We start from the raw sequence: 72,089 nt of genomic DNA on the forward strand, positions 1-72,089 counted from the left end.
GTTGCAAATAACCAATTCATGTACACTTCTGAAAGGAATCCTGTGAACACTGGGACTAATCAGAAGAAAGGAGTTCTTGAGATTGACACTCTGAATGCCATATTGGCTCAGAACAAAATATTGACTCAACAAGTCAATATGATTTCTCAAAGTCTGTCTGGAATGCAAAATGCATCAGGTAGTACTAAGGAAGCTTCATCTGAAGAAGAAGCTTATGATCCTGAGAACCCTTCAATGGAGGAGGTGAATTACATGGGAGAACCCTATGGATACACCTATAATCCTTCATGGAGAAATCATCCAAATCTCTCATGGAAGGATCAACAGATACCTCAACAAGGTTTCAACAATAATAATGGTGGAAGAAACAGGTTTAGCAATGGCAAGCCTTTTCCATCATCTTCTCAGCAACAGACAGAGAGTTCTAAGCAGAACACCTCTGACTTAGCAACCATGGTCTCTGATCTAATCAAAACCACTCAAAGTTTCATGACTGAAACAAGGTCCTCCATTAGAAATTTGGAGGGACAAGTGGGTCAGCTGAGTAAGAAAATTACTGAACTCCCTCCTAGTACTCTTCCAAGCAATACAGAAGAAAATCCAAAAGGAGAATGCAAGGCCATCAACATGGCCGAATTTGGAGAGGAGGAAGAGGCAGTGAACGCCACTGAGGAAGACCTCAATGGACGTCCACTGGCCTCCAATGAGTTCCCCAATGAGGAACCATGGGAATCTGAGGCTCAAAATGAGACCATAGAGATTCCATTGAACCTACTTCTGCCATTCATGAGCTCTGATGAGTATTCTTCCTCTGAAGAAGATGAGTATGTCACTGAAGAGCAAGTTACTAAATACCTTGGAGCAATCATGAAGCTAAATGACAAGTTATTTGGAAATGAGACTTGGGAGGATGAACCCCCTTTGCTCACCAAAGAACTGGATGACTTGTCTAGGCAGAAATTACCTCAAAAGAGACAGGATCCTGGGAAGTTTTCAATACCTTGTACCATAGGCACCATGACCTTCAAGAAGGCCTTGTGTGACTTAGGGTCAAGTGTAAACCTCATGCCTCTCTCTGTAATGGAGAAGCTAGGGATCTTTGAGGTGCAAGCTGCAAAAATCTCACTAGAGATGGCAGACAATTCAAGAAAATAAGCTCATGGACATGTAGAGGATGTTCTGGTGAAAGTTGAAGACCATTACATCCCTGCTGATTTCATAGTCCTAGAGACTGGAAAGTGCATGGATGAATCCATCATCCTTGGCAGACCCTTCCTAGCCACAGCAAAGGCTGTGATTGATGTTGATAGAGGAGAATTGATCATTCAAGTGAATGAAGAATCCTTTGTGTTTGAGGCTCAAGGATATCCCTCTGTCACCATGGAGAGGAAGCATGAAGAGCTTCTCTCAAAATAGAGCCAAACAGAGCCCCCACAGTCAAACTCTAAGTTTGGTGTTGGGAGGCCACAACCAAACTCTAAGTTTGGTGTTGAACCCCCACATTCAAACTCTAAGTTTGGTGTTGGGAGGTTCCAACATTGCTCTGAGTATCTGTGAGGCTCCATGAGAGTCCTCTGTCAAGCTACTGACATTAAAGAAGCGCTTGTTGGGAGGCAACCCAATGCTATATTTTATATATATTTTTCTTTGTTATTTTATGTTTTTTGTAGGTTGATGATCATGAGAAGTCACAAAATCAATGAAAAAAGCAAAAACAGAATGAAAAGCAGAAAGAAAAACAGCACACCCTGGAGGAGAGCGTGCTGGCGTTTAAACGCCAGTAAGGCTAGCTGTTGGGCGTTTAACGCCCAGTCTGGCACCATTCTGGGCGTTTAACGCCAGAAAGGGGCACCAGACTGGCGTTAAACGCCAGAAAAGGGCAAGAAGCTGGCGTTAAACGCCAGAAATGGGCACCAGCCCGGCGTTTAACGCCAGAATTGGCTAAAAACGCAATTTTGCATGCCATTTGGTGGAGGGATGACTTTTCCTTGACACCTCAGGATCTGTGGACCCCCACAGGATCCCCACCTACCCCACCACTCTCTCTCTTCTTCACCCATTCACCAATCACCTCAACACCTCTTTCCCAAAAACCCTTCACCTATCAAATCCCATCTTTCTCTTCACCACTCACATCCATCCTTTATAAAACCCCACCTACCTCACCATTCAAATTCAAACCACTTTCCCTCCCAAACCCACCCATACATGACCGAACCATAACCCTCCCCCCTCCTATATAAACCCTTCTTCACTCCTTCATTTTCCCACCACCTAAACACTACTTCTTCCCCTTTTTGGCCGAACAAAGCCATTCCCTTCTCCCCTATTTCTTCTTCTTCTACTCTCTTCTTTCTTCTTTTGCTCGAGGACGAGCAAACCTTTTAAGTTTGGTGTGGTAAAAGCATTGCTTTTTGTTTTTCCATAACCATTTATGGCATCCAAGGCCGGAGAAACCTCTAGAAAGAGGAAAGGGAAGGCAAAAGCTTCCACCTCCGAGTCATGGGAGATGGAGAGATTCATTTCAAGGGTGCATCAAGACCACTTCTATGAAGTTGTGGCCTTGAAGAAGGTGATCCCCGAGGTCCCATTTTCACTCAAAAAGAGTGAATATCCGGAGATCCGACATGAGATCCAAAGAAGAGGTTGGGAAGTTCTTACCAACCCCATTCAACAAGTCAGAATCTTAATAGTTCAAGAGTTCTATGCCAATGCATGGATCACCAAGAACCATGATCAAAGTGTGAACCCGGATCCAAAGAATTGGCTTACTATGGTTCGGGGGAAATACTTGGATTTTAGTCCGAAAAATGTAAGGTTGGCATTCAACTTGCCCATGATGCAAGGAGATGAACACCCTTACACTAGAAGGGTCAACTTTGATCAAAGGTTGGACCAAGTCCTCACAGTTATTTGTGAAGAGGGCGCCCAATGGAAGAGAGATTCAAGAGGAAAGCCGGTTCAATTGAGAAGGCATGACCTCAAACCTGTGGCTAGGGATGGTTGGAGTTCATTCAACGCTCAATCATTCCCACTAGCAACCGGTCCGAAGTTACTATAGACCGGGCTATCATGATTCATAGCATCATGATTGGAGAAGAAATAGAAGTTCATGAGGTTATAGCCCAAGAACTTTATAAGGTGGCGGACAAGTCCTCTACCTTGGCAAGGTTAGCCTTTCCTCATCTCATTTGTCACCTCTGTTATTCAGTTGGAGTTGACATAGAGGGAGACATTCCCATTGATGAGGACAAGCCCATCACTAAGAAGAGGATGGAACACACAAGAGACCCCACTCATCATGAGATCCCTAAGATTCCTCAAGGGATGCACTTTCCTCCACAAAACTATTGGGAGCAACTAAATACCTCCCTAGGAGAATTGAGTTCCAACATGGGACAACTAAGGGTGGAGCACCAAGAACACTCCATCATCCTCCATGAAATTAGAGAAGATCAAAGAATCATGAGAGAGGAGCAACAAAGACAAGAAAGAGACATTGAGGAGCTCAAGCACTCCATAGGATCTTCAAGAGGAAGAACAAGCCGCCATCACTAAGGTGGACCCGTTCTTTAATTTCCTTCTTCTTTATTTTTCTATTTTTCGAAAATTATGCTTATGTTTATCTATGTTTGTGTCTTGTGATCATTAGTGTCTTAGTGTCTATGCCTTAAAGTTATGAATGTCCTATGAATCCATCACCTTTCTTGAATGAAAAATGTTCTTAATTGAAAAAGAGAAAGAATTGCATGAATTTTGAATTTTATAACAGTTTAATTATTTTGATGTGGTGGCAATACTTTTGTTTTCTGAATGTATGCTTAAACAGTGCATATGTCTTTTGAATTTGTGGTTCATGAATGTTGGCTCTTGAAAGAATGATGAAAAAGGAGACATGTTACTGAGGATCTGAAAAATCATAAAAATGATTCTTGAAGCAAGAAAAAGCAGTGAATACAAAAAAAAAAAAAACGAAAAAAAGAGAGAAAGAAAAAAAAAGAGAGAAAAAGAAAAGAAATAAAGTTGTGATCCAAGGCAAAAAGAATGTGCTTAAGAACCCTAGACACCTCTAATTGGGGACTTTAGCAAAGCTGAGTCACAATCTGAAAAGGTTCACCCAATTATGTATCTGTGGCATGTATGTATCCGGTGGTAATACTGGAAGACAGAGTGCTTTGAGCCACGGCCAAGACTCAATAAGTAGCTGTGTTCAAGAATCATCATACTTAACTAGGAGAATCAATAACACTATCTGGATTCTGAGTTCCTAAAGAAGCCAATCATTCTGAATTTCCAAGGATAGAGTGAGATGCCAAAACTATTCAGAGGCAAAAAGCTAAAAGCCCCGCTCATCTAATTAATACTGATCTTCATAGATGTTTTTGGAATTCATTGCATATTCTCTTCTTTTTATCTTATTTGATTTTCAGTTGCTTGAGGACAAGCAACAATTTAAGTTTGGTGTCGTGATGAGCGGATAATTTATACGCTTTTTGGCATTGTTTTTAGTATGTTTTTAGTATGATCTAGTTAGTTTTTAGTATATTTTTATTAGTTTTTAGTTAAAATTCACTTTTCTGGACTTTACTACGAGTTTGTGTATTTTTCTGTGATTTCAGGTATTTTCTGGCTGAAATTGAGGGACCTGAGCAAAAATCTGATTCAGACACTGAAAAGGACTGCAGATGCTGTTGGATTCTGAACTCCCTGCACTCGAAGTGGATTTTCTGGAGCTACAGAAGCCCAATTGGCGAGCTCTCAACGGCGTTGGAAAGCAGACATTCTGAGCTTTCCAGCAATATGTGATAGTCCATACTTTGCTCAAGATTTGATGGCCCAAACCGGCGTTCAAAGTCAACCTCAGAATTCCCAGCGTTAGACGCCAGAACTGGCACAAGAATGGGAGTTAAACGCCCAAACTGGCACCAAAGCTGGCGTTTAACTCCAAGAGGAGTCTCTACACGAAAATGCTTCAATGCTCAGCCCAAGCACACACCAAGTGGGCCCGGAAGTGGATTTTTATGTCATTTACTCATTTCTGTAAACCCTAGGCTACTAGTTCTCTATAAGTAGGACCTTTTGCTATTGTATTTTCATCTTCTGATCTTTTGATCATCTTTGGATCTTTGGATCATTTTAGATCTTTTGATCATCTTTGGACGTCTAGTTCTTAGATCATGGGAGGCTGGCCATTCGGCCATGCCTAGACCTTGTTCTTATGTATTTTCAACGGTGGAGTTTCTACACACCATAGATTAAGGTGTGGAGCTCTGCTGTACCTCGAGTATTAATGCAATTACTATTGTTCTTCTATTCAATTCCGCTTGTTCTTGTTCTAAGATATCACTTGTTCTTCAACTTGATGAATGTGATGATCCGTGACACTCATCATCATTCTCACCTATGAACGTGTGACTGACAACCACCTCCGTTCTACCTTAGATTGGGTGAATATCTCTTGGATTTCTGATACACGATGCATGGTTGATCGCCTGACAACCGAGTGCTCGCCTGACAAACGAGCCAGCCATTCCGTGAGATCAGAGTCTTCGTGGTATAGGCTAGAACCGATGGCGGCATTCAAGAGAATCCGGAAGGTCTAACCTTGTCTGTGGTATTCTGAATAGGATTCAATGATTGAATGACTGTGACGTGCTTCAAACTCCTGAAGGCGGGGCGTTAGTGACAGACGCAAAAGAATCACTGGATTCTATTCCGGCCTGATCGAGAACCGACAGATGGATAGCCGTGCCGTGACAGGGTGCGTTGAACATTTCCACTGAGAGGATGGGAGGTAGCCATTGACAACGGTGAAACCCTTGCATAAGCTTGCCATGGAAAGGAGTAAGAAGGATTGGATGAAGACAGTAGGAAAGCAGAGAGACGAAAGGGACCAAGCATCTTCATACGCTTATCTGAAATTCCCACCAATGAATTACATAAGTATCTCTATCTCTATCTTTATGTTTTATTCGTATATCACCCATATCCATTTAAGTTTGCCTGACTAAGATTTACAAGGTGACCATAGCTTGCTTCATACCAACAATCTCTGTGGGATCGACCCTTACTCGCGTAAGGTTTATTACTTGGACGACCCAGTACACTTGCTGGTTAGTTGTGCGAAGTTGTGTTTATGCCATGGTATTGAACACCAAGTTTTTGGATTCATTACCGGGGATTAATTGATTTGTGAAAAGTAGTGATCACAATTTCGCATACCAAACACCTATAATTCTTCATGGAGAAATCATCCAAATTTCTCATGGAAGGATCAACAGAGACCTCAACAAGGTTTCAACAACAATAATGGTAGAAGAAACAGGTTTAGCAATGGCAAGCCTTTTCCATCATCTTCTCAGCAACAGACAGAGAATTCTAAGCAGAACCACTCTGACTTAGCAACCATGGTCTCTGATCTAATCAAGACCACTCAAAGTTTCATGACTGAAACAAGGTCCTCCATTAGGAATTTGGAGGCACAAGTGGGACAGCTGAGCAAGAGAATTACTGAACTCCCTCCTAGTACTCTTCCAAGCAATACAGAAGAAAATCCAGAAGGAGAGTGTAAGGCCATCAATATGGCCGAATTTGGAGAGGAGGAAGAGGCAGTGAATGCCACTGAGGAAGACCTCAATGGATGTCCACTGACCTCCAATGAGTTCCCCAATGAGGAACCATGGGAATCTGAGGCTCACAATGAGACCATAGAGATTCCATTGGATTTACTTCTGCCATTCATGAGCTCTGATGAGTATTCTTCCTCTGAAGAGGATGAGTATGTCACTGAAGAGCAAGTTGCTAACTACCTTGGAGCAATCATGAAGCTAAATGACAAGTTGTTTGGTAAAGAGACTTGGGAGGATGAACCTCCTTTGCTCACCAAAGAAATGGATGACTTGTCTAGGCAAAAATTACCTCAAAAGAGACAGGATCCTGGAAAGTTTTCAATACCTTGTACCATAGGCACCATGACCTTCAAGAAGGCTCTGTGTGACTTAGGGTCAAATGTAAACCTCATGCCTCTCTCTGTAATGGAAAAGCTAGGGATCTTTGAAGTACAAGCTGCAAGAATCTCACTAGAGATGGCAGACAATTCAAAGAAACAAGCTTATGGACTTGTAGAGGATGTTCTGGTGAAGGTTGAAGACCATTACATCCCTGCTGATTTCATAGTCCTAGAGACTGGGAAGTGCATGGATGAATCCATCATCCTTGGCAGACCCTTCCTAGCCACAGCAAAGGCTGTGATTGATGTGGACAGAGGAGAATTGATCATTCAAGTGAATAAAGAATCCTTTGTGTTTAAGGCTCAAGGATATCCCTCTGTCACCATGGAGAGGAAGCATGAAGAGCTTCTCTCTAAACAGAGTCAAACAGAACCCCCACAGTCAAACTCTAAGTTTGGTGTTGGGAGGCCACAACCAAATTCTAAGTTTGGTGTTGAACCCCCACATTCAAACTCTAAGTTTTGTGTTGGGAGGTTCCAACATTGCTCTGAGCATCTTTGAGGCTCCATGAGAGCCCTCTGTCAAGCTACTGACATTAAAGAAGCGCTTGTTGGGAGGCAACCCAATGTTATATTTTATTTATTTTCCTTTGTTATTTTATGTTTTCTGTAGGTTGATGATCATGAGAAGTCACAAAATCAATTGAAAAAGCAAAAACGAAATGAAAAACAGAAAGAAAAACAGCACACCCTGAAGGAGAACTTGCTGGCGTTTAAACGCCAGTGAAGCTAGCAAATGGGCGTTTAACGCCCAGTTTGGCACCATTCTGGGCGTTTAACGCCAGAAAGGGGCACCAGACTGGCGTTAAACGCCAGGAAGGGGCAAGAAGTTGGCGTTAAACACCAAAAATGGGCACCAGCCCGGCGTTTAACGCCAGAATTGGCACAAAGAGCAATTTTGCTCGCCATTTGGTGCAGGGATGACTTTTCCTTGACACCTCAGGATCTGTGGACCCCACAGGATCCCCACCTACCCCACCACCCTCTCTCTTCTTCAACACCTCTTCCCCAAAAACCCTTCACCTATCAAATCCCATCTTTCTCTTCACCACTCACATCCATCCTTCATAAAACCCCACCTACCTCACCATTCAAATTCAAACCACTTTCCCTCCCAAACCCACCCTCCCAAAACTGAACCCTACCCCTCTCTCCACCCCTATATAAACCCATCTTCACTCCTTCATTTTCACACAACCTAAACACTACTTCTCCCCTTTGGCCGAACCACAAAGCCACCTCCATCTCCTCCATTTCTTCTTCTTCTACTCTCTTCTTTTTTCTTTTGCTCGAGGACGAGCAAACCTTTTAAGTTTGGTGTGGTAAAAGCATTGCTTTTTGTTTTTCCATAACCATTTATGGCATCCAAGGCCGAAGAAACCTCTAGAAAGAGGAAAGGGAAGGCAAAAGCTTCCACCTCCGAGTCATGGGAGATAGAGAGATTCATTTCAATGGTGCATCAAGACCACTTCTATGAAGTTGTGGCCTTGAAGAAGGTGATCCCCGAGGTCCCTTTCAAACTCAAAAAGAGTGAATATCCGGAGATCCGACATGAGATCCGAAGAAGAGGTTGGAAAGTTCTTACCAACCCCATTCAACAAGTCAGAATCTTAATGGTTCAAGAGTTCTATGCCAATGCATGGATCACCAAGAACCATGATCAAAGTGTGAACCCGGACCCAAAGAATTGGCTTACAATGGTTCGGGGGAAATACTTAGATTTTAGTCCGGAAAATGTAAGGTTGGCATTTAACTTGCCCATGATGCAAGGAGATGAACACCCTTACACTAGAAGGGTCAACTTTGATCAAAGGTTGGACTAAGTCCTCACAGTCATTTGTGAAGAGGGCGCCCAATGGAAGAGAGATTCAAGAGGGAAGCCGGTTCAATTGAGAAGGCATGACCTCAAGCCCGTAGCTAGGGGATGGTTGGAGTTTATCCAACGCTCAATCATTCCCACTAGCAACCGGTCTGAAGTTACTCTAGACCGGGCCATCATGATTCATAGCATCATGATTGGAGAAGAAGTAGAAGTTCATGAGGTTATAGCCCAAGAACTTTATAAGGTGGCGGACAAGTCCTCTACCTTGGCAAGGTTAGCCTTTCCTCATCTCATTTGTCACCTCTGTTATTCAGTTGGAGTTGACATAGAGGGAGACATCCCCATTGAGGAGGACAAGCCCATCACTAAGAAAAGGATGGAGCAAACAAGAGATCCCACTCATCATGAAATCCCTGAGATGCCTCAAGGGATGCACTTTCCTCCACAAAACTATTGGGAGCAAATCAACACCTCCCTAGGAGAATTGAGTTCCAACATGGGACAACTAAGGGTGGAGCACCAAGAACATTCCATCATCCTCCATGAAATTAGAGAAGATCAAAGAATCATGAGAGAGAAGCAACAAAGACAAGGAAGAGACATTGAGGAGCTCAAGCACTCCATAAGATCTTCAAGAGGAAGAACAAGCCGCCATCACTAAGGTGGACCCGTTCTTTAATTTCCTTGTTCTCTATTTTCCTATTTTTCGAAAAATCATGCTTATGTTTATCTATGCTTGTGTCTTGTGATCATTAGTGTCTTAGTGTCTATGCCTTAAAGTTATGAATGTCCTATGAATCCATCACCTTTCTTAAATGAAAAATGTTCTTAATTGAAAAAGAGAAGAATTGCATGAATTTCAGATTTTATAACAGATTAATTATTTTGATGTGGTGGCAATACTTTTGTTCTCTGGATGTATGCTTAAACAGTGCATATGTCTTTTGAATTTGTTGTTCATGATTGGTTGGCTCTTGAAAGAATGATGAAAAAGGAGACATGTTATTGAGGATCTGAAAAATCATAAAAATGATTCTTGAAGCAAGAAAAAGCAGTGAATACAAAAAAAAAAAAAAACGAAAAGGGAGAAAGAGAAAAAGAAAGAAAAAGAAAGAAATAAAGTTGTGATCCAAGGCAAAAACAGTGTGCTTAAGAACCCTGGACACCTCTAATTGGGGACTCTAGCAAAGCTGAGTCACAATTTGAAAAGGTTCACCCAATTATGTGTCAGTGGCATGTATGTATCCGGTGGTAATCCTGGAAGACAGAGTGCTTTGGGCCACAGCCAAGACTCATAAAGTAGCTGTGTTCAAGAATCATCATACTTAACTAGGAGAATCAATAACACTATCTGGATTCTGAGTTCCTAAAGAAGCCAATCATTCTGAATTTCAAAGGATAAAGTGAGATGCCAAAACTGTTCAGAGGCAAAAAGCTAAAGCACCGCTCATCTAATTAATACTGATCTTCATAGATGTTTTTGGAATTCATTGCATATTCTCTTATTTTTATCTTATTTGATTTTCAGTTGCTTGGGGACAAGCAACAATTTAAGTTTGGTGTTGTGATGAGCGGATAATTTGTACGCTTTTTGGCATTGTTTTTAGTATGTTTTTAGTATGTTTTAGTTAGTTTTTAGTATAATTTTATTAGTTTTTAATTAAAATTCACTTTTCTGGACTTTACTATGAGTTTGTGTGTTTTTCTGTGATTTCAGGTATTTTCTGGCTGAAATTGAGGGACCTGAGCAAAAATCTGATTCAGAGACTGAAAAGGACTGCAGATGCTGTTGGATTCTGACCTCCCTGCACTTGAAGTGGATTTTCTGGAGCTACAGAAGCCCAATTGGCGCGCTCTCAACGGCGTTGGAAAGTAGACATTCTGGGCTTTCCAGCAATGTATAATAGTCCATACTTTGCCCAAGATTTGATGGCCCAAACCGGCATTTCAAATCAGCTCAAGAATGCCCGGCGTTAAACGCCGGAACTGGCACAAGAATGGGAGTTAAACGCCCAAATTGGCACAAAAGCTGGTGTTTAACTCCAAGAAGAGTCTCTACATGAAAATGCTTCAATGCTCAGCCCAAGCACACACCAAGTGGGCCCGGAAGTGGATTTTTATGTCATTTACTCATTTCTGTAAACCCTAAGCTACTAGTTCTCTATAAGTATGACCTTTTGCTATTGTATTATCATCTTTCAATCTTAGAATCTTTTGATCATGTTTTTATGATTGAACCCTCTTTGGGAAGCTGGTCTCACGGCCATGCCTAGACCTTGTTCTTATGTATTTTCAACGGTGGAGTTTCTACACACCATAGATTAAGGTGTGGAGCTCTGCTGTACCTCGAGTATTAATGCAATTACTATTGTTCTTCTATTCAATTCAGCTTGTTCTTGTTCCAAGATATCACTTGTTCTTTAAATTGATGAATGTGATGATCCGTGACACTCATCATCATTCTCACCTATGAACGTGTGACTGTCAATCACCTCCGTTCTACCTTAGATTGGGTGGATATCTCTTGGATTCTTCAACCGGAATCTTCGTGGTATAAGCTAGAATTGATGACTGCATTCAAGAGAATTCGGAAGGTCTAAACCTTGTCTGTGGTATTCTGAGTAGGATTCAATGATTGAATGACTGTGACGAGCTTCAAACTCGCATTTGTGGGGCGTTAGTGACAGACGCAAAAGAATCACTGGATTCTATTCCGACATGATCGAGAACCGACAGCTGGATAGCCGTGCCGTGACAGGGTGCGTTGAACATTTCCACTGAGAGGACGGGACTGTAGCCATTGACAACGGTGATGCCCAACATACAGCTTGCCATGGAAAGGAGTAAGAAGGATTGGATGAAGACAATAGGAAAGTAGAGAGACGGAAGGGACAAAGCATCTCCATTCGCTTATCTGAAGTTCTCACCAATGAATTACATAAGTATCTCTATCTTTATCTTTATGTTTTAGTCATATATCATCCATAACCATTTAAGTCTGCCTGACTGAGATTTACAAGGTGACCATAGCTTGCTTCATACCAACAATCTCCGTGGGATCGACCCTTACTCGCGTAAGGTTTATTACTTGGACGACCCAGTGCACTTGCTGGTTAGTTGTGCGAAGTTGTGTTTATGCCATGGTATTGAGCACCAAGTTTTTGGAGTCATTACCGGGGATTATTTGAGTTGTGAAAAGTAGTGATCACAATTTCGTGCACCAACAGGCCAACAAAAATTATTAACCAAAAATTGTAACATTCATATTTGGGTCCAAGGGTGGTTAGACTTAAGGAAACACATTTGGACCACTCATAATCTGAATTTTGAAGTTGGCCCAGATTGAGCTTCACTTGAAACAAGCCCAGAACACGCTGTTTTAAAGGAAACGTTCATCACCTGCCCAGAATTGTCTCATACCTATTTATGAGACAAAAAGCTCCAGCAAATACATCAGTAATTTTCAAATAAAGAATCATAACTCAGAATTCCTAGACAACTCCTAAGCATGCAGAATCTATCCTCAGCTAATGATTTTGTGAGAATATCTACTAATTGCTCCTCTGATTTAACAAATTGAATGTTGATATCCCCTTTTTGGACGTGTTCTCTTATTGAGTGAAATTTCACTTCAACGTTCTTAGTCCTAGAGTGCAAAACTGGATTTTTAGAAATATTAATGGCACTCATATTATCACACATCAAGGGAATATTTTCAGCTTTTAATTTGTAATCGGCAAGCTGTGTTTTTAACCATAAAAGCTGAGAATAACAAGAAGAAGCAACTATATACTCAACCTCTGCAGTGGATAAAGCCACTGTTGGTTGCTTTTTACTTGACCAAATGTTCAATGACTTTCCAAAGAAGCAACATAGGCCTGAAGTACTCCTTCTATCAACTCTATCACCAGCAAAATCTGCATCACAATAACCAACTACAGAAAAATCATCAATCTTAGGATACCAAAGACCAAAATTAGATGTGCCATGAACATATCTAATGATCCTTTTAACTGCAGAAAGATGTGACTTTTTAGGTTTGGATTGGAACCTAGAACACAATCCAACACTTTGCACAATATCGGGCCTAGAGGAAGTTAAGTACATAAGAGAACCAATCATTCCTCTATACCTAGTCTCGTCAACATCTTTCTCAGTTTCTCCCTTATCTAATTTAGAACTAGGATGCATGGGAGTTCCCATAGGTTTGGCATTTTCCATACCAAATTTCTTAACTAATTCCTTGGCATACTTTTCTTGATGAATGAAAATACCTTTTTCAGTTTGTTTAATTTGCAGCCCAAGGAAAAAATTAAGTTCACCCATCATACTCATGTCAAATTCACTTGTCATGAGTTTTCCAAATTCAGAACAAAGGGATTCATTGGCTGATCCAAAAAGAATGTCATCAACATATATTTGGACTAGAATAAAGGAATCATTAGAATTCTTGATAAATAGAGTTGTGTCAGTGGTGCCTCTTTGAAAACCATTTTTCAAAAGAAAAGACCTAAGTCTCTCATACCAAGCTCTAGGAGCTTGTCTTAAACCATAGAGAGCTGTTGATAATTTGAAAACATGATTAGAATGCTCTTTATTTTCAAAACCAGGAGGCTGCTCCACATACACTTCTCTATCTATCACTCCATTAAAAAATGCACATTTCACATCCATTTGATATAATTTAAAACCAAAAAATGCAGCATAAGCTAAGAGAAGTCTTATGGCTTCCATTCGGGCAACAGGGGCAAAGGATTCGTCAAAGTCTATTCCTTCTTCTTGGTTATATCCTTGTGCCACTAGCCTTGCCTTGTTTCTTGCAATGCTACCATCTTCTCCCAACTTGTTCCGAAAAATCCACTTTGTGCCGATCACTTTCTTTCGACTTGGCCTTGGAACCAAAGTCCATACTTAGTTCTTTTCAAACTCAAGAAGCTCATCTTCCATAGCTTTAACCCAAGAGGGATCACTAAGTGCTTCCTTGACGTTTTGAGGCTCTACTTGTGAAAGAAGGGCAATGTTTGATCCTTCATTTGCCTTCCTAGTAGAAGACCTTGTTTGCACACCATGAGAGACATCCCCAATGACAAATTCCTCAGGATAATTCTTCAAGAACCTCCATTCACGAGGTCTGGTGGATTTGGTGGCAGATTCAGTCACCATGGGATTCTGGGTGCTGCTATTTCCAGGATTTCTTTCAGATTCATAAGATAAAATGGAATTTTCTCTTGAATGTTCAGCAGTTGCAGTTTCTGGTTCAGTTTGACCAGAATTTCCTTTTTCATTATTTTGAGCAGTTTCATTTTTCTTTTGTGCTTGATTTCCTGCATCACCATCTTCCAAAAATGCTTTGCACCAAGTTAGTATCACAAAATGTAACATGTATAGATTCTTCAATAATCCTAGCATCTTGATGATAAACCCTATATGCTTTACTAGTTGTGGAATATCCTACAAACAAACACTCATAGGCCTTTGGATCAAATTTTTCCAAATTTTCTTTGTTATTTAAAACAAAACATTTGCATCCAAAGATGTGCAAGTAATCTAAGTTTGGTGGGTAGCCTTTCCAAAGTTCATAAGGGGTTTTCTTCAAAAATTTTCTTATGATTATTCTATTTAAAATGTGGCAAGCTGTGTTAACCGCTTCAGCCCAAAGGAATTTTGGAACATTACTCTCACAAAGCATAGCTCTTGTCATCTCTTGTATGCTTCTATTTCTTCTTTCCACAACACCATTTTATTGTGGTGTTCTTGGACAAGAGAAGTTGTGAGATATTCCAAATTCCTCACAAAAGGATTCAAACAGATTGTTTTCAAATTCAGTTCCATGATCGCTTCTTATAGAAGAGATTTTCAAATCCTTTTCATTTTGAATTTTCTTGCAAAAAGGTTCAAAGGCCGAAAAAGCTTCATTTTTGTGTGCAAGAAATAAAACCCAACCAAACCTAGTGTAGTCACCCACAATTACTAAACCATAGTGTTTACCACCTAGGCTTTGAGTTCTTGTTAGACCAAATAAATCAATGTGTAGCAACTCAAGTGGTCTTTTAGTAGAGATGTCTTCCTTTGGTTTAAAAGAACTTTTTGTTTGTTTTCCCATTTGGCAAGCATCACAAGTGATGTCTTTGTCAAACTTTATCAAAGGAAGACCTCTTACTAATTCTTTTTTAACAAGTTTGTTTATTTGAAACATACTTGCATGGCCCAATCTCTTGTGCCATAACCACTTTTCAGATTCTTTAGAGTGAAGACAAGCTACATTTTGATCTTTTAGTTCATCAAGTGTAAGTACATACATGTTATTAAAACGCTTGGCAACAAACATCACTTCATTTGTTTTTTTATTAACAACACAGCATTCAAATCTTTTGAAAATCACTAAATATCCTAAATCACACAGCTGACTTATACTCAAAAGATTGTGCTTCAAACCACATACCAAAAGTACATCATCAATGAAAGTAGATTGCTCATTACCTACTTTTCCAACAACAATGATTTTACCTTTACCATCATCTCCAAAGGTCACAAAACCTCCATCATGCTTGTTTAGTTTGATGAAGTAGGTTGACCTTCCAGTCATGTGCCTTGAACATCCACTATCCATGTACCACATGTCCTTTTTGTTCTTGGATGCTAGGCAAATCTGCATGATGAGTTTCAAGTAGCCTTAGGTATCCAAATTAATTTGGATCCTTTGAAATTAATCCATCTTGGTTGCCCAAGTGCATTGAAATCACAAACAATATTGTAAACTTTGTTTCCCACAACTCTCTTTTCAATGAAGTATTGTGCATATGAGTGACCAAATTTCTTGCAATTGACACAATGATTTTCTGATGTGTGTCGCTGAAATTGAGGTGAGTTATATTGCTTGAAATGATTAAACTGTTGAAATTTTCTGGTTTTTGGAGGAGATGCATTTCTTTTGACAAACTGATTTTTATTAAAGTCATTCCTCTTTGCAAAAGTATTTTTACCATAATTTCTTTGAACATTTTTACCTTTCGAAAAAGAGGTTTTGTTGTAAAATGGTGGTTTCTTGAAAACAGCCTCATTTTTCGAAATGTAACCCAAACCTTGCCGGTTTGATCTCGGATCAGTTCTTGGTGAAGGCTCAATTTCACTTGTGTATACTTCATCAAATTTTTCTTCAAAAGTTGAAACATATCCAATACCTGATTTGTTTGGTATGGATTTGGTATTTGATGAAGAAGTCACAAATTTTATAGAGGAAGTGTTGGAAACTGCATCTTCCTTGGCTATGTAGCCTAAACCAGATTTTTCAAACAATGGTCTTTGACTTGCAAGTAATTTGTCCAAGTTACTAGAACCTTGAGCAAATTTTGCTAAGTCGCCATTCAGCTTTTTAATCATATCATTTAATCTTTCATTTTCAGCAATTAACTCATGAGAAGGATCCACAATGTGCTTTCCTTTTAATTTTTCAAGTTCAGATTTTAGAAATTTGTTTTCTTCAATGATGTCCAAAGCACATTCAGTTTCCTTCACTTTTTCTTTTAAAAAATTATTTTCAGCTCTTAACACATCTCTTTCAGATCTGCATTCATTGTATTTATCAAGCAATTTTGATGTGTTTAAAGTGAGATCATCAATAATAGCATGCAAGTCCTCAATGGTCAAATCATAATAGTTTACCTCATCAAGATTGTTGTTTCCAGCCATGAAGCAGTCTTTGTCATCTCCTTCAGATTCTTCTTCTTCATTTGAGTCATTCTCAAGATCCTCTCAAGCTGCCATGAGTACTCTCTTCCTTTCCTTCTTTCATTTGTCCTCCTTTTTGAGCTTTGGACAGTTTAGCTTGAAGTGTCCAGCCTCCTTGCAGTGATGGCACGTCACTTTGCTCCAGTCGATCTTGTGCTCCTTTGAACTTGAACCTTTGTATTTTCCCTTGTTCTTCATCATCCTTCTAAATCTCCTAGCAAAAAAATAAAAGCTCGTTATCTGAAATACCATCACTAGACTCACTCTCTTTCGGTTCTATTTGTGACTTGAGGGCTATTCCCTTTTTCTTTGAGTTTGTGTTTGTGTGTGTGGCTTCATAGACAAGGAGTTTTCCTCTCAGCTCATCATAGGTTATGGGATTTAGGTTGTTACTTTCGGTTAGGACAGTGGCAGTGGTTTCCCATTCTTTTGTGAGGCTTCTAAGGAGTTTTCTCACCAAGGTTTGTTCTGCATAGTTTGTACCCATAGCATCAAGGTTGTTAATTATGATTGAGAATCTCTCAAACAGTTCATCAATGCTTTCTCCAACCTTCATGCTAAACATCTCGTACTCTTTTCGCAGCATATCAATCCTCGTTTCTTTGACTTGTTTAGTGCCTTCATGTGTAACCTGAAGTTTTTCCCATATTTCTTTGACTGTCTTGCATCTAGACATCTTCCGGTACTCTTCAAAGCTGATAGCACAGTGAAGAAGGTTGGTTGCTTTAGCATTCAGTTTTATCTTCTTCTTGTCATCTTCATTCCATTCAGCTTCTTCTTTTGGAGTCACCACTCCATCAGCACTTATTTTTGTTGGGATCTTGGGACCGCTCACAACAATCTTCCATATGTTGTAGTCAATAGATTGGATGAAAATCCTTATCATTTCTTTCCAATAGGAGTAGTTCTTCCTGTTGAAGAAAGGTGGCCGGTTGTTTGACTGGCCTTTAGTGAGGGTGTAGGCAACTGTGGTTGTGCCCAAGTTGTTCGCCATTGGATCTTTGCTCCAAGCGGTTAAGCTTGATTCTTGAGACCTTAGCTCCTGATACCAATTGTAGGTTCTGGTAGGCTTAGAGAAAGGGGGTTGAATCTATGCCTTCCTTTTTAAGTTGCTGTTATTATCCTTTTAAAACAAACTTTCAATTCTGATTCTGTTTGTACTCAACAGCAGAAATTTATGAGATAATTTATTTTTGTCTCATGAATATCAGAAAATAGAACACAACAGAGAAGAGAAAAGCTAACACCAGCATGTATCCTAGTTCGGTTGCCTTATGCTATGCAACCTACGTCCAGTCTCCTCCACAACTATGGAAGAATTTAACTATAGTTAACAGTATTACATACACCAATTTCACAGGATTGACCCAATCCTTTCACACTCAAGTTCTAACCTAACTTGACATTGGCTATGCTAATACCTAACTATTTACTCTTAGTGCTAACCCAACTAAGAAAGGGATACCCAACAGGTACAAGATACAAGATACTTAATCAACCTAAAAAAATCTAAAATAAACTCTAGGCGTTTCTCTCAAGTGTTTCTCTCAGCCTTTTTTCACTCATGGCTTTTTCATAATCTTTCTCACAATGCCTTTTCTCACAAGAAATTATAGAAAGATAAACTTAGAAAAGCACATTACAATCAGTAAAACATGAAGGAGATTGACTTCATCAACAGTCTCTGTGCTATGCAAAAAATCAGATTAGCAAGCCTCTGATTTAGTTCTTCATACTGGCGGAATGCACCTTTGATTAGGTTACACTGTCCAGTTAGTTGAACTTTTTCAAAGATCTCTCTCAGAACAAAACCTCTATTCACTGGTTTTCTCTCCTTGGTTTCTGAATAAACAGCAAACCTCTTTTATCTCCTTGCATGTTGCTTGGTTCTTCTTCCAATGTCAACACCTTGAGCCTTGAGCTTCACCAACCCACAGAATCACTTTTTTCACCTTAATCCTTAGAGAAGAAACTTTCCTTCTGACTTCCTCATCTTGACCGAAAGCCATGAACTAGCAACCATAGACATCTTCCAAAGGTCAACATGATCTGAGCCCTTGAGAACCAACTTGGTCCCCAAGTATTGTTTAAGACCGTAGATACACAGCAGGGAAGAACAGAAATCCTCTTTCCCTTGTATCCTATTTCGGATAGAGCAGAGAGTTGGGAAGAAGAGATGAAACCGAGTTGCATGTATGAGGAAAAGATTTACCTATAACCTAAGCTTGATTTGGTTTGGATTTGATGAGATGACTTCTGCCTTTCAAGCTTAGTTTCTCTTTCTTGCTTCTTTGGTGACTATCTTGGTGAAGAAGCTCTCTCTCTTTCTCTTTCTTACTTTTCTGAAGCTGATTTGACTTGGTCAGAGAGAGATGAACGTTGCTCTTGGTTAAGCAAAAGAGAGGGATTTGCTTTTCTGAAACCAGATCGGGCTTGGATCGGATATTTGGTATGCTTGGCCCGATTTGATTTCTTTGGCTTCTTTCTTTGCTTTTCCTTGGGCTTTTAGTTCTGCTTTTAGCCCAATATCCTTGCTGATTGCTTTTTGTTCCATTTGGGCTATTGAAATTTGGCCTGCAACAATAAACAATTAGTTAATAAGTAGATATAAATAATCAATACTAATTATTTATTTTGCCCAAAAATAATGTTTGTCATCACTAATTAATTTAGTTAATTTCTTAACTCAACAGAAGAAATCATAAATTTTGCTTTATTTTCAGATTGTGAGCCATTGAACTTTACAGAAGCCTCTAAAGACAATAATTGGAAGAAAGCAATGGATGAGGAGACTCATGCCATTGAGAAGAATGACACATGGGAGCTGACATATTTATTAGCAGATAAGAAGCTGATTGGAGTAAAGTGAGTTTACAAAACTAAGTACAAACCCAACGGTGAAGTTGATCGTTTCAAAGCAAGATTAGTTGCTAAGGGATACAAACAAAAGCCAGGTATCAATTATTTTGAAGTATTTACTCCTGTTGCTAGATTCGACACTATTCCTATGATTATTTCACTCTCGACTCAAAATAAGTGGAAGATACATCAAATGGATGTTAAGTCTGCATTTCTAAATGAAACTTTTGAAGAAAAAGTATACGTTGAGCAACCTGCAGGATATGAAGTTCCTGGAGAAGAAGATAAATTTTACAAGTTAAAGAAAGCTTTATATGGGTTAAAGCAAGCACCAAAAGCGTGGTACAAGAAGATTGATTCTTATTTCACTCAGAATGGTTTCAAAAGATGTCCATTTGAGCCTACGCTTTATATCAAGTTCGTTGAACCTGGAGATATCTTGATCGCATGTCTTCATGTTGACGATTTAATCTTTACTGACAATAATTTGAAGATAATTGCAGAATTTAGGGAGGATATGATAAAGCACTTTAAAATGACGGATATGGGCCTGATGTCTTACTTTCTTGGCATTGAAGTTGTTCAAAAAGACGATGAAATTTTTATTCCTCAGAAGAAATATGCAAATAATATTTTGAAGAAATTTCAAATAGAGCACTCAAAACTAGTTTATACTCCAGTCGAAGAGAAGTTCAAGTTACTGAGAGAAGATAAAGGAAGAGCAGTAAATCCTACATATTACAAAAGTTTGATTAGAAGTCTGGGGTACTTAACTGCAACCAGACCAGATATTGCGTTTGGAGTTAGTTTGCTTAGCAGATTTATGAAAAAGCCTTTGTACCAACCATTTGCAAGCGGCAAAATGAATTTTTCGATATATCAAAGGTACTTTAAGTGATGATATTTTTTTATGAAAATACTAATGAAGTGAATTGATGAGCGGATAATTTGTATACTTTTTGGCATTGTTTTTAGTATGTTTTTGATATGATCTAGTTAGTTTTTAGTATATTTTTATTAGTTTTTAGTTAAAATTCACTTTTCTGGACTTTACTATGAGTTTGTGTGTTTTTCTGTGATTTCAGGTATTTTCTGGCTGAAATTGAGGGACCTGAGCAAAAATCTGATTCAGAGGCCAAAAAGGACTGCAGATGCTGTTGGATTCTGACCTCCCTGCACTCGAAGTGGATTTTCTGGAGCTACAGAAGCCCAATTGGCGCGCTCTCAATGGCGTTGGAAAGTAGACATCCTGGGATTTCCCGCAATATATGATAGTCTATACTTTGCCCAAGATTTGATGGCCCAAACCGGCGTTCAAAGTCACCTCAAGAAATCCCAGCGTTAAACGCTGGAACTGGCACCCAAATGGGAGTTAAACGCCCAAACTGGCATGAAAGCTGGCGTTTAACTCCAAGAATGGTCTCTACACGAAAATGCTTCTTTGCTCAGCCCAAGCACACACCAAGTGGGCCCGAAAGTGGATTTTTATGTCTTTTACTCATCTCTGTAAACCTTAGGCTACTAGTTTTCTATAAGTAGGACCTTTTACTATTGTATTTTAAAAAATCTTTGGACATCTAGTTCTTAGATCATTGGGAGGCTGGCCATTCGGCCATGCCTAGACCTTATGCTTATGTATTTTCAACGGTGGAGTTTCTACACACCATAGATTAAGGTGTGGAGCTCTGCTGTACCTCGAGTATTAATGCAATTACTATTGTTCTTCTATTCAATTCCGCTTGTTCTTGTTCTAAGATATCACTTGTTCTTCAACTTGATGAATGTGATGATCTGTGACACTCATCATCATTCTCACCCATGAACAAAGTGACTGACAACCACTATTGTTCTACAAGCAACTAAGGCCATAGTGAATGTCTCTTGGATTCCTGATTGCACGATGCATGGTTGATCGCCTGACAACCGAGTGCTCGCCTGACAAACGAGCCAACCATTCCGTGAGATCAGAGTCTTCGTGGTATAGGCGAGAACTGATGGCGGCATTCAAGAGAATCCGGAAGGTCTAACCTTGTCTGTGGTGTTCTGAGTAGGATTCAATGACTGAATGACTGTGACGTGCTTCAAACTCCTGAGGGCGGGGCGTTAGTGACAGACGCAAAAGAATCACTGGATTCTATTCCGGCCTGATTGAGAACCGACAGATGAATTCCGCTATGCTGTGACAGAGCATATGCAATCGCTTTCACTGAGAGGATGGGAGGTAGCCACTGACAACGGTGAAACCCTTGCTTAAGCTTGCCATGGAAAGGAGTAAGAAGGATTGGATGAAGGCAGTAGGAAAGTAGAGAGACGGAAGGGAAGGCATCTTCATACGCTTATCTGAAGTTCCTACCAATGAATTACATAAGTATCTCTATCTTTACCTTTGTGTTATTTTCGTTCATCACCATATACCATTTGAGTTTGCCTGACTAAGATTTACAAGATGACCATAGCTTGCTTCAATACTAACAATCTCCGTGGGATCGACCCTTACTCACGTAAGGTTTATTACTTGGACGACCCAGTGCACTTGCTGGTTAGTTGTGCGAAGTTGTGTAATGCCATGGTATTGAGCTACCACGTTTTTGGAGCCATTACCGGGGATTATGAGAGTTGTGAAAAAGTATTGTTCACAATTTCGCGCACCAAGTTTTTGGCACCGTTGCCGGGGATTGTTCAAAGTTTTGAGCAAGCTTTTGGTAACATCAGTGCCAAGATCCGGCAACAACACCAAGTTTTTGGCGTTATTGCCAGGGATTGTTCAGGCTGGACAACTGACGGTTCATCTTGTTGCTTAGATTAGGTATTTATTTTTTTCGAAATTCTTGAAGATGAATTCTAGAGTTTCATGATGATTTGTTGAAATCTGGCTGGCTGAGAAGCCATGTCTAATTTCATTGGACCGAGGTTTCAACTTATCATCACAAGAGCTTGTTGATTTCTTATCAATCTTGCTTTTGGAGCAGTGATCTGCTAAGGCTTGGCTGGCCTCTGGCCATGTCTAGTGTTTTGGACCGAAGCTTTCTCTGAAAGCTTGGCTGGCTGTGAAGCCATGTCTAATTCCTGGACCGGAGTCTTAGACTAGCATTGCACTGATTCCTGGAATTCTCATTAAGAATTTTGATACCTTTTTCCATTTAATTTTCGAAAAACACAAAAAAATTTTACAAAATCATAAAAACCAAAAATATTGTTGTTTCTTATTGAGACACTAGTCTCATCATAAGTTTGTTGTCAATTGCATGCATTCATTCATATGTCTTAGTGATCTTCAAGATGTTCTTGATGATTTACTTGCTCTGATCTTTGAATTCTATTGACTTGAGTGTTTTGTGTGTCTCATTTGCATTTTCATTTTGTTAATGTCAGTAGTATACAAACTGCTAAGTTTGGTGTCTTGCATGAATTGTTATTTGATTCTTGTTGCATTTTGATTTTTCCTTATTATTAAAAATCCAAAAATATTTTTAATTTGTGTCTTCTCAAGTCAATAATACAGAGAATTGAAGACTCAGAACATACAGCAGAGGAATTGCACAGAAAAAGCTGGGCGTTCAAAATGCCAGTGAAGAAGGACAGACTGGCGTTTAAACGCCAGCCAGGGTACCTGGTTGGGCGTTTAACGCCCAAAAGGGTAGCATTTTGGGCGTTAAACGCCAGAATGTGCACCATTCTGGGCGTTTAACGCCAGGATGGCTAAAGGGGAAAGATTTTGTTTTCAAATCAATTTTTTTAAGTTTTCAACATCTTTTCAAAATCAAATCTTTTTCAAATCAATTTTTCAATCAAATCTTTTTCAAAATTAACTTCTTTCCTTTTTCAAGGATGCTTACTATCAATTAATGATTTGATTCAACATTTCAAGTATGTTACCTTTTCTGTTGAGAAAGGTTTAATGATTGAATCATATCTTTTCTTGTTAGTCAAGTTTTTAATTTTCAAAACAAATCTTTTTAAAAACGTTTTCAAATCATATCTTCTCAATCACATTTTTTTTAATCAATCATATCTTCTTAACCACATCTTCTTCAAAATAGTTTTCAATCAAATCTTTCTGATTTCTAATTTCAAAATCTTTTTCAAAAAAATCATGTGATTTCTTTTCCCTTTTCATTTTCGAAAATTAATTAGTGTTTTTCAAAATGTTTTCAAAATTTTTCACTTAATTTTCGAAAATGACTTACCTCCTTCTCATATCCTTCTATTTATGGACTAACACTATCCCTTAATGCAAAATTCGAACTCCATCTCCTTTGTTAAGTTCGAATTTTCCACTTCTGTCTTCTACTCTTCTTTTCCTCTGACACCTAAAGGAATCTCTATACTGTGACATAGAGGATTCCACATTTTCTTGTTCTCTTCTCTTTCTTATGAGCAGGAGCAAAGACAAAGGCATTCTTGTTGAGGCTGATCCTGAACCTAAAAGGACCTTGAAAAGAAAGCTCAGAGAAGCCAAAGCACAACTCTCTTTAGAGCACCTGACCGAATTCTTCAAAGAAGAAGAACTCATGGCAGCCGAAAACAACAACAATGCCAACAATGCAAGGAAGGTGCTGGGTGACTTTACTGCACCTACTCCCGACTTCTATGGGAGAAGCATCTCTATCCCTGCCATTGGAGCAAACAACTTTGAGCTTAAGCCTCAATTAGTTTCTCTAATGCAACAGAATTGCAAGTTCCATGGACTTCCATTGGAAGATCCCCATCAGTTTTTAGCTGAGTTCTTGCAAATCTGTGACACTGTCAAGACTAATGGGGTTGACCCAGAGGTCTACAGACTAATGCTATTCCCTTTTGCTGTAAGAGACAGAGCTAGAACATGGTTGGACTCTCAACCTAAAGAAAGCCTGGACTCTTGGGAAAAGCTAGTCAATGCCTTCTTGGCAAAGTTCTTTCCACCTAAAAAATTGAGTAAGCTTAGAGTGGAAGTCTAAACCTTCAGACAGAAGGAAGGAGAATCCCTCTATGAAGCTTGGGAAAGATACAAACAATTGATCAGAAAGTGTCCCACTGACATGCTTTCTGAATGGAGCATCATAGGTATTTTCTATGATGGTCTCTCTGAACTGTCCAAGATGTCCTTGGATAGCTCTTCTGGAGGATCTCTTCATTTGAAGAAGACGCCTACTGAAGCTCAAGAACTGATTGAAATGGTTGCAAATAACCAATTCATGTATACTTCTGAAAGAAATCCTGTGAGCAATGGGACTAGTCAGAAGAAAGGAGTTCTTGAGATTGACACTCTGAATGCCATTTTGGCTCAGAACAAAATATTGACTCAACAAGTCAATATGATTTCTCAAAGTCTGTCTGGAATGCAGAATGCACCAAGCAGTACTAAGGAAGCTTCATCTGAGGAAGAAGCTTATGATCCTGAGAACCCTTCAATAGAAGAGGTGAATTACATGGGAGAACCCTATGGAAACACCTACAATCCTTCATGGAGGAATCATCCAAATCTTTCATGGAAGGATCAACAGAGACCTCAACAAGGTTTTAATAATAATAATGGTGGAAGAAACAGGTTTAGCAATAGCAAGCCTTTTCCATCATCATCTCAGCAACAGACAGAGAGTTCTAAGCAGAATACCTCTGACTTAGCAACTATGGTCTCTGATCTGATCAAAACCACTCAAAGTTTCATGACTGAAACAAGGTCCTCCATCAGAAATTTGGAAGGACAAGTGGGTCAGCTGAGCAAGAAAATTACTGAACTCCCTCCAAGTACTCTTCCAAGCAATACAGAAGAAAATCCAAAAGGAGAGTGCAAGGCCATCAACATGGCCGAATTCTGGGAGGAAGAAAAGGCAGTGAACGCCACTGAGGAAGGCCTCACTGGACGTCCACTGACCTCCAATGAGTTCCCCAATGAGGAACCATGGGAATCTGAGGCTCAAACTGAGACCATAGAGATTCCATTGGACTTACTTCTGCCATTCATGAGCTCTGATGAGTATTCTTCCTCTGAAGAGGATGAGTATGTCACTGAAGAGCAAGTTGCTAAATACCTTGGAGCAATCATGAAGTTAAATGACAAGTTATTTGGAAATGAGACTTGGGAGGATGAATCCCCTTTGCTCACCAAAGAACTGGATGACTTGTCTAGGCAGAAACTGCCTCAAAAGAGACAGGATCCTGGGAAGTTTTCAATACCTTGTACCATAGGCACCATGACCTTCAAGAAGGCCTTGTGTGACTTAGGGTCAAGTGTAAACCTCATGCCCCTCTCTGTAATGGAGAAGTTAGGGATCTTTGAGGTGCAAGCTACAAAAATCTCACTAGAGATGGCAGACAACTCAAGAAAACAAGCCTATGGACTTGTAGAGGATGTTCTGGTAAAAGTTGAAGACCATTACATCCCTACTGACTTCATAGTCCTAGAGACTGGGAAGTGCATGGATGAATCCATCATCCTTGGCAGACCCTTCCTAGCCACTGCAAAGGCTGTGATTGATGTTGATAGAGGAGAGTTGATCATTCAAGTGAATGAAGAATCCTTGGTGTTTAAGGCCCAAGGATATCCCTCTGTCATCATGGAGAGGAAGCATGAAGAGCTTCTCTCAAAACAGAGCCAAACTGAGCCCCCACAGTCAAACTCTAAGTTTGGTGTTGGGAGGCCACAACCAAACTCTAAGTTTGGTGTTGAACCCCCACATTCAAACTCTAAGTTTGGTGTTGGGAGGTTCCAACACGGTTCTGAGTATTTCTGAGGCTCCATGAGAAGCCCTCTGTCAAGCTAATGACATTAAAGAAGCGCTTGTTGGGAGGCAACCCAATGTTTTATACTTAATTATTTTCTTTTGTTATTTTATCTTTTTTGTAGGTTGATGATCATAAGAAGTCACAAAAACAATGAAAAAAAGCAAAAACAGAATGAAAAACAGGAAGAAAAACAGCACACCCTGGAGGAAGATGCTGCTGGCGTTCAAACGCCAGTAAGCCTAGCAGTTGGGCGTTTAACGCCCAGTCTGGCACCATTCTGGGCGTTTAACGCCAGAAAGGGGCACCAGACTGGCGTTAAACGCCAGAAAAGAGCAAGAACCTGGCGTTAAACGCAAGGAATGGGCACTAGCCCGGCGTTTAACGCCAGAAATGGCTCAAAACGTGAATTTTGATGCCATTTGGTGCAGGGATGACTTTTCCTTGACACCACAGGATCTGTGGACCCCACAGGATCCCCACCTACCCCACCATCACTCTCTCTCTTCTTCCCCCATTCACCAATCACCTCAACACCTCTTCCCCAAAAAACCTTCACCTATCAAATCCCATCTTTCTCTTCACCACTCACATCCATCCTTCTTAAATCCCCACCAACCTCACCCTTCAAATTCAAACCACTTTCCCTCCCAAACCCACCCATAATGGCCGAACCTTTACCCCCCTCTCTCCTATATATACCCTTCTTCAACCCTTCATTTTCACACAACCTAAACACCACCATCTCCCTCTTCCTCATTTCTTCTTCTTCTACTCTCTTCTTTCTTCTTTTGCTCGAGGACGAGCAAACATTTTAAGTTTGGTGTGGTAAAAGCGTTGCTTTTCTCGTTTTTCCATAACCATTATGGCATCCAAGGCCGAAGAAACCTCTAGAAAGAGGAAAGGGAAGGCAAAAGCTTCCACCTCCGAGTCATGGGAGATGGATAGATTCCTCTCAAGGGTGCATCAAGACCACTTCTATGAAGTTGTGGCCTTGAAGAAGGTGATCCCCGAGGTCCCCTTTTCACTCAAAAAGGGTGAATATCCGGAGATCCGACATGAGATCCGAAGAAGAGGTTGGGAAGTTCTTACCAACCCCATTCAACAAGTCGGAATCTTGATGGTTCAAGAGTTCTATGCCAATGCATGGATCACCAAGAACCATGACCAAAGTGTGAACCCGAATCCAAAGAACTATCTCACTATGGTTCGGGGGAAATACTTGGATTTTAGTCCGGAGAGTGTGAGGGTGGCGTTCAACTTGCCTATGATGCAAGGAGATGAGCATCCTTACACTAGAAGGGTCAACTTTGATCAAAGGTTGGACCAAGTCCTCACAGTCATATGTGAAGAGGGCGCACAATGGAAGCAAGATTCAAGGGGAAAGCCGGTCCAATTGAGAAGGCATGACCTCAAGCCCGTGGCTAGAGGATGGTTAGAGTTCATACAACACTCAATCATTCCCACTAGCAACCGGTCCGAAGTTACCATAGATCGGGCTATCATGATCCATAGCATCATGATTGGAGAAGAAATAGAGGTTCATGAGGTTATAGCCCAAGAACTCTATAAGGTGGCGGACAAGACCTCCACCTTGGCAAGGTTAGCCTTTCCTCATCTCATTTGTCACCTCTGTTATTCAGTTGGAGTTGACATAGATGGAGACCCCTGAGATTCCTCAAGGGATGCACTTTCCTCCACAAGACTATTGGGAGCAACTAAATACCTCCCTAGGAGAGTTGAGTTCCAACATGGGACAACTAAGGGAGGAGCATCAAGAACACTCCATCATCCTTCATGAAATTAGAGAAGATCAAAGAATCATGAGGGAGGAGCAACAAAGACAAGGAAGAGACATTGAGGAGCTCAAGCACTCCATAGGATCTTCAAGAGCAAGAAAGAGCCGCCATCACTAAGGTGGACCCGTTCTTTGACTTCCTTGTTATTTGTTCTTCTGTTTTTCGAATTTTTAGTGCTTATGTTTATCCATGTTTGTGTCTTATGATCATTAGTGTCTTAGTGTCTATGCCTTAAAGTTATGAATGTCCTATGAATCCATCACCTCTCTTGAATAAAAATGTGCTTAATTGAAAAAGAAAGAATTGCATGAATTTTGAATTTTATAACAGTTTAATTATTTTGATGTGGTGGTAATATTTTTGTTCTTTGAATGTATGCTTAAACAGTGCATATGTATCTTGAATTTGTGGTTTATGAATGTTGGCTCTTGAAAGAATGATGAAAAAGGAGACATGTTACTGAGGATCTGAAAAATCATTAAAATGATTCTTGAAGCAAGAAAAAGCATTTCTATTCAAAAAAAAAAACCGAAAAAAATGTTTAATCGAAAAAAAAAATAGAGAGAAATAAGAGTTGTGATCCAAGGCAAATAAGAGTGTGCTTAAGAACCCTGGACACCTCTAATTGGGGACTTTAGCAAAGCTGAGTCACAATCTGAAAAGGTTCACCCAATTATGTGTCTGTGGCATGTATGTATCCGGTGGTAATACTGGAAGACAGAGTGCTTTGGGCCACAGCCAAGACTCAATAAGTAGCTTTGTTCAAAGAATCATCAGACTTTACTAGGAGAATCATTAACACTATCTGGACTCTGAGTTCCTAAAGAAGCCAACCATTCTGAATTTCAAAGGATAGAGTGAGATGCCAAAACTATTCAGAGGCAAAAAGTAAAAGCCCCGCTCATCTAATTAATACGGATCTTCACAGATGTTTTTGGAATTCATTGCATATTCTCCTCTTTTTATCTTGTTTGATTTTTAGTTGCTTGGGGACAAGCAACAATTTAAGTTTGGTGTTGTGATGAGCGGATAATTTGTATACTTTTTGGCATTGTTTTTAGTATATTTTTGATATGATCTAGTTAGTTTTTAGTATATTTTTATTAGTTTTTAGTTAAAATTCACTTTTCTGGACTTTACTATGAGTTTGTGTGTTTTTCTGTGATTTCAGGTATTTTCTGGCTGAAATTGAGGGACCTGAGCAAAAATCTGATTCAGAGGCCAAAAAGGACTGCAGATGCTGTTGGATTCTGACCTCCCTGCACTCGAAGTGGATTTTCTGGAGCTACAGAAGCCCAATTGGCGCGCTCTCAACGGCGTTGGAAAGTAGACATCCTGGGATTTCCCGCAATATATGATAGTCCATACTTTGCCCAAGATTTGATGGCCCAAACCGGCGTTCAAAGTCACCTCAAGAAATCCCAGCGTTAAACGCTGGAACTGGCACCCAAATGGGAGTTAAACGCCCAAACTGGCATGAAAGCTGGCGTTTAACTCCAAGAATGGTCTCTACACGAAAATGCTTCTTTGCTCAGCCCAAGCACACACCAAGTGGGCCCGGAAGTGGATTTTTATGTCTTTTACTCATCTCTGTAAACCTTAGGCTACTAGTTTTCTATAAGTAGGACCTTTTACTATTGTATTTTAAAAAATCTTTGGACATCTAGTTCTTAGATCATTGGGAGGCTGGCCATTCGGCCATGCCTAGACCTTATGCTTATGTATTTTCAACGGTGGAGTTTCTACACACCATAGATTAAGGTGTGGAGCTCTGCTGTACCTCGAGTATTAATGCAATTACTATTGTTCTTCTATTCAATTCCGCTTGTTCTTGTTCTAAGATATCACTTGTTCTTCAACTTGATGAATGTGATGATCTGTGACACTCATCATCATTCTCACCCATGAACAAAGTGACTGACAACCACTCTTGTTCTACAAGCAACTAAGGCCATAGTGAATGTCTCTTGGATTCCTGATTGCACGATGCATGGTTGATCGCCTGACAACCGAGTGCTCGCCTGACAAACGAGCCAACCATTCCGTGAGATCAGAGTCTTCGTGGTATAGGCGAGAACTGATGGCGGCATTCAAGAGAATCCGGAAGGTCTAACCTTGTCTGTGGTGTTCTGAGTAGGATTCAATGACTGAATGACTGTGACGTGCTTCAAACTCCTGAGGGCGGGGCGTTAGTGACAGACGCAAAAGAATCACTGGATTCTATTCCGGCCTGATTGAGAACCGACAGATGAATTCCGCTATGCTGTGACAGAGCATATGCAATCGCTTTCACTGAGAGGATGGGAGGTAGCCACTGACAACGGTGAAACCCTTGCTTAAGCTTGCCATGGAAAGGAGTAAGAAGGATTGGATGAAGGCAGTAGGAAAGTAGAGAGACGGAAGGGAAGGCATCTTCATACGCTTATCTGAAGTTCCTACCAATGAATTACATAAGTATCTCTATCTTTACCTTTGTGTTATTTTCGTTCATCACCATATACCATTTGAGTTTGCCTGACTAAGATTTACAAGATGACCATAGCTTGCTTCAATACTAACAATCTCCGTGGGATCGACCCTTACTCACGTAAGGTTTATTACTTGGACGACCCAGTGCACTTGCTGGTTAGTTGTGCGAAGTTGTGTAATGCCATGGTATTGAGCTACCACGTTTTTGGAGCCATTACCGGGGATTATGAGAGTTGTGAAAAAGTATTGTTCACAATTTCGCGCACCATGAATCTTGTTAGTTACATCGATAGTGATTGGGTTGGACATATAGAAACAAGAAAAAATACTTCGAGATTTTTATTTCATCTTGATTTTGGTGCAATTTCATAGTCATAAAAGAAACAACCAGTAGTAGTACTAGCACTCTCTACAACAGAAGCAGAATATATAACAGAAGCAAGTTGTGCAACGCAAGCAGTTTGACTAAGAAGAATTCTTGAGGAATTGAATGAGAAACAAAGTACTCCAACAATAATATTTTGCGATAACAAGTCAGCTATTGCGCTTTGCAAAAATCCAGTATTCCATGAAAAATCGAAGTATATTGATATTCGATTTTACAAAATCAGAGAGTTGGTAAATGAGAAAGAAGTTGTGACCGAATACTGTCCAACTAAAGAATAAATTGCAGATATATTTACAATGCCATTGAAGATCGAATTAGTTTATAAATTAAAGAAAATGTTTGAAATGATAAATTCTACGAGTTTAATTTAAGAGAGGCAATAATAGATAATTAAATCAACTTGCAAAAAATCATTCACACCATTATATACAAAAACTTAGTCAAATTTTGGTCAAAAATGGAAGGAAGTAAAATTTGCAATGAATATGGGAAGCAACTAGAAAAGTTACAAAGGATCATGGTCAAATATGAACAAAAGAATGTTTAGTATTTGTTTTGAAAAATTCTCTTTTTTATTATTTTGAGTATTAACGAGTTTGAGAAATAAAAAATATAATAACGTTATTTATGTGAATGAGTGATCTGAACCAATAAAATGTGAATATTTTACTTACAAATTAAAATATAAACATACGATTCATAAATTTCAAATAATAATAAATTAAAAAACTAATGTTTAGTCACTAAATAAATTTAACACAATATCAAAAAAATTGTAACACTACAATATAACATTAAAATAAATCACATTAGATATAAATGAATATTCATCTTATTAATCTTTGTCATGTTTCAACTCTTCATTGTAATTAATAGTTTGGAATAATGTTATTGCTTTGTATTTCTCCTCTAAATGACTGATCATGAAATAATCTAAATTTACACTCACAATAAAAAATATAAATTAGTAAAAAAATAAAAAATATACAAATTTAAATTTAAAAAAATTCCAAACAAACACCAAATAAGAAACAGTCAAGTAACTATAACCAAATAACCAAATTTTTTCATTATTTTTTTTCCTTCTTTAAAAAAAAAAAACTAATAAACTCTAGATTTTGGACATTAAAAAGCAGTGATCCGAATGCATGTTCTGAAATTTCCCAAAGGAAAATATGAGTTTCTACTTTCTATTAGGTCAAATTAGGGTTCACAAACTATAATTTAAATATGTAATATAAGGCACAAAGCTGTTGTAAAATAACTAAATAAATAAGGAAGAAGTAACAAATATAAAATATGAAAATAAAATTAGATAACTCAAGTAGTAATATTCACTGGAATTACTATATCAATATAGTAGATATAATTAATATATCTAATAGTATTAAAGTATATAAGAGAATAGTACGAAAGAGAAAGAATATTATATGTTGTAATGTGTATATATATATATATATAAAGATAGAAAGAAGTATTAAAAGTAAAGAGAGAGATAATTGCATTTGTTTTTATCACTGTAAAGAGAGAGAAAAGGGAAATATTTGTAATTGTGTGTCAAATTCTATTGCCTCGTTCATGCTTTTATAGGCAAACAAATTCTTCTTTTTAAACATTATTAATTGTGTTATATGAGAATTTGCTCCTTCCAGCATGGAAAATTAGATTCACCCATAAATGAGCATTCATCCTTATCCTTCCATGCCGTAACACTCCCCCTTAGATGCTCATTTAGGAATATGCCTCATTAAAACCTTACTAAAGAAAAACCCAGTGGAAAAAACTTTAGTGAAGGAAAAAGAGTATAATATCCTTTGTGATGGGACTGCCTCATTAAAAACCTTGTCAAGAAAAACCCAATAGGAAAAAAAACCTGACCAAGGGAAAAAGAGTACAGTCTCCCCCTCTTGCCGACATCATTTAATGTCTCGAAATCAGCGCATCCCAATCTCATGTACTAATCTTTCAAAGGAGGATTTTGGGAGTGACTTTGTGAATAAATTTGCCAGATTATCACTTGAGCGGATCTGTTGAATATCAATTGTCCCTTGATTTTGAAGATCATGAGTGAAGAAGAATTTGGGAGAAATATGCTTTGTTCTATCACCTTTGATGTATCTGCCTTTAAGCTGAGCAATGCATGCTGTATTATTTTCAAACAAGACAGTTGGAGCTATCTTATGATCAATCAGTCCACATGATGACAGGATATATTGGATCAAACTCCTCAGCCAAAAACACTCGCGACTTGCTTCATGAATTGCTAGTATTTCAGCATGATTAAAGGATGTTGCAGCAATCATCTGTTTTGTAGACCTCCATGATATAGCTGTTCCACCATATGTGAACAAGTATCCTGTTTGAGATCTCCCTTTATGAGGATCAGACAAGTATCCGGCATCTGCATAGCCAACTAGCTGTGACTTGGATCCATATATAAGGATAAAACAATCCCATATCAACCGTTCCATGAAGATATCAAAAGATTTGCTTGATTCCACTCCAATGTCTTCTGGTTAGAGAGGAACTATACCTTGCTAGTAAATTCACAGCAAATGATATATCGGGTCTTGTATTATTAGCAAGATACATTAGCGCTCCAATGGCACTAAGATATGGTACTTCAGGACCAAGGATATCTTCATTTCCTTCTTTAGGACGGAATTGATCCTTCTCCACATCCAAAGATCTTACGATCATTGGGGTACTCAAGGGATGTGACTTATCCATATAGAATCTCTTCAAGATCTTCTCTGTGTATGTTGTTTGATGAATAAAGATCCCATTTTTTATATGCTCGATCTGCAGGCCAAGACAAAATTTAGTTCTTCTAAGATCTTTCATCACAAACTTTTCTTTTAGAGTTTTTATAATTGTTGGAATCTCTTCAGGAGTCCCAATGATATTTAAATCATCAACATACACAGCAATTATAATGAACCCAGATGTAGTTTTCTTTATGAAAACACATGGGCAGATATCATCATTCTTGAATCCGTTTTTGGCCAGATACTTAGTAAGACGATTATACCACATTCGTCCGGATTGTTTTAGACCATATAAAGATCTTTGCAATTTAACTGAGTATAACCTTTGCGAATATTCATTGGATGGTTTAGATATCTTTAGTCCTTTAGGGACTTTCATACAGATATCCCGATCTGATGAGCCGTATAAATAGGCTGTTACCACATCCATTAAATGCATATGCAGTTTATGATATGCAGATAAACTGACCAAATAACGCAATGTTATTGCATCCACTACAGGGGAATACGTTTCTTCATAATCTATACCGGGCCTTTGTGAAAAACCTTGTGCCACAAGTCGGGCTTTATAGCGCACAACTTCATTTTTCTCATTTCGTTTCCTCACAAATACCCATCGGTATCCAACAGGTTTTACATCTTCTGGTGTACGAACTACAGGTCCGAAGAGTTCACGTTTTGCAAGTGAGTCTAATTCAGCCTTCATGGCTTCTTCCCATTTTGGCCAATCATTTCTTTGTCGACATTCTTCGACTGATCTTGGCTCAAGATCCTTACTTTCATGCATGATATTTAATGCCACATTATATGCAAATATTTCATTGACAATTGTCTTATTTCGGTCCCATTTCTCTCATGTAAAGACATAATTTATCGAGATCTCGTCATTTTCACAATTTTTAGGTACCTGAACGTCTTCTGGCGTTAAAACTATATCAGAATTTTGGACAACTGCAGGTGTCTTTACTATGTCTTTTTCAATAGGAATCGTATTTACCTCTTTTCTCTTTCGAGGATTTTTATCTTTGGAACCGACAGGCCTGCCACGCTTCTGGCGTGTATTTGCTTCAGTGGCTACTTGTCCTACTGGGACAACAATTCGAATTGGGGCATTTTCCGCTGGTATATAAGATTTGGTTATCCTCTTTGTAAAATGCATCAGGCAATTCATTTGCTAATCTTTGTAAATGTATAATCTTTTGAATTTCTAGTTCACATTGCCCTGATCGAGGATCTAAATGCATCAATGATGATGCATTCCAATTAAGTTCCTTTTCAGGAAGCTTATTCTCTCCCCCTAATGTTGGAAAATTTGATTCATCAAAATGACAATCCGCAAACTGGGTTTTAAATACATCTCCAGTTTGTATCTCAAGATACCTCACTATAGAGGGAGAATCATATCCAACATATATCCCCAATTTTCTTTGGGGTCCCATTTTGGTGCGATTAGGTGGTACAATGGAAACATATATCGCACACCCAAATATTCTTAAATGGGAAACATTTGGCTGCTGGCCAAAAGCTAATTGCATAGGAGAGAAGTGATGGTAACTCGTTGGCCTCAAACGAATAAGTGTTGCAGCATGTAAAATAGCATGCCCCCAAAACGAGGTTGGGAGATTTGTTCTCATAAGCAAGGGTCTAGCAATTAATTGGAGGCATTTAATAAGTGATTCTGCTAACCCATTTTGTGTGTGAACATAAGCTACTGGATGTTCAACACTTATTCCATTAGCCATACAATAAGCATCAAAAGCTTGGGAAGTAAATTCACCAGCATTATCAAGATGAATTGCTTTGATTGAATTTTCTGGAAATTGTGCTTTTAATCGAATAATTTGAGCCAGTAATCTTGCAAACGCCAAGTTGCGAGAAGATAATAAGCACACATGTGACCATCTTGAAGATGCGTCTATCAGGACTATAAAATATCTAAAAGATCCACATGGTGGATGAATAGGTCCACATATATCACCTTGAATCCTTTCTAGGAATTCAGGGGACTCAAATCCAATCTTTACTGGTGATGGCCTTAAAATTAACTTTCCTTGAGAACATGCAGCACAATAAAATTCACTAGTTTTAAGAATCTTCTGATTCTTTAGTGAATGTCCATGAGAGTTTTCAATAATTCTCCTCATCATGGTTGTTCCCGGATGACCCAATCTATCATGCCAAGTTATGAATTCATTTGGGCTAGTAAACTTCTGGTTTACAATGGCATGTGATTCAATTGCACTAATCTTAGTATAATACAACCCAGATGAAAGTGAGGGTAATTTTTCTAATATAACTTTCTTATCTGAATCATGAGTTGTGATACATAAATACTCATGATTTCCCTCATTCATTGTCTCAATATGATATCCATTTCGGTGAATATCTTTGAAACTCAACAAGTTTCTTAGAGACTTGGTAGACAATAGTGCATTATTTATTATGAATTTTGTTCCTCCGGGAAACAAAATTATAGCTCTTCCGAGCCTTCAATCACATTGCCTGAGCCAATAATAGTATTAACATACTCTTCTTTTGGCACAAGATGGGTAAAATATATAATACTTTTAAGAATAGTGTGTGAACTTGCACTATCCGCAAGGCAAATATCTTCAGAATATGTCCTTGCCATTTTTCTTAAAAAAAAAACAGATAATAATAATAATAAAATGAGCAAAAGTACATGCACAGTAAAAATTATTCACATGAATACTTAACAAACACATACACATATCAAACTATTCCATCATTGATCAAATAGCCAATATTTCCTTCAAAATCCTTAAAGAAATTAGATACATTATAATGAGTGGTGGAATTTTCATCATTTGAAATAAAATTTGTTTCCTTTTCTTTGTCATCTTTTTTCAAGTATGCTTGATAAAGATCAACTAGGTGCCTTGGGGTACGACAGGTACGTGACCAATGGCCCTTTCTACCACAACGGAAGCATTTATCCTCAATTGATTTACTTTGCCCATTGTTTCTTTCTCTATCCCACTTCTGGTGAGATCTTTTGTTTTGAACATAATTCCTTTTCCTTCCATGATTTTTCTTGTTATTAAAACCTTACCATTTACCTCTTCTGGAGTTATAATTTGCCGCATTTGCTTCAGGAAATGGGGCGGCACCAGATGGGCGCGCTTCATGATTTCTTAAGAGCAACTCATTGTTGGCGTTCAGCAACAAGAAAGTAAGAAATTAACTTAGAACATTTTTAAATTCTTTTTTTCTCGATACTGCTGCTGCAAGAGCACAATCGAGGTATGGAAGGTCAAGAAAATTTTCTCTAACATATCGGGTTTGAGGAAGTATCACCGTCTTTTGATGATTGTATCTTTCTTCAAGGCCTTTCCACAGATCTGTAGGATCTTTTAATGTGGGATATTCATTTTTCAATCATACGTCAACATGACGACGAAGAAAAATCATGGCTTTGGCTTTATCTTTCTGGGATGCATTATTTTTAGCCTTAATGGTATCTTCAAGATCCATTAAATCAAGATGGATTTTAACATCTAGTATCCATGATAAATAATTATTTCCAGATATATCAAGAGCATTAAATTCAAGATGAGAGAGCTTCAACATAATAAAAATTTGTTACCTGAGTCTTCCTATAAATTTGATCAGAGTCTCGTACTGATAACGTGTTGTAAAATAACTAAATAAATAAGGAAGAAGTAACAAATATAAAATATGAAAATATAATTAGATAACTTAAGTAGTAATATTCACTGGAATTACTATATCAATATAGTAGATATAATTAATATATCTAATAATATTAAAGTATATAAGAGAATAGTACGAAAGAGAAAGAATATTATATATTGTAATGTGTATATATATATAAAGATAGAAAGAAGTATTAAAAATAAAGAGAGAGAATTGCATTTGTTTTTATCAAAAGCCAATTAATAGTACACAAATTTGAGAAGATAATTGTAGAAAAATATATAAAAACAGGAGTAAATTTGTGTTTGGGCCTCCACATTTTTTGCTATATGGTTCTAGTGGATTCCATTTGGGTTGAACAAGGATCTCCAATGCAAGGGTGTCTTTAGGCCCGTTTTAGTAAAAAAAAGAAAAAAAGTTATTGGATAACTTAGTAGGTTAAAGGGGAATGAGACGGTGCGAAATTTACAAATCCAATTCACTTTCGTCGATTTTCTGATTCCTAATCCTGTCCTGGTTCGCCGTCACCATGAGCAACGATAATCCGAGGTTGCTGAACCCGAACCCGAATCCGGAAGGGATGCTGGCAATCCCAGTGAAAAAGACTGATCCGGTGGATCTGCACCGGCCGTTACGCAAGTTGGTAGCGAGAAAATACTCAGAGAGCGATGCAGAGAAAGTTGAAAGCGTTCTGGAAACCCTAAACAGATGCCGCAGCGACATGGTGGAGCGAGGGGACCTCTCCCTTCCCAAGCTCCGTGACTGCCTCATCCACTACTTCAAATGCCTCTGCATGGTTGAGCCACTCTTCACCGCTATCTCCTCCGACGCCGACGCCGACGCCGACGCCGACCCCATCCTCTTTGTCTGGTACGACGCCTTCTCCTCTGGGAAGGAGGGTTGGGTCCCCTGTCAGCCCAACTGCATCCAATTGGAGAAGGCTGCTGTTGTCTTCAACCTTGGCGCCGTATGCAGCCAGATTGGAGCCTCTAGCGAGCGTACCACCCCCCGTGGCCGTCACCTTGCAATAGATGCCTTCAATGCCGCTGCCGATTTCTTCTTGAAACTCTGGAAGGTTTTTGCCAAGGACGTCTCCGCCACCCTCGACTTGACTCTCCTCTTCGCCGAGAGTCTTCACTGCCTCTTCTCCGCTCAGGCTTTGGAGCTCAATTTACAGCAACAACTCCACAACAACAACAGTTCGGCTCTCCAAAAACATCGATGTGCCATTTCATTTAAATCGGTCAGTCTTGACTCTTGATTGATTTTACATTTTAGATTTTCAATTGGATGAGAAGATGATGAATTGATGATGATGATTGTAGGTTTCTGAGCATTATCGGAGAGCATATGATTTGATACAAAGTGATCCGGCTGCAATCGAACATGTCTCCTCATTTGACAGAACCTGGATAACTCATCTTTACCAGAAGGTGAAATTCTGTGAGGAGGAGGCTCTTCAGATGCGATCATCCATCCTACCCAAATCCCAGCTACCTGTCCAATCTTGTGTTCTTGATCATGATGCAAAATTTGTCACTAAAAAATTAGTTAAAGGGATTTGCGGGCGCGCGTACCAGTGGATACCCAAGCTAGAAGGAATATACCTTGACCTCGTCCTTTCCGAGTACATCCCTTTCAAGATTATCGATGGTGGAAAGCTGGTGGCTCACCCATGGGACATGCCTCCACCTTATCCAACAAAATTTGCAATCTCCTCATCTTCGTCTTCGTCACATCTTCTGGCATTGCCTTTGAAGAAGAGTAAGCCCTTGGACCTGTACCAGCCCCTGCGCAATTACTTTGTAGTCAAATGCTCTGAGAGCGTGGCAAAGAGAGTAGAAGGCCTTTTCGAAATGATAAACAAATTGCGTAGTAAAATGCTGCGTGATGATCTCTCTCTACCCATGCGCCGTGACTGCCTCATCCGCTATTTCAAATGCCTTTGCATGATTGAGCCTTTCTTCCCTATGCCAACCGCACTCAACCCACCTATCTTTGTTTGGTACAATGCCTTCTACCCGAAAAAGAAATCTTCTCAGCACAACATCCATTTGGAGAAGGCCTCTGTTCTCTTCAACCTGGGAGCCCTTGGCTCCCACATTGCTCTCTCCTGCGATCTCACCACCATCCAAGGCCGGCGTATTGCCATAGACGCCTTACATGATGCTTCATATTGGTTCTTAATACTAACGCATGAGGCTGAGAAGGCATCTGCCACCACTGACTTGTCAATAAGCTGCGCCCAGATGCTGCGCCAGATAATAACCTCTCAGATTGCTTATTTGGAATGCGAGTTTCCTCATTCCCATTCCCATGGTGGTGGATATCCTGTATGTATCATCATCTAGCTTTTCAGTTGATTTTTTCTTAGCGCAATTGATGATGTCAATATTGATTTGTTAAATTGTGTGATTGGGATGATGTAGGTCTCTCTGCTTTATCGGAAAATTTATGATCTGATGACATTCGGACCTTTAGCTGAGAAGCTTGTTCAATCCTCGATACCTCAATTTATTGAGTCGAAGATGAAAACCTGCCGTGTTCAAACTGGTCTTGATGTCACTGAACTATTTCTTTCAGGGTATTGTGAGGCTCAATCCCTGCTTCGAGAGGCATGTCAAACACCATACTTGGACCTTCTCTCCGAGGTTGGCCCTTACAAGATTACGGATGGAATACTGTGGCCAATTTTAGAGGCAGTAACATTGGCATTGGAGGAGGTGAACTTGTCCGGGAACACTCCCACGGAGGAAAACTAAACAAGTTTAGGAATGAACTTTTTATTTTCTTTTTTAAGATGGATGTTGGAATTTTGTTCGTTGATACTAGAACTCTTTGTGAATATATTATACTCGTAATTTTGTTTGTTGACGTGTGAATGTATTCCTTCATATTCCTCACCAATTTGTATGCCTCTGATCTCGTAGCCATTGTTAGTTTTTGTTGCGTATTAGTAGATAGAACGTTTCATGTATTCCTTCATATTATACGCATTATTATGTCTGCTAGGATGCTTGAAACGTGGTATTGACGATAACTTCATTGTATAGAACTTTTCATGACCAGGGGGAATGTATTCGTTGTAGCCAGAAGATTAACTAACATATCTAGGATTTACTGAACATAGTGGACCTAAACCTTCATTTTGATTACTTTATTGCTTCTATTTTTAGTTATATTAAATAGTATATGCAAATTTTGCATTACTAACAAATCCAACATGAAGTGGAGATGAATTATGATAAAGACTAGAGAGTTTACTTAGGGCAGGTTTTAACATGTTCAGGGGTGTTATGTTTTTTGACCAGTAGAATTTAAGATTTATATATTTGCTATAGACAAGGAAACCAAGCTAATTACCATAGAATCCCACATTTAGGATTTTCCCCCCCTTCTTTTGATGGTTTCATATTTAGGATCATGAGATGTTATTTGTCTGCTGTTGCGATGGTTAGCTACTTAGCTTTGTATTTTGACTATTTTCTTTTGGTCTGGTTGTTTTAACTTCTAATGCCAGCTGTTCTATCATGATATATGCAGTTTGCACTTGCTCTAAAGTGGCCTGATTATCTAAAGACAATGCATCCTATTATTTAGGATAACCTACAAATCTTATAACCACCCTTTGACCAAGTTTAATGGTCTTAATTAGTATTATATCAATTATAATAAAGAATTAACACCTACAAGTACACCTAAATATATTGTCATTGAAAGCTTTACACCCCTGCTAATGTACAATTACAAGAGTTTAAGCTTTACCTTATTGATTTATAAATTTATTGCTTCTGTCTCATTCATGAGTGTAAGAAATATATATTTTCTTTAGTTCCTTGATCTGATTCTAGAATATGTTGCGATGATTACTTATTTTAACAATTTATATGTATATATGGCCATTTGTAACTATTTAGTAGGGCCATGCTGGGGTAGCTATAGCATTTGGATATCTCTGTAAATGCTAGCTTGCCTACTTGTGTTATCTTCTTTTTCTTTCTTTTTGTTTTTTTTGGGGGGGGGGGGGTGGTCACGTGGTTATGACCTGCCTTATTGGCTATGTCTTGGTCGCCATATTCTTCTCATGATTAAAGCTGGATACTTTCGTAATAGGCTTTTGTATGATCTATGAAAGCAATGAAGATGGTCTATAAACAAAATAAGGTATATGCTAATCCCTTTTATGGTACTCAAGAATGAATTTTGCTCTGTCCTTTTTGCTCTTTGGGGTGGTTGAATTGTTAGAATTGATCATCTATTGTAGCTGGGATTAAAACATGAGGACAAGATTATTTTTACTTTGTTGATGCATGTCTTGCAGCGTAGCACAATCTTTATTTTATTTTATTTTATTTGTAGAATAATCAATTTTGTAGTTGGATAGAAAATATAAAAGTTACATTATGAATATGAATTTGAATTTTCATGAGATGATGATGAAGAAGAGTAAACACAGGGGAGTCGGGGTGAAAGAACTGCTGAAGTGGAGGGCTATACAACAAAAGGAGAAAATCCAAATAGAAGGTGATTTTACCGATCCGGAGCCTGATTATGAGGAAAGCAAAGCATTGGACTCAACAATTGGATATGTTAAGGTAAAGCCGTTTTCCAAATGGACCATGAATAAATTTTCTTCAGAGTATTAGTTTGATTAGAAATTCTAAAAATATGTGATTTTAGTTTGTTGGAAATGGTTCTTGGACAATTAGTGTATTTGATCATTGTGATATGTTATTGAAAGATGCCGTTTAGCTTGTGACTGAACGAAGAAGTCATAAATGAAAGAAAAAGGAAGAAGCCCTTTTGATTTGGGAGCTGAGCATTTTTTAATCGTCATTCATCAATTTCTTTATGTAAGTGAACATTTTATTGAATTTGTTTTGATGTCTCATTTTAGAGAATGAGAGTTTGTGAACTGGCCAGGAAGGTACCGTGAGCCTTAAAGGGGTTGGTCAACTCACATCAACTTGTCAAGGGGGTATTAAGCCACAGTGAGGTCTCAGAAAAATCTCAACGATTCATGGCCATGAAGAATTATTCATATAGATGTCCAATCCATGCACGATGACCCATGATAAACAACTCAAATTATAGCTATTAGATATAAAAATCATTCGAGCTTCCAATTGAAAGCCTTATCATTAAACACATCCCTGTTTTTTTCTTTTCTTATCACTCTCAAATTTGGGACTTTGTTTCTTGCATAACTCTCACAGAGCTCTAAAATAAAAAGTCCCATTTTCTTTTCAGTGGGTAGAGACACAATCTGGTTGAAGAAATTTTAGATATGTGATGAAGTGAGTTATCTCTGTGTGCTTTGTCTTCCTTAAAACCTACTACCAACATTTGTAACAATTTTTGTGTTCCCTGTGTTTCTCGAATTTATCGCTTGGTGAGTCTATGGTATGCTCCTATGTGTCCTTATGCTCTTTGTTGCTTCTTCTATGCTTCTTTCTAGGATTCATTTCTTTCTAGGTATTTATATAATTTATCAACTGCATTATGCTCAATTTCGATATTAAATTTGAGGGGCCAGTTTCCCATCATGTGGCTTGCCTGTCACCATATGATATTCTTGAATGGCGTAAGTTTGTATGAGTTAATTGCTCATATCATTGATGTTGTACTACTATAGTTAAAAAGACAAAAAATTGTGTTGAACCGTTGTTCTGTTCATTTATCAATGTTGTAGACTTGTAGATCCTATGATCAACAGGTCATAGCGAAGGTGTGCAACGATCTTACATTTGTTGCTAGGTTCACCCTCCTCATTACCATTGACATTGTCAATTAAAATGGAAAAGATTATATGTTGTGATGTCAGCTGCTTAATTTTAATTTATTCGTTAGACTGGTCAATACTGATCTTATTCTCATAATGTCTTTGTTATGTGTTGGAGGGAAGCGAAGGAACACCTTTTGCAGGTTTGTCAAGTTAGCAAATTGTGATTATTGCATTTCAGCACTTCACTTTTTTAGTTCTATTGAGATTTGTTATTTCAAAAATGTCCAAGCTTATGATTGCTATCAATTCTTAGTTATGTTTTCCTCTTGTTAGGCGGACATTACTATGGAAAAAATCAAGTTTCCTCCAGAATACCTATATAAGCCTCCTGGAATCAGATGATCCTTATTGCTACTGTATGCTTGTCAATTCTCATTTCCGAATGTGTTTTATCATGATATCGACTCAATGTGTGCTTTCTGTATTGTAGCATGACGACAACCTAATGGACGGTTCTTGACGTAGAAAAAGATTTGTTTATCTGAGTGATTATAAGTTCTTTTATTTGATATAGCATAAGTCAATTTACATTATTAGATACTGGTTTTGATTTAATATTTCTGTGTCTTGCTGCCGCTGCAGTTCATCCTAAAGGTTGGAATCTTATGTGGTCTTTTTCAAGGTCAGATTGTTTCCCGTTATGAATTTCTGTTATGTGGTTTAACGTTTGGATTGTGGTTATTTCCTTTTGGATTAATCTTAGCATACAAGCGATTAACACTTACAAGTGTTACAAGTCCTAAAGACAACTAACCCCTTAAACGCGCTCCTAATGTTACGTACGTTTCACGCGCTATATAACAAAATATTAATTCAATCAAAATCAATTAACGCGCGAATATATAACTTCCAATTTTCAAAAGATTTCGTTTCCTTCTTCGAATCTCTTGCCAAATTTCTTCGTTCTCCTTCTTGCGTTCTTTCTTTGCCTTTTCGATCGTTCTTTTACCTGCGTTTATCACTGGTTTGTTCTTCGTCATTGACGTGAGTTTCTCTCTCTGTTACAAGTCCTGAAGACAACTAACCCCTTAAACGCGCTCCTAATGTTACGTATGTTTCACGCGCTACATAACAGAATATTAATTCAATCAAAATCAATTAATGTGCGAATATATAACTTCCAATTTTCAAAAGATTTCGTTTCCTTCTTCGTTCTCTTTGCGTTCTTTCTTTGCCTTTTCGATCGTTCTTTTACCTGCATTTATCACTGGTTTGTTCTTCGTCATTGGCGTGAGTTTCTCTCTCTGTAACTCTTGCTTCGTTTTTTTTTTTTCGATTTTCATGTTTTCTGAAATCAAAATTTGAACTCATTTTGAAGATAATGGATGATTCAACCTTAGACTGTCAGCTGAATCAGGGCGAAGTGGATTTTGAATTTGAATCGAACGAAGTTCCTGAGGTTTGATTTAGATTTAGCTAATTACGATTACTCTGAATTTGATAAAGTTATTCGTCTATGATTATCTAGCTGAATAATTTGTGAACATTGACTGTGAAATTAATGCGTGAACATAATCTGTGGATTGAATCTAATGTATTAGTTTTGATTAATTCTCTGTAATTTTTAGCTGACGCTGAGGTCTAGATCAGAATTTTTTGGGTGTATTTTTGAGAAGTTTGGGTGTATTTACAGTTTATGATTTTTTTTGTTATTTTAGTTGAGTTGTCGTTCGGGTGTAGATTAGGAATCCTTGGGTGTATTTTACTTCAATTGTTATTTTTTTATGAGGTGCAGAAATTCTATAGTATTTTCTTGTTTTTAACATGGTATATTTTGCAGCTCCTCTCTGTTGTTGATAACCAGCTTGTTCCCAAGGTTGGAATAACTTTTAAAATCCTTGAAGATGCTGCAAAATTTTACAAGGACTATGCCAAGGCTGCATGTTTTTCTACAAGAGTTCGGAGCACAAATAAAAAGGAAAATGAAATTAAGAATCAATTGATTACATGTAGCAGAGGGGAAAATGGAAATCTAAAATATCTCCGACCGAGAAGACAAATTCCACAGCTGGTTTAAATTGTCCTGCAAGAATTTATATACACACATTGAAGAATGTTGGTGCTTGGATCATTTCGAAAGTCGTGCTGCATCATTCACACCCTTACTGTATAACTCAAGCAGAGATGCTCAAACAGCACAGGGAACTAAGCATCTCCGTTCGTCGTACAATAGAGAATAACGAGGAGGCTGGTATCAGACCAAGCAAAACATTCCAATCATTCGTTGCGGCAGTTGGGGGTCACCGCAAGTTAAATTTTATTGAGAATGATGTGAGGAATTACATCACGAGAGAAGTGCGGAATGTTTCGGAACAAGAAGATGCAAAGGAATTCGGAAAATATTTATTGAGAATGAAAGAGAAGAATCAGAATTTTTTTTTTGAGCTCGAACTCGAGGACAATCAATCGATTAAGCTTGCTTTTTGGGCCGATGCAAGGAGCAGAGTTGCCTTTGAGTATTTTGGAGATGTTATTTCATTTGACACCACTTACAATACAAACAGGTAATATGCTGTTTTTGTTTATGCTGCTAAATTAATTTTGTTCTATGAATCTGCTGCAGAGGTGTATATTGGATGTTCCTTGGGTGTATAAATTCATTATATGGGTGTACGTAATGATTTTCATTCTGCAATGTCGTAATTTGTTTCAGGTATAATTTGGTTTGTGGTTCTTTTGTCGGGGTGAATCACCACGGTCAGTCAATACTTCTTGGATGCGCTTTGATGAAAAATGAAGAAATTGAATCATTCAAATGGTTATTTCAATGTTTGCTATTGCATGGGAGGAAATGCTCCGAAAGAGTTTCTCACCGATGATGTGCGTCAATGAAAATGGCTATATAGAGGCTTGTATGCCAACAACAATTCACCGTTGGTGTATTTGACACATCACGAAGAAGATCCCAAGCAAATTAAATGGGTACAAAGGACATGCAGAAATTGAACAAGAATTGAGCCAAGTTGTTTAGAACTCTCATAATAAAGATTCATTTGATAGGAATTGGAATGATTTTATGTTGAAGTATGGTCTTGTGGACAACAAGTGGCTTTCAGGTAATGTTTAAAATCTGCAGCAGAGGTGTAAATTGCATGTTTTTTGGGTGTATTTATAGTTGGTAGACGAAATTGTGATCCTCAAAGTTAGTCTCTTTGTACTTGTATGAAATTTAAATATTAGTTCTAAAAAAATACCCCAAAGAGATCATGATATGATGAATTGGGATCTTAATAATCCCTGGTAATGGCACCAACAGCTTAGTGTTGTTGTTGGACCAAAAGAGTTACAGGCACTGTTAGAGAATCTCACAACTCCGTTCAACTTAACCAGCAAGTGTATTGGGTCATCCAAGTAATACCTTACGTGAGTAAGGGTCGATCCCACAGAGATTGTTGGTATGAAGCAAGCTATGGTCACCTTGTAAATCTCAGTTAGGCAGATTAAATGGGTTATGGTAAGTTCGAAAATAAATAATAAATAGAAAATAAAATAGTAAATAGTTACTCATATAATTCCATGGTGGGAATTTCAGATAGGCATGTGTAGATGCTGTGCTCCTTTCGAATCTCTACTTTCTTATTACATTTATCCGATCCTTCTTACTCCTTTCCATGGCAAGCTGTATGTAGGGCATCACCGTTGTCAATGGCTACATCCCATCCTCTTAGTGAAAATGGTCCTATGCTCTGTCACAGCACGGCTAATCATCTGTCGGTTCTCAATCAGGTTGGAATAGAATCCCTTGATTTTTTTGCGTCTATCACTAACGTCCAGCCTTCAAGAGTTTGAAGTTCGTCACAGTCATTCAATCCCAGAATCCTACTCGGAATACCACAAACAAGGTTAGACTTTCCGAATTCCCAGAATCCTACTCGGAATACCACAGATAAGGCTAGACTTTCCGGATTCCCATGAATGCTGCCATCTATCTAGCTTATACCATGAAGATTCTGTTGGGAAATCTAAGAGTTATGCGCCCGGCCTAAGGTAGAATGGAAGTGGTTGTCAGTCACGCGCGTTCATAGGTGAGAATGATGATGAGTGTCACGGATCATCACATTCATCAAGTTGTTGTGCAGCGTATATCTTGGAATAAGAATAAAAGAGAATTGAATAGAAAATAATAGTAATTGTATTGAAACTTGAGGTACAGCAGAGCTCCACACCCCTTAATCTATGGTGTGTAGAAACTCCACCATTGAAAATACATAAGTGAAAGGTTCAGGCATGGCCGAATGGCCAGCCCCCATGGTCTAAGGACTAGGCGTCCAGAGATGTAGAATAAAACAAAACTGAGACCAAAGATGTAACGTGGTCAAAAAGACGACTAATACACTAGTAAAAAGTCTTATTTATACTAAACTAGCTACTAGGGTTTACAGAGGTAAGTAATTGATGCATAAATTCACTTCCGGGGCCCACTTGGTGTATGTTTGGGCTGAACTTGATCTATCCACGAGCTGAGGCTTTTATTGGAGTTGAACGCCGAGTTATAGCGTGTTTCTGGCGTTCAACTCCGAGTCGTGACGTGTTTCTGGCGTTTGACTCCAGACAGCAACATGGAACTGGCGTTGAGCGCCAGTTTACATTGTCAATTCCCGAATAAAATATGGACTATTATATATTGCTGGAAAGCTCTGGATGTCTACTTTCCAATGCCGTTGAGAGCGCGCCATTTGGAGTTATGTAGCTCCAGAAAATTCATTTCGAGTGCAGGGAGGTCAGATTCTAACAGCATCAGCAGTCCTTTGTCAGCCTCCTTCTCAGAGTTTTGCTCAAGTCCCTCAATTTCAGCCAGAAATTACCTGAAATTATAGAAAAACACACAAACTCATAGTAAAGTCCAGAAATGTGAATTTAACATAAAAACTAATGAAAACATCCCTAAAAGTAGCTTGAACTTACTAAAAACTACCTAAAAACAATGCCAAAAAGTGTATAAATTATCCGCTCATCACAACACCAAACTTAAATTGTTGCTTGTTCCCAAGCAACTGAAAATTAATTAGGATAAAAAAGAAGATAATATACTATAAATTCCAAAATATCAATGAATATTAATTCTAATTAGATGAGCGGGACTTGTAGCTTTTTGCTTCTGAACAGTTTTGTCATCTCACTTTTTCCTTTGAAGTTTAGAATGATTGGCTTCTCTAGGAACTTAGAATTTCGGATAGTGTTATTGATTCTCCTAGTTAAGTATGTTGATTCTTGAACACAGCTACTTTTATGAGTCTTGGCCGTGGCCCTAAGCATTTTATTTTCCAGTATTACCACCGATACATAAATGCCACAGACACATGACTGGGTGAACCTTTTCAGATTGTGACTCAGCTTTGTTAGAGTCCCCAGTTAGAGGTGTCCAGAGCTCTTAAGCACACTCTTTTTGCTTTGGATCACGACTTTAACCACTCAGTCTCAAGCTTTTCAATTGGACCTTCATGACACAAGCACATGGTTAGGGACAGCTTGATTTAGCCGCTTAGGCCTGGATTTTATTTCCTTGGGCCCTCCTATCTATTGATGCTCAAAGCCTTGGATCCTTTTTACCCTTGCCTTTTGGTTTTAAGGGCTATTGGCTTTTTCTACTTGTTTTTTCTTTTTCTTTCTAATTTTCTTTTTTTCGCTAATTTTTTTTGCAAGCTTTTGTTTTTTTTCATTGCTTTTTCTTGCTTCAAGAATCAATTTTATGATTTTTCAGATTATCAATAACATTTCTCTTTGTTCATCATTCTTTCAAGAGCCAACAATTTTAACATTCATAAACAACAAGATAAAAAATATGCACTGTTTAAGCATTCATTCAGAAAACAAAAAGTATTGTCACCACATCAATATAATTAAACTAAATTCAAGGATAAATTCGAAATTAATGTATTTCTTGTTCTTTTGAATTAAAAACATTTTTCATTTAAGAAAGGTGAAGGATTAATGGAATTATTTATAACTTTAAGACATAGTTACTAAGCACTAATGATCATGAAGTAGAGACACAAAACATAAATGAACACAACAGAAAAACTGAAAAGCAGAAAGAAATAAGAACAAGGAATGAATCCACCTTAGTGGCGTCTTCTTCTTGAAGGACCAACAATGTCCTTAAGCTCTTCTATGTCCCTTCCTTGCCTTTGTTGCTCCTCCCTCATTGCTCTTTGATCTTCTCTTATTTCATGGAGAATGATGGAGTGCTCATGATGTTCCACCCTTAATTGTTCCACATTGTAGCTCAAATCTTCTAAGGAAGTGTTGAGTTGTTCCCAATAGTTGTTGGGAGGAAAGTGCATCCCTTGAGGCATCTCAGAGATTTCTTGATGATGAGCTTCCTCATGCATCTCTTGAGATCCGTAGAGGGTCTCTCTTGCTTGCTCTATCCTCTTCTTGGTGATGGGCTTATCCTCTTCAATGGAGATGTCTCCTTCTATGATAACTCCAGCTGAGTAGCATAGATGGCAAATAAGGTGAGGAAAAGCTAGCCTTGCCATAGTGAAGGGCTTTTCGGCTATTTTGTAGATTTCATTGGAGATGACTTTATGAACTTCTACTTCCTCTCCAATCATGACGCTATGAATCATGATGGCCCGATCCACAGTAACTTCAGATCGGTTGCTAGTGGGAATGATGAAGCGTTGAATGAACTCCAACCACCCTCTAGCCACAGGCTTGAGGTCCAGTCTTCTTAGTTGAACTGGCTTGCCTTTGGAGTCTCTTTTCCATTGAGCTCCTTCCACACATATGTCCATAAGGACTTGGTCCAACCTTTGATTAAAGTTGACCCTTCTAGTGTAGGGGCGTACATCTCCTTGCATCATGGGCAAGTGGAACGCCAACCTCACATTCTCCGGACTAAAATCTAAGTATTTTCCCCAAACCATTGTGAGATAATTCTTTGGACTCGGGTTCATACTTTGATCATGGTTCCTAATGATCCATGCATTGGCATAAAACTCTTGAACCATTAAGATTCCGACTTGTTGCATGGGGTTGGTTAGGACTTCCCAACCTCTTCTTCGGATTTCATGTTGGATCTCCAGATACTCATTTTTCTTGAGCTTGAAAGGGACCTCAGGGATCACCTTCTTCTTTGCCACAACATCATAGAAGTGGTCTTGATGGCTTTTGGAGATGAATCTTTCCATCTCCCATGACTCGGAGGTGGAAGCTTTTGTCTTCCCTTTTCCTTTTCTAGAGGATTCTCCGGCCTTAGGTGCCATTGATGGTAATGGAAAAACAAAAAGATTATGCTTTGACCACACCAAACTTAAAATATTGCTCGCCCTCGAGCAAGAGAGAAAGAAGAGAAGAAGAAGAAGAAGAAGAGAATATGGAGGAGAGTGAGGGGAGATGGGTTCGGCCAAGGTATAGAAGAGGGGGTTGTGTTGTGTGAAAATGAAGGAGAATGAAGGGGTATATATAGGGAGGGGAGAGGGTGTAGTTTCGGTCATTTAGGGTGGGTTTGGGTGGGAAAGTGGTTTTGAATTTTGAAGGTAGGTGGGGTTTATGGGGAAGAGTGGATGGATGTGAGTGGTGAATGGGGTAATTGGGAAGAGAGATTGAAGTTGTTGGGAAGTGTGATATGGGGAAGAGTTGTTATAGGATTAGGAGGTAAGGTGGTAATATGTTAGGTGGGGATTCTGTGGGGTCCACAGATCTTGAGGTGATCCTGTGGGGTCTACAGATCCTGAGGTGTCAAGGAATTACATTCCTGCACCAAATAGGCATGCAAAATGCCTTTCATACCATTCTGGCATTTAAACGCCGAGGTGATGCACGTTCTGGGCGTTTAATGCCCATGTGTAGCATGTTCTGGGCGTTCAATGCCCATGTGTAGCATGTTTCTGGCGTTGAACGCCAGTTCCATGCTTGTTACTGGCGTTCAGCGCCAGCTTTTCTCAAGGCACATTCCTGGCGTTCAAACGCCAGAATGTTGCTTATTTCTGGCGTTCAGCGCCAGATTCATGCTCTGTTCTGGCGTTGAACGCCAGCCAGATGCTCCTTACTGGCGTTGAACGCCAGTCTGTCCTTCCTCCAGGGTGTGCTTTTTCTTCTGCTGTTTTTGATTCTGTTTTTAATTTTTATATTTTTTTTCGTGACTCCACATGATCATGTACCTAATAAAACACAAAATAACAATAAAATAAAAATTAGATAAATAAAATTGGGTTGCCTCCCAACAAGCGCTTCTTTAATGTTAATAGCTTGACAGTGGGCTCTCATGGTGCCACAAGGTGATTAGGTCAATGTTGTATAGTCCCAACACCAAACTTAGAGTTTGGATATGGGGTCTTAACACCAAACTTAGTGTTTGGTTGTGGCCTCCCAACACCAAACTTAGAGTTTGACTGTGGGGGCTCTTCTTGACTCTGAACTGAGAGAAGCTTTTCATGCTTACTCTCTTTTGTCACAGAGGGATGGCCATGTGCCTTAAACACAAGGTAGTCCCCATTCAATTGAAGGACTAATTCACCTCTGTTGACATCTATCACAGCTCCTGCTGTAGCTAGGAAAGGTCTTCCAAGGATGATGCATTCATCCTCTTCCTTCCTAGTGTCTAAGATTATGAAATCAGCAGGGATGTAAAGGCCTTCAACCTTTACTAACACGTCCTCTACTATTCCATAAGCTTGTCTCAATGACTTGTCTGCCAATTGTAATGAGAACAAGGCAGGTTGTACCTCAATGATCCCCAGCTTCTCCATTACAGAGAGTGGCATAAGATTTATCCCTGACCCCAGATCACATAGAGCTTTTTCAAAGGTCATGGTGCATATGGTACAAGGTATTAAGAACTTGCCAGGATCTTGTCTCTTTTGAGGTAAAATTTGCTGAATCTAGGTATCTAGTTCATTAATGAGCAAGGGAGGTTCACTTTCCCAAGTCTCATTACCAAACAACTTGGCATTCAGCTTCATGATAGCTCCTAAATATTGAGCAACTTGCTCTCCAGTCGCATCTTCATCCTCTTCAGAGGAAGAATAGTCTTCAGAGCTCATGAATGGCAGAAGAAGATTTAATGGAATCTCTATGGTCTCCATATGAGCCTCAGATTCCTTTGGATCCTTAATAGGAAACTCCCTCTTGCTTGAGAGGCGTCCCAGGAGGTCTTCCTCACTAGGATTTTCATCCTCCTCCTCCCTTGTGCATTCGGCTATATTGATTACATCAATGGCCTTGCACTCTCCTTTTGGATTCTCTTCTGTATTGCTTGGGAGAATACTGGGAGGAGTTTTAATGACTTTCTTACTCAGCTGGCCCACTTGTGCCTCCAGATTTCTGATGGAGGATCTTGTTTCACTCATGAAACTGAAAGTGGCTTTTGACAGATCAGAGACTAAGTTTGCTAAATTAGAGGGGCTCTGTTCAGAATTCTCTGTCTGTTGCTGAGAAGATGATGGAAAAGGCTTATTATTACTGAGCCTATTTCTTCCACCATTATTAAAGCCTTGTTGAGGCTTTTGTTGATCCTTCCATGAGAAATTTGGGTGATTTCTCCATGATGAGTTATAGGTGTTTCCATAAGGTTCACCCATGTAATTAACCTCTGCCATTGTAGGGTTCTCAGGATCATAAGCTTCTTCTGAAGCTGCCTCTTTAGTACTGTTGGATGCATTTTGCCATCCATTCAGACTTTGAGAAATCTTGTTAACTTGCTGAGTCAACACTTTGTTCTGAGCCAATATGGCATTCAGAGTATCAATTTCAAGAACTCCCTTCCTCTGAGGTGTCCCATTATTCACGAAATTCCTCTCAGAAGTGTACATGAATTGGTTATTTGCAACCATGTCAATGAGTTCTTGAGCCTCTTCAGGCGTTTTCTTTAGGTGAATAGATCCACCTGTAGAATGGTCCAATGACATTTTTGAAAACTCAGATAGACCATAATAGAATATATCTAATATGGTCCATTCTGAAAACATGTCAGATGGACACCTTTTGGTCAACTGCTTGTATCTTTCCCAAGCTTCATAGAGGGATTCACCATCTTTTTGTTTGAAGGTCTGAACATCCACTCTAAGCTTGCTCAGCTTTTAAGGAGGAAATAATTTATCCAAGAAAGTCGTGACCATCTTATCCCAGGAGTCCAGGCTATCTTTAGGTTGTGAATCCAACCATATTCTAGCTCTGTCTCTTACAACAAAAGGGAAACGCATGAGTCTGTAGACTTCAAGATCAACTCCATTTGTCTTAACAGTCTCACAGATATGCAAGAACTCAGTTAAAAACTGATAAGGATCTTCAGATGGAAGTCCATAAAGCTTGCAGTTCTGTTGCATTAAAGCAACTAGTTGAGGCTTAAGCTCAAAATTATTAGCTCCAATGGTAGGAATGGAGATGCTTCTTCCATCAAATTTGGACGTTGGTTTTGTGAAGTCACCAAGCATTCTCCTTGCATTATTGTTGTTGGGTTCGGCTGCCATCTCTTTCTCTTGTTCTAATATTTCTGAAAGGTTACCTTTAGATTGTTGTAATTTAGCTTCTCTTAGTTTCCTCTTCAGAGTCCTTTCAGGTTCGGGATCAATTTCAACAAGAGTGCCTTTTTTCTTGTTCCTGCTCATATGAAAGAGAAGAAAAGAAGAAAAGAAAAGGAATCCTCTATGTCACAGTATAGAGATTCCTTTATGTTAGTAGAAAAAGAAAGGGGAGAAGAGTGAAGAAGAGTGGGTTCGGATACTTAGATGAAGAGAGGTGAAGAGAAGTGTTAGTAAATAAATAATTAAATAGAATAGGAGAGAAGAGATAGAAAATTTGAAAATAATTTTAAAAAAAGGGTTAGTAATTTTCAAAAATTAGAGATAAGATAAGATTAAAATTAAAATTAAAAAAAAGAATTTTTGAAAAAGAGATGAGATATTTTCGAAAATTAGAGAGGGAAAAGTAGTTAGGTGGTTTTGAAAAAGATAAGAAACAAACAAAAAGTCAAATAGTTAGTTGAAAAAGATATTACAATCAAATTTGAAAAGATTAGAAGATAAGAAGTTAGATAAGATATTTTGAAATCAAATTTTGAAAAAGATAAAATTTTTGAAAAAGATAAGATAAAAGATAAAGAGATTTAATTCAAAAATTTAAAATTACTTACTTCACTAACAAGAAACTACAAGATAAGATTCTAGAACTTAAAGATTGAACCTTTCTTAACAAAAAAGTAACAAACTTCAAATTTTTTTGAATCAATCAAATTAATTGTTAATGAGTTTCGAAAATTTGACATAAAGATAAGAAAAAGATTTTGAAAATAATTTGAAAAAGAATTTAAAAAGATAAGATTTTTAAAATTGAAATTTTGACTTGACTTGTAAGAAACAACTAATTTTAAAAATTTTTGACCAAGTCAACCCAAAATTTCGAAAATTTGGAGAGAAAAAAGGAAAAGATATATTTTTGATTTTTTGAATTTTTAATTATGAGAGAGAAAAACATAAAAATGACTCACAACATGAAAATTATGAATCAAAACTCATGATGCATGCAAGAACACTATGAATGTCAAGATGAACACCAAGAACACTTTGAAGATCATGATGAACATCAAGAACATAATTTTGAAAAATTTTTGATGCAAAGAAAATATGCAAGACACCAAACTTAGAAATCTTTAATGCATGGACTCTAACAAACAAAAAAATGCATATGAAAAACAACAAACAACACAAAACAAGAAAACATCAAGATCAAACAAGAAGACTTACCAAGAACAAAATATTTTTTAAAGGCATGGGATTTTCGAAAAATTAAAGAAAATTTTTTAAAGGCATGCAATTGACATCAAACTTAAAAATTGACTCAAGACTCAAACAAGAAACACAAAATATTCTTTATTTTTATGATTTTATTAATTATTTAGATTTTTATAAATTTTTTTTCGAAAATAAAGTTTGGAAAAAAAACGAAAAAGAAAAAAAAATTTTGAAAAAGTTTTTTGAAAAGAAAATTACCTAATCTGAGCAACAAGATGAACCGTCAGTTGTCCATACTCGAACAATTTCCGGCAACGGCGCCAAAATCTTGGTGGACAAAATTGTGATCCTCAAAGTTAGTCTCTTTGTACTTGTATGAAATTTAAATATTAGTTCTAAAAAAATACCCCAAAGAGATCATGATATGATGAATTGGGATCTTAATAATCCCTGGTAATGGCACCAACAACTTAGTGTTGTTGTTGGACCAAAAGAGTTACAGGCACTGTTAGAGAATCTCACAACTCCGTTCAACTTAACCAGCAAGTGTACTGGGTCATCCAAGTAATACCTTACGTGAGTAAGGGTCGATCCCACAGAGATTGTTGGTATGAAGCAAGCTATGGTCACCTTGTAAATCTCAGTTAGGCAGATTAAATGGGTTATGGTAAGTTTGAAAATAAATAATAAATAGAAAATAAAATAGTAAATAGTTACTCATATAATTCCATGGTGGGAATTTCAGATAGGCATGTGTAGATGCTGTGCTCCTCTCGAATCTCTACTTTCTTATTACATTCATCCGATCCTTCTTACTCCTTTCCATGGCAAGCTGTATGTAGGGCATCACCATTGTCAATGGCTACATCCCATCCTCTCAGTGAAAATGGTCCTATGCTCTGTCACAGCACGGCTAATCATCTGTCGGTTCTCAATCAGGTTGGAATAGAATCCTTTGATTCTTTTACGTCTGTCACTAACGCCCAGCCTTCAGGAGTTTGAAGTTTGTCACAGTCATTCAATCCCAGAATCCTACTCGGAATACCACAGACAAGGTTAGACTTTTCGGATTCCCATGAATGCTGCCATCTATCTAGCTTATACCACAAAGATTCTGTTGGGGAATCTAAGAGATATGCGCCCGGCCTAAGGTAGAACGGAAGTGGTTGTCAGTCACGCGCGTTCATAGGTGAGAATGATGATGAGTGTCACGGATCATCACATTCATCAAGTTGTTGTGCATCGTATATCTTGGAATAAGAATAAAAGAGAATTGAATAGAAAATAATAGTAATTGTATTGAAACTTGAGGTACAGCAGAGCTCCACACCCTTAATCTATGGTGTGTAGAAACTCTACCATTGAAAATACATAAGTGAAAGGTTCAGGCATGGCCGAATGGCCAGCCCCCATGGTCTAAGGACTAGGCGTCCAGAGATGTAGAATGAAACAAAACTGAGACCAAAGATGTAACGTGGTCAAAAAGACGACTAATACACTAGTAAAAAGTCTTATTTATACTAAACTAGCTACTAGGGTTTACAAAGGTAAGTAATTGATGCATAAATTCACTTCCGGGGTCCACTTGGTGTATGTTTGGGCTGAGCTTGATCTATCCACGAGCTGAGGCTTTTATTGGAGTTGAACGCCGAGTTATAGCGTGTTTCTGGCGTTCAACTCCGAGTCGTGACGTGTTTCTGGCGTTTGACTCCAGACAGCAACATGGAACTGGCGTTGAGCGCCAGTTTACGTCGTCAATTTCCGAATAAAGTATGGACTATTATATATTGCTGGAAAGCTCTGGATGTCTACTTTCCAACGCCGTTGAGAGCTCTGGATGTCTATTATGTGATGTATGTGAAAAACATGTTTCCTATGCTTTTAAATTAATTATTTTAATCACCTTTAATTCCATTCGATGCCGTGATTAGTGTATTGAGTAGTTTCAGATCTTCTAAGGCAGGAATGACTTAAAGGATGGAAAGGAAACATACAAAAGTGGAAGGAAAGCACAAAACGGAGTTCTGAAGAAACTGGCATCCACGCGATCGCATGGGCGACGCGGACGCATGCCAAGCGAAAAGAAGCAGCGACGCGGCTGCATGACTGACGCGACCGCGTGGCAAGAAAAGCTCCAAATGACGCGACCGCGTGACTCACGCGAACACGTGACAGAGGCCACGCACCAGAAATTGTAGAAAACGCCCCCAGCGATTTCTGAAGCCCTTTTTGGCCCAAATCCAAGTCCAGAAGGTATAGACCAGAGGTTATGAAGTGAGGGAATGCATCCATTCGAAAAAAAAGGAGAGATTACTTTAGTTTAGTTTTCATGATTTAGATTTAGTTTAGAGATAGGTTCTCTCTCTCTCTTTAGGATTAGGATTTAGGACTTCTCTCTTTAGGAGTAACTCTCGATCCCAGGTTTTAATATTCCTTTACTTTAAGTTTCCCTATTTACTTTTATTTATTGCTTTAGTTGAGTGTTTACTTTTATAATTGAATTTATGAAAACTCCCATGTTACATACTACTATTTTGAATTAATGCTATTTGAGGTATTTCAGTTTATGATTGCTTTACTTTATTTATTAGTTACAGTCATTCCCAATCTGAAGATATTTTTATTCCAGTAGATTTATTTTTCCTCCCTTTTGATCTTGGTTAAGAATTCAGTAACTCAGGAGTTATCAACCTCAAACATGCCTGACAATTGTTATCTTTGTTAATTTGAGCTTCAATGATCCCAATCTTTTCTTAGGAAACAAGTAGGATTCGAAGATCAATTAATTAATCCATTGACCTTCCTTTACTTTAGTAAAGGTTAACAAAGCGGAATTGAGATTCAATTATCATCATCTTTGATAAGGATAGCTAGGATAGGACCTTTAATTTCTCATACCTTGCCAAAAGCTTATTCACAGTCATTTATTTAATTTACTTGCTATTTAAATTACTTGTTCTTCATTTACTTTACTTGACAATTAAATCACTTGCTTCTCATCTTCTAAACCCCCAATTTACAATCTCCATAGCTAATAATAAGAACATACTTCCCTGCAGTTCCTTGAGAAGACGACCCGAGGTTTGAATACTTCGGTTATCAATTTATTTAGGGGTCTGTTACTTGTGACAACCAAAACGTTTGTATGAGTGGACTTTTGTTGGTTTAGAAACTATACTTGCAACGAGGATTTATCCACAAATTTCTAGACCACTCAAAAGTCTCTCTCTTCAAAATGGCGCCGTTGCCAGGAAACTGCTAACGTGTGCCTTATTATTGGTTATTGTAAATATTTTTCTTTTACTTGTTTATTTGTTTAATTTTATTTTTATTTTCACTAGCTACTATGAATTTTCACCCCTCTCGCTTTGAGTTTGGTTCTAACTTTGTTGAAGGAAATAGAAGTTTCAGCAGGAATTGGCATCAAGGTCAGACCAATCAAGGATGGATGGAGCCAAGAGGATCTAATCAACCCTTTAGGCAATAACACCCTCCCAGATATCATGGACAACAACCATTCTACAATGCATACCCAGCTGATAGATATGGTGGACAACCTTGTAACTACCGACAAGCCCCACCCCGTGCCTATAGACCATCCTCTCAACATAACCTCGAACCACCACACTCACAAGCTTCTCTTCACCATTCGCCACCGTATGATCCTTCCTTACCCCAGTACCAATCCAATCACTCCCAATCACCACCACTTCCCTATGTATCATGTCCAAGTCCATCACCCAGAGAATCAGAGGTTCGCCTCAAGGAAACAGTAAATAAACTTCAAACAACCATTCGACAACTGGAGCAAGTAGTAATTCAATTAGTTTCTAGACGCTCGAACATTCAAGGACCAACCACAGCCCTGTGTGGACAATCTAATGAAGAGCGTAGCATGAAGGAGATACTAGAAACTCCAGTGGACAAGACAGAAGATGAGTTCGTACTAGAACAAGTAGAAGAGGCTGTCATTGTACAAGAAGAAGAGTTGGTTGAAGATCTAGGAGATGCTGAACCTCCATGGGAATCCAGAGCTGAGGAGAAATCCGTCAAGGGCATTACAGTTAATGCTAAGGAGGATAGAACACAATCCCCAAGGAAAGTCGTTTATGAAGAATCAGATGGAATAATCCAAGAAGCAATTTCTCTTGATGATAATAGTCACAAGTCAAGCTCTCTTAGTGATGAACTTGCATCCGCAAGTGAATTCTCTGAGATCGAAGAATCTTCCCCAAGTGAATATGAAGATGATGCGGAGGTAGATTTCTCTCAACCTCCAATCTATGACTTGAGTGATGAAAAAGACATAGAAGACTTTGACTAGGGTGATGATGCATTTGAAGATCCTTGCAAGGAAGTGAAGGAATTCACAGAAGATTACTAGGGAGCGGAACTTACAGAACCACTAGAAACACCTATCCTAAGGCCATTACCACCTAATATAGGCTTCAAGTGGGTACAATCCTTAACCTTTAACTTTACCTTTTCACTTGAATATGGTTTGCTTGAAACAGATGGCTAGCTTAGAGCTCTCTGCGGCTTTAAGAGTAAGAGGGAAATGGCTCGTGCTCAGAGCTGGTGCACAAGGTTCAATAAGGTTCCACGCTTCAACTCGAAGTACACGGATTGGCATCAAAATCAATCGAATGGATCTCGGAAAACGTTTGGTCACCATGGTGAGAATTCACTTTTTAAACCACCCAGATGGAAACATGTAGATCAAGACGAAGGCGGATCTAAAAACAAGGCTTGGGATCCTGGAATCTATTCTGACATTCGTCACCCCGGGAGCCTGCCAATCTGTTTGAAGCTGTTCTGAAGCTTTACATGCCTAGTTTGGGACCCCGGAGGCTATTGGCATTCCAAGCATTGGTGGGGATTTTTGGATGAATTTAAACACAAGCCACCATAGCAGGAAGCTCATCCAATATCCAACTTAAGGACTTTAACTAAAAGTGCTAGGTGGGAGACAACCCACCATGGTATGATCGTTCCTTTTTCACTTTTAATTTTATTTAGTTTTGTTTGTTTTTGAGTTTTATTTTATTTTATTTTATTAAACCTGAAATCATGCATGGCATTCACATTAATCATTGCATTCTGCATTTTTCATGCATAAAAAAGGGTGCGCGACGCGACCGCATCATCCATGCGATCGCGTCATATGGCAAATTACACTTCCCACGCGACCGCGTGACCTGGAGATCGGCGTAAACATCCAATGTCCAGAAAGTTAGGCTGAAATCGTGCGGCCATTGTGCGTTTCGCACAATTGGCCCACGCGATCGCGTCACTTGCACAATACCAATCCCACGTGACCGCGTGAGCGACGCGATCGCGTCGCATGGATTGCACAAATCCCAAAAGGACATAGAGAGTTAGGCTGGAACGATGCTGGATTTGTGCGTTTAACACAAATTCCAGCGACGCGATCGCATGCCCCAAGCGATCGCGTCATGTCCCCTTTTTACCCCTTCCATGCGATCGTGCGACCCACGCGATTGCATCACCCCCCATTTCGCTTCAGCCACGCGACCGCGTGCCCCACGCGGCCGCGTGGATTCAAATTATAACCCCCTAGGACACGTGAAACCCTATTCTTGCGCCCCCTCCCTGAACCCCCTCCCCTCCCTTCTCTCCTCCTCCAAACCACAACCACCAACCAGCCACCACTGCGCCACCACCCGGACGCCGCCGACCACCTAGACGCCGCCGCCGACCACCCCCTTCCTTCTACCCCTTCTCTCTTCTTCTTTCTTCCTCTTCCACCACCTCTCCGCCACTGTCCGCCGCGAACCACCACCCACTACCGCGCCCCCTTCTCCCACCCGCACCCCCCTTCCCCTATCTCCCCCTACCCCATTACTCTCCCCCTACCCCCCATTACCCCCTTCTTCCCCCAGCAGCCGCATCGCCACTGTGCCCACCACTGCCCGCCACCGTGCCTGCCACCGCCAGCCGCCGTGCCCACTACCCCCAGCCACCTTTCTGCCTATTTTCATTACTCGGCCTTCCAGGTTTCGCAACATGCAACCCCTTTTATCCATTCGTCGTTATTTTTTATTTTTCCGTTTATATTCATGTTTAGGCTAGTTAGATATGCATGTTGTAGTGGATTTTAGGTTGTTAGGTAGCCTAGGATGTGGTTAGTGGATTTAGGTCTGTTTACTTGTACTGTTCTTGTTTCTGTTTTATCATATTTGCAAATCTGCTGTGGCTGTGATCTTGTTCATATGCTGTGATTTCCTGCATTTGCTGCTCTTTACACAGAATTCTCATGTTTATATTCATTATATGTAACTGCAGCTTGATTTTTGATTCATATGAACTGTTTGGTTGCTGTTTATTTTCCGAAAATATCCAATTTTAGCCGGAATGCTGCCCAAATTTTTATAAATTATTTTTGCCTTTCATTCATGTTTTGGTTTTGGAATCTTGAACTCTGTTTTCCTCTACTTTAACCAAACCATTCATGAATGCCCAGCTGATGAGCGGATATTTTATACTCTTTTTGGGGGTAATTTCATGTAGATTTTAGCATGTTTTAATTGGTTTTTAGTAGAATATTATTAGTTTTTAGGCAAAAATCATATTTCTGGACTTTACTATGAGTTTGTGTGTTTTTCTGTGATTTCAGGTATTTTCTGGCTGAAATTGAGGGAGCTGAGCAAAAATCTGAGTTAGGCTGAAAAAGGACTGCTGATGCTGTTGGATCCTGACCTCCCTGCACTCGAAATGGATTTTTTGGAGCTACAGGAGTCCAATTAGCGCGCTCTCAACGGCGTTGGAAAGTAGACATCCAGGGATTTCCAGCAATATATAATAGTCCATACTTTGCGCGAAGATAGACGACGTAACTTGGCGTTAAACGCCAAGTACATGTTGCTGTCTGGAGTTAAACGCCAGAAAAACGTCATGATCCGGAGTTGAACACCCAAAACACGTTATAACTTGGAGTTCAACTCCAAGAAAAGCCTCAACTCGTGGATAGCTCTAGTCTCAGCCCCAGCACACACCAAGTGGGCCCCAGAAGTGGATTTCTGCACCAATTCTCTTAGTTTACTCATATTCTGTAAACCTAGGTTACTAGTTTACTATTTAAACAACTTTTAGAGACTTATCTTGTACCTCATGACATTTTTCAGATCTGAATTTTATCCACTTTGACGGCATGAGTCTCTAAACTCCATTGTTGGGGGTGAGGAGCTCTGCAGCGTCTCGATGAATTAATGCAATTGTTTCTATTTCACTCAAACGTGTGTATGGTCCGATCTAAGATGTTTATTCGCGCTTAATTGTGAAAGAGGTGATGATCCGTGACACTCATCACCTCCCTTAATCTATGAACGTGTGCCTGACAAACACCTCCGTTCTACATCAGACTGAATGAACTTCTCTTAGATTCCTTAATCAGAATCTCCGCGGTATAAGCTAGAATTGATGGCGGCCACTCTTGAGGATCTGGAAGGTCTAAACCTTGTCTGTGGTATTCCGAGTAAGATTTAAGGATTGAATGGCTGTGACGCACTTCAAACTCGCGATTGCTGGGCGTGATGACAAACGCAAAAGGATCAATGGATCCTATTCCAACATGATCGAGAACCGACAGCTGATTAGCCGTGCTGTGACAGAGCATCTGGAATGTTTTCACTGAGAGGATGGGAAGTAGCCACTGACAATGGTGACACCCTACATACAGCTTGCCGTAGACGTGCTTTACAAACAATTGAGTTGAATATTACATTGCAGAAATTCAGAGGACAAAGCATCTCCAAAACTCCAACATATTTCCCATTACTGCACAACAAGTAACGATTTGATTCTCTCTTATTTTTCTAATAATTTTAAATACTTTGACTTCTTACAATTAAATCCAAATAATTTTATTGGCCTCCTGACTAAGATTAATAAAATAAACATTGATTGCTTCAAACCAATAATCTCCGTGGGATCGACCCTTACTCACGTAAGGTATTACTTGGACGACCCAGTGCACTTGCTGGTTAGTTGTGCGAATCACAAATTCGTGCACCAAGTTTTTGGCGCCGTTGCCGGGGATTGTTGAGTTTGGACAATTGAAGGCTTATTTTATTTCTTAGATTAGGAATAATTTATTTTTGTTGTTATAGAGTCATTAAATTTTGATAGGATAGTTTCTTTTCAAAAATTTCTTTTCAAAAATATTATTTTTCTTAATTAGTTGTTAATTTTTCGTGAGTTTAGTGTCTTATTTTAAGTTTGGTGTTAATTGCATATTTTATATTTTCCTTAAAAATTTTCGTGTTAGTGTTCTTGGTTCTTCCTTGATCTTCAAGTTGTTCTTGTCCATTTTTCTTGATTGATCTTTAGTTTTTCTTGTTTTGTGTCTTTTCTTGTTTCTCTTGTGCTTCTTCAAACAGTAACTTTCAAAAATTTTTTACTTATATCCATTTTTAAAATTAACTCTGAAGTTGCTGCCCATTTTGCTGGAGCTTTAGTAGTTGTTCTTGATAATTGGGTATACCCTTTGGAACCTTTTTCAAAAATAATTTTTCTTGGATTGAATCTTGTGCCAAACTCTAAGTTTGGTGTTTTCTTGTTAATTTCTCTTTAATTTTCAAAAATTTATCTTGTCTTTTTAAAAAAATTGTAATTTTGGTGTTCTTTCTTTTGTTCTTGGTGTTCTTGTGAATCTTCAAAGTGTTCTTGAATTTTTCTTGTGTCTTGATCTTAAAATTTTTAAATTTGGTGTTCCTTGGTGTTTTCCCTCCAAAATTTTCGAAAATAAGGAGCATTAGATCTAAAAATTTTAAGTCTTGTGTCTTTTATGTGTTTTTTCTCTTTCATCATAAAATTCAAAATTCAAAAAATATATATATATATATATATCTTTTTCTAACCAATTTTAAAACTACATTTTCGAAAATTTTAATATAAAATTCAGATTTCAATTTCAAAATTTTTTGAAAAAATTTTCATAAAATATTTTCAAAATTTTTTTTATATTCCGTTTTTATTTATTCCACTTCTATAAAATAAAAAAAATCAACATATAAATTATCTCTTGTATTCCATCATGGAAGCAAGTAGGAATGAACAGTCCAAGAGGACTCTGGGGTCATATGCTAACCCCACTATTGCTTCATATGGGAGTAGTATCTGTATACCCTCCATTGGAGTTAGTAGCTTTGAGCTGAATCCTCAGCTCATTATCATGGTGCAGCAAAACTGTCAGTATTCTGGTCTTCCACATGAAGAACCCACAGAGTTTCTGGCACAATTTTTACAATTTGCTGACACAGTACATGATAAAGAAGTGGATCAGGATGTCTACAGATTATTACTGTTTTCATTTGCTGTAAAAGATCAAGCTAAGAGGTGGTTAAATAACCAGCCTAAGAACAGCATAAAAACATGGAAACAGCTGTTAGAAAAATTCCTGAATCACTATTTCCCTCCAAAACGGATGACACAGCTAAGGCTAAGCATCCAAGGCTTCAAACAAGGAGATAATGAATCCCTTTATGATGCTTGAGAGAGATACAGAGAGATGCTAAGAAAATGTCCCTCTGAAATGTTTTCAGAGTGGGTGCAATTAGACATCTTCTACTATGGGCTTACAGAAAAAGCTCAGATTTCTCTAGACCACTCAGCTGGTGGATCTATACATATGAGAAAAACAATTGAAGAAGCTCAAGAGCTTATTGATACAGTTGCCAGAAATCAGCATCTGTACCTAAGCAGTGAATCTTCCATGAAAGAAGCAGCTAAAACAGTAACTGCAGAACTCAGTCCGGTGGATTAGGCTAATGAATTTAATCAGCAATTAGACTTTCTAACTCAGCAGCTAGCCGAATTCAAGGAAATATTACAGGAAACAAGAATGGCTAACAGGAATATGGAAGTGCAATTAAAGCAGACAGAAAAGCAATTGTCAAAACAAATAGCAGAAGAATGTCAAGCAGTTCAATTAAGAAGTGGGAAAACATTAAATACCTCACTTCAAAGCAGCAGGAAACCAAGAAATGAACAAATGGTTACTCAAAATCCCTCTGAGAACAGTCAGAGCCCAGAAAGGAATAATGCTGGCACTGAACGCCCAGCCTATGCTCATTCCTGGCGTTCAACGCCAGAAACAAGCATGAATCCGGCGTTGAACGCCCAAAGGGAACATGGTTCTGGCATTCAAACGCCAGTAACAAACAAGGAGGTGGCGCCTAACGCCACTCCAGCTTCCACCCCTGGCATCCAACTGCCAGTGGGGGATCAGTCACATACAAGTGCTGATGACAACCCTTATAAAAAGGCTTCCCAACCCACTTCTGTAGGTAATAAACCTGCAGCAACTAAGGTTGAGGAATACAAAGCCAAAATGCCTTATCCTCAAAAACTCCGCCAAGCGGAACAGGATAAGCAATTTGCCCGCTTTGCAGACTATCTCAGGACTCTTGAAATAAAGATCCCGTTTGCAGAAGCACTTGAGCAAATACCCTCTTATGCTAAGTTCATGAAAGAGATCTTAAGTCATAAGAAGGATTGGAGGGAAACTGAAAAAGTTTACCTCACTGAAGAATGCAGTGCAGTCATTCTGAAAAGCTTACCTGAGAAGCTTAAAGATCCTGGGAGCTTTATGATACCATGCACATTAGAAGGTACTTGTACCAAGCAAGCTTTATGTGATCTTGGGGCAAGTATCAACCTAATACCTGCATCTACTATCAGAAAGCTTGGTTTGACTGAAGAAATCAAACCAACCAGGATATGTCTTCAACTTGCTGATGGCTCCATTAAATACCCATCAGGCGTGATTGAAGACATGATTGTCAAGGTTGGGCCATTTGCCTTTCCTACTGACTTTGTGGTGCTGGAAATGGAGGAGCACAAGAGTGCAACTCTCATTCTAGGAAGACCTTTCCTAGCAACTGGCCGAACCCTCATTGACGTCCAAAAAGGGGAAGTAACCTTGAGAGTCAATGAGGAGGAGTTCAAGTTGAATGTTGTCAAAGCCATGCAACATCCAGACACCCCAAATGACTGCATGAGTGTTGATATTATCGACTCTCTGGTAAGAGAGGTCAATATGGCTGAGAGTCTCGAATCAAAGCTAGAGGACATCTTTAAAGATGTTCAGCCTGACCTGGAGGAATCAGAGAGAATAGTAGAACCTCTGAAAATCCCTCAGGAAGAGGAGAAACCTCCTAAACCTGAGCTCAAACCATTACCACTATCCCTGAAATATGCATTCCTGGGAGAAGGTGATACCTTTCCTGTAATCATAAGCTCTACCTTAGAGCTACAGGAAGAGGAAGCACTAATTCAAGTGTTAAGGACACACAAGACAGCTCTTGGGTGGTCCATCAATGATCTCAAGGGCATTAGCCCAGCCAGATGCATGCACAAGATCCTATTGGAAGGTGACGCCAAGCCAGTGGTTCAACCACAAAGGCGGCTGAACCCAGCCATGAAGGAAGTTGTGCAGAAGGAGGTCACTAAATTACTAGAGGCTGGGATTATTTATCCTATTTCTGACAGCCCCTGGGTGAGCCCTGTCCAAGTTGTCCCTAAGAAGGGAGACATGACAGTGGTTCATAATGAAAAAAATGAACTGGTTCCTACAAGAACAGTTACAGGGTGGCGTATGTGTATTGATTATAGAAGGCTCAATACAGCCACCAGAAAGGATCGTTTTCCTTTACCATTCATAGACCAAATGCTAGAAAGACTAGCAGGTCATGAATACTACTGCTTCCTGATGAGCGGATATTTTATACGCTTTTTGGGGGTAATTTCATGTAGATTTTAGCATGTTTCAGTTAGTTTTTAGTAGAATATTATTAGTTTTTAGGAAAAAATCATATTTCTGGACTTTACTATGAGTTTGTGTGTTTTTCTGTGATTTCAGGTATTTTCTGGCTGAAATTGAGGGAGCTGAGTAAAAATCTGAGTTAGGCTGAAAGAAGGACTGCTGATGCTGTTGGATCCTGACCTCCCTGCACTCGAAATGGATTTTCTGGAGCTACAGAAGTCCAATTGGCGCGCTCTCAACGGCGTTGGAAAGTAGACATCCAGGGCATTCCAGCAATATATAATAGTCCATACTTTGCGCGAAAATAGACGACGTAACTTGGCGTTGAACGCCAAGTTCATGTTGCTGTCTGGAGTTAAACGCCAGAAAAACGTCATGATCCGGAGTTGAACGCCCAAAACACGTCATAACCTGAAGTTTGACGCCAAGAAAGGCCTCTACTCGTGGATAGCTTTAGTCTCAGCCCCAGCACATACCAAGTGGGCCCCAGAAGTGGATTTCTGCACCAATTATCTTAGTTTATTCATTTTCTGTAAACCTAGGTCACTAGTTTACTATTTAAACAACTTTTACAGACATTTCTTGTACCTCATGACATTTTCAGATCTGAATTACATACTTTTGACGGCATGAGTCTCTAAACTCCATTGTTGGGGGTGAGGAGCTCTGCAGCGTCTCGATGATTTAATACAATTCCTTTGTTTTCCATTCAAACACGCTTGTTCTTATCCAAGATGTTTATTCGCGCTTAACTGTGGAGAAGGTGATGATCCGTGACACTCATCACCTTCCTCAATCCATGAACGTGTGCCTGACAACCACCTCCATTCTACATCAGATTGGATGAATATCTCTTAGATTCCCCAACAGAATCTTCGTGGTATAAGCCGGATTGATGGCGGCATTCATGAGAATCCGGAAAGTCTAAACCTTGTCTGTGGTATTCCGAGTAGGATTCCGGGATTGAATGACTGTGACGTGCTTCAAAATCCTGAGGGCTGGGCGTTAGTGACAGACGCAAAAGAATCAATGGATTCTATTCCAACCTGATTGAGAACCGACAGATGATTAGCCATGCTGTGACAGAGCATAGGAACGTTTTCACTGAGAGGATGGGAAGTAGCCACTGACAACGGTGACACCCTACATAGAGCTTGCCATGGAAGGAACTAGCGTGTGAGAAGAGGATTTCAAGGAAGAGTTGAAGTTCAAAGGACAAAGCATCTCCAAAACTCCAACATATTTTCCATTACTGCACAACAAGTAACACTGTTATTCTCTATTATTTTAACTTACAATTTTAAGTAGTTTGTAGTTTGGCTTTTTACAAATAAATCCAAATAACTTCATTGGCCTCCTGACTAAGATTAATAAAATAACATTGATTGCTTCAAGCCAATAATCTCCGTGGGATCGACCCTTACTCACGTAAGGTATTACTTGGACGACCCAGTGCACTTGCTGGTTAGTTGTGCGAATCATAAATTCGTGCACCAAGTTTTTGGCGCCGTTGCCGGGGATTATTGAGTTTGAACAATTGAAGGCATATTTTATTTCTTAGATCAGGAGTAATTTATTTTTGTTGTTACAGAGTCATTAAATTTTGATAGGATAGTTTCTTTTCAAAAATTTCTTTTCAAAAATATTATTTTTCTTAATTAATTGTTGATTTTTCGTAAATTTAGTGTCTTATTCTAAGTTTGGTGTTAACTACATATTTTATATTTTCCTTAAAATTTTCGTACTAGTGTTCTTGGTTCTTCCGTGATCTTCAAGTTGTTCTTGATAATTGGTTATACCCTTTGGAACCTTTTTCAAAAATAATTTTTCTTGGATTGAATCTTGTGCCAAACTTTAAGTTTGGTGTTTTCTTGTTAATCTTTTTATAATTCTCGAAAATTTTATTAAAGTTTTCTAAAAATTTTAAGTTTGGTGTTCTTCCTTTTGTTCTTGGTGTTCTTGTGAATCTTCAAGGTGTTCTTGAGTTTTTCTTGTGTCTTGATCTTAAAATTTTTAAGTTTGGTGTTCCTTGGTGTTTTCCCTCAAAAAATTTTCGAAAATAAGGAGCACTAGATCTAAAAATTTTAAGTCTTGTGTCTTTTGTGTGTTTTTCTCTTTCATCATAAAATTCAAAATTCAAAAAAAATATATCTTTTCTAACTAATTTTAAACTATTTTTTTCGAAAATTTTCTATAAAAATTCAGATTTCAATTTCAAAATTTTTTCAATTTCTTCTTTTTGTTTCGTTTTTATTTTATTTTTTTAAAAAAATATATATATATATTTTTAACTTCTTTTTATATATTCCATTTCTATTTATTCCACTACTATAAAATAAATAATAGCAACATACATATCATCTCTTTTATTCCATTATGGAATTAAATGGGAATGATCAGTCCAGGAGGACTCTGGGGTCATATGCTAACCCCACTACTGCTTCATATGGGGGTAGTATCTGTATACCCTCCATTGGAGTTAGTAGCTTTGAATTGAATCCTCAGCTCATTATCATGGTGCAGCAAAACTGCCAGTATTCTGGTCTTCCACATGAAGAACCTACAGAGTTTCTGGCACAATTTTTACAATTTGCTGACACAGTACATGATAAAGAAGTGGATCAGGACGTCTACAGATTATTACTGTTTCCATTTGCTGTAAAAGATCAAGCTAAAAGGTGGTTAAATAACCAGCCTAAGAACAGCATAAAAACATGGAAACAGCTGTCAGAAAAATTCCTGAATCACTATTTCCCTCCTAAACGGATGACACAACTAAGGCTAAGCATCCAAGGCTTCAAACAAGGAGATAATGAATCCCTATATGATGCCTGGGAGAGATACAGAGAGATGCTAAGAAAATGCCTCTCTGAAATGTTTTCAGAATGGGTGCAATTAGACATCTTCTACTATGGGCTTACAGAAAAAGCTCAGATTTCTCTAGACCACTCAGCTGGTGGATCTATACATATGAGAAAAACAATTGAAGAAGCTCAAGAGCTTATTGATACAGTTGCCAGAAATCAACATCTGTACCTAAGCAGTGAATCTTCCATGAAAGAAGAAGCTAAAACAGTAACTGCAGAACTCAGTCCGGTGGATCAGGCTAATGAAATTAATCAGCAATTGGACTTTCTAACTCAGCAGCTAGCCGAATTCAAGGAGATATTACAGGAAACAAGAATAGCTAACAGGAATATGGAAGTGCAATTAAAGCAGACAGAAAAGCAACTGTCAAAACAAATAGCAGAAGAATGCCAAGCAGTTCAATTAAGAAGTGGGAAAACATTAAATACCTCACTTCAAAGCAGCAGGAAGCCAAGAAATGAACAGATGTCTACTCAAAATCCCTCTGAGGACAATCAGAGCCCAGAGAGGAATGATGCTGGCGCTGAACGCCCAGACCATGCTCATTCCTGGCGTTCAACGCCAGAAACAAGCATGAATCTGGCGTTGAACGCCCAAAAGGAACATGGTTCTGGCGTTCAAACGCCAGTAACAAATAGGGAGATGGCGTCTAACGCCACTCCAGCTTCTACCCCTGGCATTCAAATGCCAGTGGGTGATCAGTCACATACAAGTGCTGATAACAACCCTTCTAAAAAGGCTTCCCAACCCACTTCTGAAGGTAATAAACCTGCAGCAACTAAGGTTGAGGAATACAAAGCCAAAATGCCTTATCCTCAAAAACTCCGCCAAGCGGAACAGGATAAGTAATTTGCCCGCTTTGCGGACTATCTCAGGACTCTTGAAATAAAGATTCCGTTTGCAGAAGCACTTGAGCAAATACCCTCTTATGCTAAGTTCATGAAAGAGATCTTAAGTCATAAGAAGGATTGGAGGGAGACTGAAAAAGTTTACCTCACTGAAGAATGCAGTGCAGTCATTCTGAAAAGCTTACCTGAGAAGCTTAAAGATCCTGGGAGCTTTATGATACCATGCACATTAGAGGGTACTTGTACCAAGCAAGCTTTATGTGATCTTGGGGCAAGTATCAACCTAATACCTGCATCTACTATCAGAAAGCTTGGTTTGACTGAAGAAATCAAACCAACCAGGATATGTCTTCAACTTGCTGATGGCTCCATTAAATACCCATCAGGCGTGATTGAAGACATGATTGTCAAGGTTGGGCCATTTGCCTTTCCTACTGACTTTGTGGTGCTGGAAATGGAGGAGCACAAGAGTGCAACTCTCATTCTAGGAAGACCTTTCCTAGCAACTGGCCGAACCCTCATTGATGTCCAAAAAGGGGAAGTAACCTTGAGAGTCAATGAGGAAGAGTTTAAGTTGAATGTTGTCAAAGCCATGCAACATCCAGACACCCCAAATGACTGCATGAGTGTTGATATTATTGACTCTCTGGTAAGAGAGGTCAATATGGCTGAGAGTCTCGAATCAGAGCTAGAAGACATCTTTAAAGATGTTCAGCCTGATTTGGAGGAATCAGAGAAGATAATAGAACCTCTGAAAATCCCTCAAGAAGAGGAGAAACCTCCAAAACCCGAACTCAAACCATTACCACCATCCCTGAAATATGCATTTCTGGGAGAAGGTGATACCTTTCCTGTAATTATAAGCTCCACCTTAGAGCCACAGGAAGAGGAAGCACTAATTCAAGTGCTAAGGACGCACAAGACAGCTCTTGGGTGGTCCATTAGTGATCTTAAGGGCATTAGCCCAGCCAGATGCATGCACAAAATCTTGCTGGAGGATGACGCCAAGCCAGTGGTTCAACCACAAAGGCAGCTGAATCCAGCTATGAAAGAAGTGGTGCAGAAAGAGGTCACTAAATTACTAGAGGCTGGGATTATTTATCCTATTTCTGACAGCCCCTGGGTAAGCCCTGTCTAAGTTGTCCCTAAGAAAGGAGGCATGACAGTGGTTCATAATGAGAAAAATGAACTGGTTCCTACAAGGACAGTTACAGGGTGGCGTATGTGCATTGATTATAGAAGGCTCAATACAGCCACCAGAAAGGATCATTTTCCTTTACCATTCATAGACCAGATGCTAGAAAGACTAGCAGGTCATGAATACTACTGCTTCCTGGATGGATATTCAGGTTATAATCAAATTGCAGTAGATCCCCAGGATCAAGAGAAAACGGCATTCACATGTCCATCTGGAGTATTTGCATACAGAAGGATGCCATTTGGCCTGTGCAATGCACCTGCAACCTTTCAGAGGTGCATGCTCTCAATTTTCTCTGATATGGTGGAAAAATTCCTGGAAGTCTTCATGGATGACTTTTCAGTATTTGGAGACTCATTCAGCTCCTGCCTTAACCATTTAGCACTTGTTCTGAAAAGATGCCAAGAGACTAACCTGGTTTTAAACTGGGAAAAATGTCACTTTATGGTGACTGAAGGAATTGTCCTTGGGCACAAAATTTCGAACAAGGGAATAGAGGTGGACCAAGCTAAGGTTGAAGTAATTGAAAAATTACCACCACCTGCTAATGTTAAGGCAATCAGAAGCTTTCTGGGGCATGCAGGATTCTATAGGAGGTTTATAAAGGATTTTTCAAAAATCGCCAAACCTCTGAGCAACCTGCTAGCTGCTGACACGCCATTTATCTTTGATAAAGGGTGTCTGCGAGCATTTGAGACTCTGAAAGCT

The 72,089-nt window shown here is 38.9% G+C and overlaps 2 protein-coding genes and 2 non-coding genes across 12 annotated transcripts; 3 read left to right on the forward strand and 1 right to left on the reverse strand.

Moving 5' to 3' along the window:
* Window positions 1-24,334: 24,334 nt before the first annotated feature.
* On the reverse strand, window positions 24,335-24,442 carry LOC112764083 (small nucleolar RNA R71). The gene has a single exon (XR_003182995.1). It is a non-coding gene; the product is annotated as a small nucleolar RNA R71 (small nucleolar RNA).
* A 13,087-nt stretch (window positions 24,443-37,529) lies between these two features.
* Window positions 37,530-40,129, forward strand: LOC112733932 (uncharacterized). The gene is made up of 3 exons (XM_025783063.2): window positions 37,530-38,465; window positions 38,548-39,555; window positions 39,652-40,129. The coding sequence occupies exons 1-3, from the start codon at window positions 37,752-37,754 to the stop codon at window positions 39,982-39,984; spliced, it is 2,055 nt and encodes a 684-aa protein (XP_025638848.1). The 5' UTR covers window positions 37,530-37,751; the 3' UTR covers window positions 39,985-40,129.
* A 1,063-nt stretch (window positions 40,130-41,192) lies between these two features.
* On the forward strand, window positions 41,193-46,150 carry LOC114924619 (protein FAR1-RELATED SEQUENCE 5-like). 9 transcript variants are annotated; one of them, XM_072213511.1, is made up of 4 exons: window positions 41,203-41,386; window positions 41,665-41,817; window positions 43,123-43,147; window positions 43,281-43,562. In XM_072213511.1, the coding sequence occupies exons 1-4, from the start codon at window positions 41,351-41,353 to the stop codon at window positions 43,328-43,330; spliced, it is 264 nt and encodes an 87-aa protein (XP_072069612.1). In that variant the 5' UTR covers window positions 41,203-41,350; the 3' UTR covers window positions 43,331-43,562. The 9 variants fall into 9 exon arrangements, 8 of the variants coding, with proteins under 8 accessions (XP_072069610.1, XP_072069612.1, XP_072069608.1 ...); XM_072213510.1 differs by having other exon boundaries at window positions 41,216-41,386; window positions 41,653-41,817; XR_011870494.1 differs by having other exon boundaries at window positions 41,241-41,386; window positions 41,679-41,817.
* A 6,769-nt stretch (window positions 46,151-52,919) lies between these two features.
* LOC112767674 (small nucleolar RNA R71) lies at window positions 52,920-53,023 on the forward strand. The gene has a single exon (XR_003185121.1). It is a non-coding gene; the product is annotated as a small nucleolar RNA R71 (small nucleolar RNA).
* Window positions 53,024-72,089: the final 19,066 nt, after the last annotated feature.

Source organism: Arachis hypogaea, chromosome 2 (genome assembly GCF_003086295.3).
Source record: "Arachis hypogaea cultivar Tifrunner chromosome 2, arahy.Tifrunner.gnm2.J5K5, whole genome shotgun sequence".
In the NCBI taxonomy this organism is placed as follows: Eukaryota; Viridiplantae; Streptophyta; class Magnoliopsida; order Fabales; family Fabaceae; genus Arachis; species Arachis hypogaea.

Excerpts from the sequence above, each read along its gene's own strand:
- LOC112733932 (XM_025783063.2), top strand. The coding sequence starts at position 37,752 with ATGAGCAACGATAATCCGAGGTTGCTGAACCCGAACCCGAATCCGGAA. Across the intron at positions 38,466-38,547 it reads GTGCCATTTCATTTAAATCG|GTTTCTGAGCATTATCGGAG; the intron begins GTCAGTCTTGAC and ends TGATGATTGTAG. Across the intron at positions 39,556-39,651 it reads CCCATGGTGGTGGATATCCT|GTCTCTCTGCTTTATCGGAA; the intron begins GTATGTATCATC and ends GGGATGATGTAG.
- LOC114924619 (XM_072213506.1), top strand. The coding sequence starts at position 45,132 with ATGCTCAAACAGCACAGGGAACTAAGCATCTCCGTTCGTCGTACAATA. Across the intron at positions 45,512-45,660 it reads ACCACTTACAATACAAACAG|GTATAATTTGGTTTGTGGTT; the intron begins GTAATATGCTGT and ends AATTTGTTTCAG.